Source organism: Lycium barbarum, chromosome 4 (assembly GCF_019175385.1).
Source record: "Lycium barbarum isolate Lr01 chromosome 4, ASM1917538v2, whole genome shotgun sequence".
In the NCBI taxonomy this organism is placed as follows: Eukaryota; Viridiplantae; Streptophyta; class Magnoliopsida; order Solanales; family Solanaceae; genus Lycium; species Lycium barbarum.
This window is the reverse complement of record NC_083340.1, coordinates 84423598-84495686: the sequence shown is the minus strand read 5'-3', so window position 1 is coordinate 84495686 and position 72089 is coordinate 84423598. Positions and strand designations below refer to the sequence as shown.

General features: G+C 37.9%; 1 protein-coding gene and 1 long non-coding RNA gene across 4 annotated transcripts; both read right to left on the bottom strand.

The window, feature by feature from the left end:
• Positions 1–31639: 31639 nt before the first annotated feature.
• LOC132638461 (uncharacterized) lies at positions 31640–34351 on the bottom strand. Its single transcript, XM_060355327.1, has 2 exons — positions 32471–34351; positions 31640–32331 (listed from the first exon to the last, which is right to left on the bottom strand). The coding sequence occupies exon 2, from the start codon at positions 32319–32321 to the stop codon at positions 31662–31664; it is 660 nt and encodes a 219-aa protein (XP_060211310.1). The 5' UTR covers positions 32322–32331; positions 32471–34351; the 3' UTR covers positions 31640–31661.
• Positions 34352–35919: 1568 nt separating this feature from the next.
• LOC132636119 (uncharacterized) lies at positions 35920–61707 on the bottom strand. 3 transcript variants are annotated; one of them, XR_009581026.1, is made up of 3 exons: positions 54391–61707; positions 53992–54041; positions 35920–36267 (listed from the first exon to the last, which is right to left on the bottom strand). It is a non-coding gene; the product is annotated as an uncharacterized LOC132636119 (long non-coding RNA). The 3 variants fall into 3 exon arrangements; XR_009581027.1 differs by lacking the exon at positions 35920–36267 and adding an exon at positions 37968–38364; XR_009581025.1 differs by lacking the exon at positions 35920–36267 and adding an exon at positions 52915–53380.
• Between the last annotated feature and the right edge of the window lie 10382 nt (positions 61708–72089).

Genomic DNA, 72089 nt, shown 5'->3' with positions numbered 1-72089 from the left:
TGGGAGTTTTGACCTCAAAGTTAAATTTTTAATATTTTGACCCCAAGCTTTATTTTTTACACATTACCTTCAAGTTTTGTTTCCCTTCCCCCTACGCCTCCTGCCTCCACCCCCCTCCCTGCCCTAGCCCCTAGCCCCTTCCCTGCCCCTCAGCCCCTCACCCCCCGTGCCCTTGCCGCCCACCTCCCATAAAAAAAATGTTTTTTTTAAAAGAAATTTGAAGAGTTTTTTTTGTACCACCCCCCACCCTCCCAAAAAAAATTAATTTTATTTTAAAAAAGTTTTGAAAAGTTTTTGTTTTTGATTTTTTGCACCACCCCCACCCCATCAGGTCCTCCCCCCGCCCTTGCCCCCACCACCACCACCAAACCCCATCAAACAAATGTTTTTTTAAAAAAAAAAAATGAAAAGATTTTTTTAAAAGTTTTTGCACCCCCCGCCACCCCCACCCTCCCCAAAAAAATTAATTTTATTTAAAAAAAAAATTGAAAAGTTTTTGTTTTTAATTTTTTGCACCACCCCCAACCCATCAACAACCCCCCCTCCCCCCGCGCAAAAAAAAATCTTAAAAAGATTTTTTTTTTCTTTGGTTTCTTACTCCACCCACCTACCCCAAAAAAATAATTTTATTTTAAAAAAAAGTTTTTATTTTTTGTTTTTTGCACCACCCACCCCCCAAAAAAAAATCTTGAAAAGAAGTTTTGAATTAGAGAGAGAGATACCTCCTCCATATGTTGATCCTAGCAAACGTGAAAGAAGGCGGACAAAGAGGAGGCGTGGAATCGGGGAATCATTGCGAATGAGGAAAAACAAATGCTCCTTATACAAAACAGCTGGCACAAAAAATATGTCCAAGCCAAAATGCTCCATAGTTGTTAATTGCACTGTATTGTAATAATTTTTATTTTTAGGAACTTTATGACATTTTAATGTCTTTCTTTTGTAGAATGATAATTTATGTTCTTGGTGTTTGTGAACTTGGTTTATATGATATGTTGATCGTGTTCAAATCACAAATGTCTATATTCTTGTTAATAAATTGCTGAACAATTTCCAACAAGTAATGAATCTGTTGCAACAGCTCTGTAACTTGTTGGGTTTTATCCAACAAGTAACAAGACTTGTTGCACCAACTAGTATCTTGTTGGGTTTTATCCAACTGCTAAAAGATTTCCAACAAGTAAGCAATTTGTTGCAACAGTTGACAGGCCTTGTTGCAGCAACTAAGTTACATGTTGGGGTTTTTCCAACAAGTGGAGTGACTTGTTGCAGAAACTGGGTAACTTGTTGTGTTTATCCAACAAAAGTAAGGACTTGTTCAACAACTATGTCACTTGCTGCAACATATACTACAGTTATTGCAATAGATACTACACTTTTTGCAACAGATATTACAGTTGTTGTAACAGATACTACTTGGTTCACCCATATTTAGTGATCAACAAAGGGAATCAATGATATTTAGTGATAAATAAAGGAAATCCACGATATGTAGTGATCAATATACAATACTTAATCAATTTGATAGTATTTAGAGTCACGAAAGATGATCTACTAAGTCAGTATGCACTAAATCCAATGATCATTAGGGTGAATTGATGTGAACTACTTGATTTACCTATATTTAGTGATGAACAAATGAAATCAACGATATTTAGTGATCAATGTGAAATACTTAATCAATTTGATGGTATTTTGAGTCAGGAAAGATGACCTACTAAGTCAGTATGCACTGTGAACTACTTGATTCACCCATATTTAGTGATAAACAAAGGAAATCAACGATATTTAGTGATCAATATATAATACTTTATCAATTTGATGTACTTTGAGTCAGGAAAAATGATCTACTAAGTCAGTATGCACTAAATCGAGTGATCATTAGAGTGAATTGATGTGAACTACTTGATTCACCCATATTTAGTGGTAAACAAAGGAAATCAACGATATTTAGTGATCAATGCATAATACTTAATCAATTTGATGTATTTTGAGTGAGGAAAGATGATTTACTAAGTCAGTATGCACTAAATCGAGTGATCATTAGAGTGAATTGATGTGAACTACTTGACTCACCCACATTTAGTGATAAACAAAGGAAATCAACAATATTTAGTGATCAATGTATAATACTTAATCAATTTGATGTACTTTGAGTCAGGAAAGATGATCTACTAAGTCAGTATGCACTAAATCGAGTGATCATTAGAGTGAATTGATGTGAACTACTTGACTCACCCACATTTAGTGATAAACAAAGGAAATCAACAATATTTAGTGATCAATGTATAATACTTAATCAATTTGATGTACTATGAGTCAGGAAAGATGATTTACTAAGTCAGTATGCACTAAATCGAGTGATCATTAGAGTGAATTGATGCGAACTACTTGATTCACCCATATTTAGTGTTAAACAAAGGAAATAAATGGTATTTAGTGATATATATATATATATATATATCTACTAACATCCTTAATGGATTAGACAATAATTTCATGGATTAGATGGGCAATTCTAAGTGTATTCTTCCTAAATCGAGTGATCATTAGAGTGATTTGATGTGAAGTACTTAATTCAACCATATTTAGTGATAAAAAAAATGAATTCAATGTTATTCAGTATAAACAAAGGAGTTCAATGTGATCAATATCGTGAATATGTTGCAACAATTGAGGAGTCGTTGCAACATATGAGATACTCTGCTGCAACATATGAGTAAGTTGTTGCAACATATGAGATACCTGCTGCAACATATGAGTAAGTTGTTGCAATACGTCAAACAAGGTGATTAATATGTTGCAACAACTACGCAACTTGCTTAAACATCTGATCCATCTATTGAAACAGATTAGTAACTTGTTGCAACTTCTTCAACAAATGTATGATCTGTTGCAACAATTAACTCATCTGTTGTGACATATTTTTTTTAGTTTTTGCAATAATTTAAGCAATTGTTTGATTTTTTCCAACAAGGTGAGTAATTTGTGGCAATAACTAAGCACCTTGTTTAAAAAGATTAGAAACTTGTTGAAACAGATTAGTAACTTGTTGAAACAAATTAGTAACTTGTTGCAACTTCTTCAACAACTGTATGCATCTGTTGCAACAAATAGTAACCAAAATAAATAAGTTCATAAACAGAATTTGTTCAACAGCCACCTTGGCTCCAAATACCACAACTAATCAAAATAAATATGTTCATAAACATCATTCACAAATAACATAAAGGACAAAAAAAAAAAAACAGAAATTGTTAAACAACCACCTTGACTCCAAATACCACAACTTAAGTAATAATTTGTTCAGTAACTGCCTTCTGGGGTGTATCAGATTTCCTTGATCTACTCCATCTCCTTCATTTCCATCATTAGTTTCTTCATCTTCTAGTTCTTCTTCACGTTCTTCATTTGTATCTACTGCTTCTTGGCTCTGTTCTTTATCTCTTTCTGAGGATTGATTGTCAGTTTGGCTATCAATTTGACTATATCTTTCATCAACATTTGCTGATTCATAAATAGATTGTCTACTTGTTGCAACAAGTGTAGAACTTGTTGCACTACACTTGTTGCAACAACTACAAATCTGTTGGATATCTTCTACAAACAGAACCAAATAACTGAAGCTATGTCCAACAGATTTGTGGTTGTTGCAACAAGCTCTACACTTGTTGTAACAAGTAGACAATCTATTGCAACAACTACAAATCTGTAGGATATCTTCTACAAACATAACCAATAACTGAAGTTATGTCCAACAGATTTGTAGTTGTTGCAATAAATTGTCTACTTGTTAAAAAAAGTGTAGAGTTTGTTGCAATCACTACAAATCTGTTGGATATCTTTTACAAACAGTAGCAAATAACTGAAGTTATGTCCAACAGATTAGTGAGTCGTTGCAACAGATTGTCTACTTGTTGCAAAAAGTGTAGAACTTGTTGCAATAACTACAAATCTATTGGTTATCTTCTACAAACAGAACCAGATAAATACCAAGACAAGAACAAAAAAACTATCTATTAGATATATTTTCCTAAATCCTGAACCATACCAGGACAACAACAGAAAAACCATCTATTTCACTACAAACACACAACAACAACAACAACAACCTGAATTTTATCCAAACTTTTCCTAAACCCCAAAAAAAATAATCAAAACTTCCTTTCAAGATTTCTTTTTGGAGTGGGTGTGGGGTGCCAAAAATAAAAACTTTTCAAAACTTTTTTTCAAAAACAATATTTTTTGGGGTGGGTGGGGGAAGTAAGAAACCAAAAAAAAAATAAAAAAAATTCAAAACTTCTTTTCAAGACAATTCATTTTTTTGGGTGGGTGTGTGTGGGGGGGGGGGGGAGGGGGGGTGGTGGTGGTGCAAACAAACAAAAATAAAAACTTTGCAAAACTTCTTTTTTAATTTTTTTTTGGAAGGGTGGTGGGTGCAAAAAAACAAAAAGAAAAACTTTTCTAAACTTTTTTTTTTGGGGGGGGGGGAGGGGGTGAGAGGTGGGGGCAGTTAAAAAAAATTATTTGGGGGGGGGGGGGGGGGAGGAGTGGGAGAAGGAGGGGAGTGGCTGGTGAAAAAGCAAATAAAAATTATCAAAACTTTAAAAAAAAAATTGGGAGGGAGGGGTGGGGTGTGGGGAGGAGGGAGGGGTGGGAGGAGGAGAAGGTGAAAAAGAAAATAAAAGAAATAAAAACTTTTTTTTTTAAAAAAAAAGTTTTGGGGGGTGGGGGAGGAGGGGGGGAGGCTGGTGAAAAAGCAAATAAAAATTATCAAAACTTTAAAAAAAAAATTGGGAGGGAGGGGTGGGGTGTGGGGAGGAGGGAGGGGTGGGAGGAGGAGAAGGTGGGCTGGTGGGTTTTTTGGGATTAAGTTGGAGTCTTTTTGTATTTTGTAAAAGATTAAGAAGTTTTAAAAATTATAATTCAGTCCCATTTTAAGTTAATCACATATTTAAGATACGTTTGACCTTGGCTGGTCAAACTTGTCACCATTTCTAATTAGTGAACTTGGAAGTCACCTTTAGTTTATTTTTTCAAGTCACTAGGAAAAATAAACTAAAGGTGACAAATAAGTTCACTAATGGGACTGAGTTATAAAATGGTGACAAATAAGTTCAAACTTGTCTTAAAAATGTGATTGAGTTAAAATGGGACTGAATTATAATTTTTAAAACTTATTAATCTTTTACGAAATACACAAAAGGCCACACACATTATACAAAATCTTCCAACCCACCCCCACGACCCCAACTTCATTATTTCAAAAAAAAAAAGTTCCTCAGGCGGCAAAGGAAACTGGTGATCACCCCCACCATCGCCACTGCCTTCATCTCGTTTTTCCTCTTCAAAATCAAGCAATTTGTTCTTCCTCGTCACTGGTGCTGCTCGTTTCTCTCTCTCTCTCCATTGCTGTTGCTTTTCTATTCATTCTCAGGTAAAGTTTTCCTTTCACTTGGTTCAAAAGTTAGGGTTTTGAAATTAAAATTTGAAAATGATGATTTTGGTTAGAGAAGATGAAAAAGAACATGGGTTTGTCTTGAATGTTGTTTGTTTTGTTGTAGTTTGGGGTATTTGTTGCACTTGTTGGAGTTTGTGAGTTTGTAAATAGTGGTTGTAGTTGTGAAATTATGGCTTTTGGTGCTGTTTTTGTTCTTGTTCTCCTTAGTGTTTCGAAAAAAGGCTTGCAATTTTGTTGATGTTTTCCACCAACTGAGGTTACCTGTTGCAGCAAATTCAGCACTTGTTGACAGTTGCAAACCTGCTGAGGTTGCATGGTTAAAAAACCCATATTTGGTGTATTTTGTTTAAGTTGTGAGTGAGATTTGTGATGGTTGTGTGTTTGTAGTGAAATATAGATGTTTTGTAGTTAAAATTAGATGTTTTTGCTGTTGTTGTTGCTGTCATGGTATAGGAAAAGTTTTGATTTATCTAACAGTTGTTGGATAAAATCAAAACAATTGTTGAGGTTTTTGCAGCAACTGAAGCAGTTGTTGCAGCATATTAACAAGCTATCGTAAAAAATCAAAACAGTTGCTACTATTTTTTTATTTCCAACAGCTTAAGAATCTGCTGCAATAAGTAATAAGTTGTTACAACAACTTCATATTTTGTTGCAACAGATTCTTAATCCGTTGCCAACAACTGATTACTTGTTGCAACATATTCCTTTTCCCTTTTAAATTTAAATGTTGCACTAATCAATTAAAACTATTTTTTTTATCTCATGTGTGTTGATCAAATGGCTCCAGTTAAAAGAAAAGGAGAGAAACCAATTGAGGGAGAAAGTAAAAGAGCCAAGGTGTAAGCACTATTAGATGAACTTGTGAGTGCTATTTGTCAATCAACAAATCTAGAGGAAAGAGTTAGTGAAACTGGGGCTTCAGAAAGAGAGGAAACCCACGAAATCTCTCAAGTAGAAGTTTCTGTTGGGCATAAAGAAGAAAGAGATAAAAATGAACAAAGTGAAGAACAACAAGAAGATAAAGAAGATGAAGGAGATGATGAAGTAGACAAAGATGAAGAAACTGAAAAAGATAATGAAAAATCTGCTGAAGGTGATATGATCCTAAATGGCACAAATGACTCAACTACTCAAACTTCTCCAAGGATTTGTGTTGGAAGCGGAATCATAGAGGATGAAGCTTTGGGAGCATTTAAATGGAGTCACTGGAGGGCCTTCAAGCTATGTGAGATAGCATGGGAGAAGAATTCAAGAGCCCAAGGCCCAAGGCTTGCCTCTTAAAGTGGCTACAATTACAAGCTTGGGTGATTCAAGGCCGGAAGATAGCTATTTGCGCAAAGGGATATTTGTGCAAGTGGCTACTTTGCGCAAAGAGGGTTATGATTGAAAGAAGTCCATGCATGCAAGGTTGATTAGAGGGACATCTATGCAAGGAGGGGCGTGTTTGGCCATTGAAAGCCAATTCCTGAATTGAAGACTACACTAAAAAGACTAACCAACAAGGCCCTTACTTCATTAAGGGTAGCATTGTAATTGCCTATTAGTCTTCTTTACTTAGCTTGTATATATAACTTTTCTTTCATTTCATTACGAAGACTTTGATGATGAATATTTGAGAGATACTCATATTTTGAGTGATAGATTGTTAGGTAGATTGTAGGGCTATTTTAGTCAATATGATGGTGGAATCTATTGTTGGTTTGTGAACCTTTTATGTCCATTGATATTCATGAAGAGATGTCATTTGTGGATTCAAATTGAATATCTTTCCTTGAGTGTCAAATAGTAGTGGTTCTTTTAGGATCGGATTCAATTGGAACGACCTAAGTTTAATACATTTAGGTTTGTCCATAAATTCGCCCTAATTGGGTCTTACTTTTATCCTCTATTCCTCATCCCCTTTTCTTCGTATCTTTAAATTTCGCGTTTTGGATTGAATTGGTTCTTCCCCCATTCAATTCGTATCATTTGGTATCAAAGCATAGGCTAAGAGATTATTCCTACAATTTCTAATCCTAGGCTCAAAATCTGAAAATTCAAAAAAAAAATTATATATTTCGAAAATTCCAAAAAAATTCGAAAATTGGTTTTATGTTGTTTGTTAGTTGGATTTGATGTTGAATCTGTGTTTGTTGCCATTTATAATATCTAAATCCGAAGTTTGAAGTGGTTTGGTGAAGTTTGGAGTAGTTCACCATTGTTGAACTTGAAGATTTTTGAAGAACAATTGGGGTTTAATTGATTCGAACAATATGTGTTTGTTGGTGTGGAAAACACTTGGAAATGAAATTTGAAGAGATTTGAAAAGGGTTTGTGATTTTCACCATTGAAGGACCTTCAAAAGCTTGAAATTCAAAAAGTGGATTTATTGATTAAGGGTTCGATTGGTGAAATTAACTACTGGGCTTTGTTCTCCTAATCACTACGAGCTTAGATCTACAATTTGGAGGAAAAACGAGTTGATTTGGAGTTGAATTGCAAATTGGGTGTTCTTCATGTTCTTCATCATCTTCAAACCTTCAACGTGAAGAAGAAGACCCAAAAGGTACTTTGATCCAAAAGTTGTCAACCAAAGTTTTGAAAAAGTGTTTGTGGGGCCCAAGTAAGTATCCAAAAAAAAAATCAGAAATGCTAAGTCCTATTTTCTGATTTTTGCAAAAAAAAAAAAAAAAAAAAAAAACGTGCCACGTCAGCAGTACTCAGACTAGATTCAGACTGTTCACTTCGCTTTTGGTCTGCGATGCGGAAGGAAAGCACAACTCTAAAAAAAAAATTGAAATTTTTTCTGAGTCTTCAACCTGGTTTGTTTCTTTCCTAACTTCTTTTCTTTGATTCTTACAACTATTTAACAACTAGTAATCGATCTTATTAGTTGCTAACTAGTTCTTGCATCCAAATTCATTTCGTGCCAATTCTTTCAAGCTTTTCTCGTTTTAATATCGTTGAATCTTCTTGGTTCAAGTCCTTTTGCTTTATCGAGTCGTCCGTCTTTCGATTAACAAGAATCTATTCCTCCACAAAGATTAGCAATTTTGTGAATTGATTTGGATTGAAATGGTTCTTGACCAACCTTGGAAGAAGCTTTAGGTTGAGAGGTAAGCTTGAGTGCAAATACGAGTGACGTGAGGAACTTTTGCTACTAATCTTGTTTGCTCGTTTTGTAGGTACACGAAGAGGAGACATAAGGAGAAGGAGACATAAGGATATCATCCATAGCTTCTGAGTCTTGTGGAGATGATTTTGAAGGTTATGCCTCTAGTAATGGAGGGTATGATTATGAGGGTGACAGAGGCTATGAGGGAGTTGACGAGAGGTATGACCATGATGGTGGGCATCACTATTCTTAAAATGAATATGACGGCGATGGTGCTCATAGACTGAATGAAAAATATGGTCGATATGATCATAACCCATATGAAGGTGAAGAATACTACTCCGAGGGCAATTGTGAGGCAAGACCTCATGAGGTTTATGACGAAAAAGGAGTAGATGAGTATGAAGAAGAGTCCTATGGTGGATACGAACATGAAAAGTCTCATCCTACACACCATGGATATGGGGTTAAATTAAGGTATGCTCCTTCCTCACACTTTCGATATGAAACACTTGGTGGGAACTTGCAAGAATGGGAAAAATGTGGTGATGATGAGCCTAGTGGCTATGCACTTCATAGTGAGTATGCTTGTGAAGATAATGGGATTGCATATAATTCTTATGAGGGGTCTTCTAATAGATATTCACGTGCATCGCCTTGTAATACTTCCTATTCCAAGAAAATGGTATAAGTGTGTGGATTAGTCCGAGTAGGAGTAGTCCGAGGAGGAGAAGAGATTATACATTTCCAAATCCAAGAAACACAATGAACTATGATTCTTATCCTAATCCGGAGGTGCCGTGTTCTCAATATGGTTATGGTGTGGAGGGTAGGAGGAGAGAAGTGTTAACGGGAGGTGACCAACTTGTTGATTATGAATGTTCTTCTGGCGACTACTCAAGTTAGGCATCTTATCCTAGTCCAAAGGTTTTAACAACTAATCAAGGAAGTCGGATTCAAGAGATAGGAGATATGCCATCCATAGCAAGTTCATTGGCTATGATCATGAATCAAATATCGGGCTGGACATCAAAGTTGGATGGTATAGATGAAGGGATGGAACGCATACACAAGGTGCAACGAATGAAGATGCAGAAGTCTAAGCCTTGTGAAGCGAAAGAGAGGAGTGAAGCGGAGGGTTCCCTTAACCCTTCCAAAGATGTACTTGACACTTGCTCTAACTCCCATGAAATGGAGAGAGAAAAGATTGAGAGGAGTAAGAGAGTGGAAAGTGACAACTCTAGAGTGGAAAAAAGAGAGGTTGTGAGGAGTGATGTGAGGGAGTTATCACAACCCCATTCTAACCCTTGTAATTTTTCTTTCTTCTCTAGTTGTTTGAAAATGGTGCATGTATTCTTGGAAGCAAACTGAATATTGAGCCTCAGACTTTGAAAGTTCAAGAGGTCAACGAGAGCTAAGGAGCAAATAGGCTCCCAAGTTGAGAACCACGGTAAAGAAGATACTTTATGTGCACTTCAAGGTAAAATAGCTAATATTGACACTCCAATTCTTGTGACTGAGCATGTTGACTTGAGTGTGAGTGATAGCTTAGCCTTATGTGAGCTTAATGAATCTTTATCATGTGTTGAGCTTAGATCGTCATTGATGGTTGACAACGTAGTTGATATGGGTGATCCAACACTAGTTGATCCTATTGATGACCATCTTGATTCTTCTTGTGAGATCAATTTATGTCCACCTAGTGTTGACCCTTATGATTTTCATGTTAATATATTGTCATGTGATATTATAGGACACCCACTAGTTGATCCTAGCGATGACCGAATTGATTCTTCTAGCAAGATCGATTTGCGTCCAACTAGTGTGGTTACTTATGTTGATCAATTTGTTTGCTATGAAAATCCACTATTTGAGGAACCTTGTGATGTGCTTAATGATCCTCAATTTAGTGATGATGTTGATATAATTGATCATGTACCTAGTCGTGTGCATGAAAGTGTTGTGGGAAGTAACTTTTGTCTTTATGAGAGTGGAATTGCATGTTTTGACTCTTCGTTGTTCATAGATTATTCTCTCTTAAAAGATAATGTCCTATTCGATGACAACATGACTGGTGAGTATGCCATGCATAGTGGATTGTATTGCAACGTTGAGCATGTAGCCACCTTTGGAGGCTATAATGTATTTAGTAACCCACTATGGGATGATGATGGGCTTGGTCTTGATGACAAGCATGGGGTGGTTGAAGCTCTTGAAACCATCCCCGATGACGAAAAGTTCTTCTTGAGGGTTTGTGACCCACTTGATGGGCCAATGTCGAATTCTGAAAAGGCTTCCGAAATTGATGAGTGCTCTTTAAGGAAAGGTAGAAATTTGAAAGGAAAAGAGCGCACTTCTTGGAAGGACTATGCTAGATCTTCTAACCTAAGGGGTGAGGAGATGCTACTCTTATCTTGGCATAGGTTGAATGAGCATAATGGTAAAACTCTCTCTCTCTTGATGAACTTGATTATTTGACTAACTTGCTGATGAAGTTTTGTCAAAAGAGGAGTCTTGGAGATGAAGACCATTTGAAGGGACCTTATTGGACTACACTTGGGTATGAAGTCACAACTTGTACTTCCTTCAAAGACGGTATGTATTCTTGGCTCATGCTTATTCTTGGGCTTTCTAAAGCCATGAAGGTAATTTCTTGGTGTGTTGAGTATAGTAGTAACACTTCTTTCCATTCATGTGATCATTTGCTAGTGTTATTACTTGATTTCATGTTGGGCTTGCATGGGGAATATGGGCAAATTAGTGTGGGTGATACCTTTGTATTTGAACCCGATGATGACTTAGGAGTGATTCCTTACTTTAGGTGGGCTAGTGTGATGATTGGACCCTTGACTTGGGTTGGGCTTATTGGTGATATTACACTTAGTCATGAGGGATTTCACTTGTTTCTTGACTTAAAGAGAGATGTATGCTTCTTAATTGCTAGGACCAATGTAGACTTGCATGTTGGGATTTCTATTTGCATTGGGTTCTTTGATTTACCCTTTTGTCAAAATGACTTGAATAGCCAAGTGTGTTTGGCATTATTTGGATACATGTTCTTTCTAGATCCATTTGATGCTTGGTTATTTCATAAAAGTGAGCCATTTAGTATGTTGGTTGCATGCTTTGCTTACTTTAGGTATTATCATTGGCCTTATGATGACTACCTTGCTTGTTTTATGAAAGGGTTTGTACTAATTCTCTTCCATATTTTGTAAGGTACGGATTCGAGGATGAATCCTTTTGAAGAAGGGGAGGATGATATGATCCTAAATGGCACAAATGACTCAACTACTCAAACTTCTCCAAGGATTTGTGTTGGAAGCGGAATCATGGAGGATGAAGCTTTAAGAGCATTTAAATGGAGCCATTGGAGGGCCTTCAAGCTATAGGAGATAGCATGGAAGAAGAAGTCAAGATCCTAAGGCCTAAGGCTTGCCTCTTAAAGTGGCTACAATTACAAGCTTGGGTGATTCAACGCCGGAAGATGGCTATTTGCGCAAAGGGCTATTTGTGCAAGTGGCTACTTTGCGCAAGGAGAGTTATGATTGCAAGAAGGCCATGCATGCAAGGTTGATTAGAGGGCCATATATGCAAGGAGGGGCGTGTTTAGCGATTGAAGGACAATTCTTGAATAGAAAACTACACTAAGAAGACTAGCCAAACAAGGCCCTTGCTTCATTAAGGGTAGCATTGTAATTGCCTATTAGTCTTCTTTACTTAGGTTGTATATATAGCTTGTCTTTCATTTCATTACGAAGATTTTGATGATGAATATTTGAGAGATACTCATAATTTGAGTGATAGATTGTTAGGTAGATTCTAGGGCTATTTTAGTCAATATGATGGTGGAATCCATTGTTGGTTTGGCAACCTCTTATGTCCATTGATATTCATGAAGAGATTGCCATTTGTGGATTCAAATTAAATCTCTTGCCTTGAGTGTAATAGTAGTGGTTCTTTTAGGATCGGATTCAATTGGAAGGGCCTAAGTTTAATATACTTAGGTTTGTCCATAAATTCGCCCTAATTGGGTCTTACTTTTATCCTCTATTCCTCATCCCCTTTTCTTCGTGTCTTTAAATTCCGCGTTTTGAATTGAATTGGTTCTTCCTCAATTCGAGTAGTATCAGAAGGAGATGAAGAAAATTATGAAGGAGATGACGAACAAGGGGATGAAGGGGATGAAGAAGGTGAAGAAACTGATAAGCGTAATGAAGAAGAAGAAGAAGAAGAAGAAGAAGAAGAAGAAGAAGAAGAATCTACAGATCACATGTCGACGACCTTGGCTGAGTTAAGAAAAAAAAAAGGAAACATAATGTGGTTGCCAATATTCTTGAGTCTTCTAGTATTGCCACAGATCCCAATAGGCCTTCCATTGACGAGGTCGTCAAGAGTTTCAGCATTGAAAAGTACGGCGTGAGGATTGCGCTGAATGGAAATAATGATTTGTCCGGTGATATTGTTGTCAAATCAAGCATGGGTAAGGGCTTTGACAAATTTAGGGGCATTCTTCGGCAGCAGGGGTTGGAGAATTTCTTTAGGGCTAGCTGTTTTTTGGGCTTTATTTAGATTTGCCTTAAAAAACCGGTGCGTAGTTTCATATGACAATGGTGTCTTAGCTTTTGAAGCGTAGGATTATTTGTGATAGAAAGGATGAGGTTTGGATTAATTACTGTGGCATGCCGGTTTGCTTTGGCATGAAGGAGTATGCCATAGTTACCGGATTGAGATGTCATCCTTGTGAGCCTCTTTCTACTGTTGTATCAACCAAGCCAGCCCGGACTCCCGAGGCAGCCAAGAAAGCAAAGGGTTCCAAAGCTAAGAATGATGTCTCTTTGGTAGACTTAGTGGGAAAGAGCTACATTCAGAAGAAATTGTTAGAAGATTTGGAGTCCAAAACTTTCTCGAAAAAGCACAAGGAGGCACTGTGCTTAGTTTGGTTTGTGTACAGTGTTCTTTGGGCAAGAGACATAAACAACAACATACCTCTTGGATTGATTAAACTTGCTGAGGACTATGATGCCTTCAACAACTATTCCTGGGGTCTTCAAAGCTTTAGGTTGACTGTCGAATATTTGTTGAAGGAATTGAAGCCAACGTGGAAGACACTCAACTTATATGACTTCCCTTGGGCTTTCATGGTAAACTTTCTTCAATGTTTTATCTTTTTTTTTTGTTGTATTTCAATCACTATTTTGATTTTTGACGGCATCTTTTTTTCCAGGCTTGTGCATTTGAAGTCATTCCTCACCTCAAGCATCAAGTCAAGAAATACTCCGAAGAAGTTACCTTTCCAAGAATTCTTAAATGGCTGTCTGCTAGGAACAACACAAAATTGAGTGTTGACCTTTTTAACCCCCCTAAGGATGTTATAAGCATTAGAACACATTTATATAAAATAAACTTAACTTCTATAAGCCTAAATAATTTACAACTTTTCTGTACAGTTTGTTTGATTTTTAATAAATTGCCACTATTTTGGTGGTTTTCTTTAAAATAATAATAATAATAATAATAATAATAATAATAATAATAATAATAATAATAATAATAATTAACAGATAACTAGTTGTTGCAACAGCTTTTGTAGTCTGCTGCAACAAAACATGCATCTGTTGCAACAAGTTACCCAACAGATGAATCTGTTATAACATGCAAATAGTTTTTTACAACAGATGAGTAACCTGCTGCAATAAGTTACCCATCTGTTGGAAAATGTCCAACAGATGAGAAACCTGCTGCAACAAGTTACCAATCTGTTGGACAATGTCCAACAAGTACCACAGCTGTTGCAACAGATCACTTTATTTGCTAATCTGATAACTTCTGAATCTGTTACAGTAAATTTTTACAACAAGTACAATAATCTGTTGCAACAAGTTATTAATCTGTTGGACAATGTCCAACAGATGAGTAACTGTTATATCCCGTATATTATACATTCGGATATTCAAGGTGGTCGTGGTAGGTTAAGGGCAACGCTATGTTCCAAAATTATTTTAATATACAAGTTGTTTATTAATATGGAAATATTGAGAAAGGTTAAGGGTAAAGAGGAAAATTCACAAAATGGCTCATGGTAATATTGTGGAAGGCTAGGGGCAAAATGAGAATTTCACAAGAAGTCTTGAAAATTCTTGAAGAAGCCATGTTGGCCGTGTGGAATATAAGTATATGTCCACATTTTTATTTAATAAGGCTAATTATAAATATATATATATATATATATATATATATATATATATATATATATATATATGGACCAAGCTTGTTATATAAGCCAAGTGGTCATATTTGCTATTTTAAGAAAGTTCAAGAAAAATGGAGAAGGGGACATGTGTCCACCTTGTATTGGTAGAAGCTATATATATATATATATATACATATAATTGATGACAAAATAAGGGGCAACTCATCATTTTAATTCTAGAATCTTGGAGAGAAAAAAAGAAAAGAAGAAGGAGAAAGGAAATATAGTAGGTTCGGCCATGGCTCAAAAAATTGAGGCCATGGAAATTGATCAAGAAAAAATTATTTCTTCTAGCTTTCCTACTAATTTGAAGGTCCTCTTTAACATGAGAAAATTGTTGAAGCAAGAAAATCATTCATTCTTGCAAGTTCATGACCCTAGCCAAGTAAGAAGACAAGTGGAAAAAGGTATGTATTCAATCTTCTTTTCATATGTTATGGATGCTTTGTATATGTTGTAGAGTGAGGAATGAATGAAATTCATGAAATATGTAAGTATAGGGGTGTGGCCGAATGGAGGTGGTGGTGTGGAAGTGATGAATTAATTTTATTTAGTAGTTTGATTGTTGTGTTGTGGATTCCATGATGTAAAATGAAGGTTTGGTGGCTTGAAATGAATTTGAAATTGTTTGTGCATTATTGAAGAAGTTAGTGTGACATTAGTGTGGTTTCTTATATTTGTAAGAATAAATTCGTTAATGTATGGGTTGTTGATATAATTCATGAACTTGGAGGTGAGACATTTGTTTGGAAGATTGTAAGTTGGGTTGTGGTGATTGAATTTGAAAGAAGGAAATAGGTTGTTATTGTTCTTGTTGAATTTGGAAGGTGTCGGGTGAAGTAGTATGTTGATTGAGTCGTTTTGAATGTTATGTGAATTGAATTGAATATAAATGAAATGTCGTTGAATTGTATGACAAAGGTTGTTAATGTTAGAATGCGTCTTGAATTGATTGTTGAAGTTGTTGGCACGATTGTTGGTATTGTTGTTGATAGTTTGGCCGAGTTAAATTCTCGGATTGTTGATTGATGATTTGGGCCGAGTTAGATTCTCGGGGATGGTATATTTACAGGGGAGATGCTGCCGAAATTTCGGCAGATCATAAGTGAATTTATTTGAAGGATTAAGACAAGTATATGATGATGAATCTAATGATTATGTAAATCTCCTTGAATGTAGACTAACGAGCTTGGACGAATAAGCGTAGCTAATAGGACGTGGAACAGGTATGTAAGGCTTACCCTTTCTTTCTTTTGGCATGTCCTAGAGCTCAGTAAGGTATGACATGACACACACCTTGGGGTAACTCTACTCTTTGATTCCGAGCTTGGTTATGATGCTTATTCTCTTTTGTCATGAGTATGTTTCATATGGTTGAGGCTATTGTATGATTAATAAATGAATAAGCTACTTCACATGGTTTTGATATGTATCCATGATTCCGAAGCTCCGTTTGATATGTTTCCGAGTTTGTCTATGATTCTTATTCACTTTTGATATGAGTACGCTCGATATAGTTGAGCTTATTATATGATTGAATAACGAGATGAGCATAAAGAATTCTGTTTCTAAATGAGTTCTGTAAGTTTTAATGTCCCTAACTTTCGTAAAAGATCTTGGATTTGCTTCGAAACGTTCGTAAAAGTTTTGTGGTAAAAATGTCCGTAACTTTCCCATACTAAACCGGATTGACTTGAAACGTGTTTATGATCCTTCAAATGTCGGTAAGAGTACGTCTCTATCGAGTCTTGATTTATGTGCATATGGTTTCGCACTACTCTGTTCGTGCAAGTCTCAGTATGTCCTTCACTGCGTCCCAGACCAGGGTATGTTCTCGTGCGTACTTCTCTGTATTGTTCACCGCGTCCCTCTCACTTGCGGGCCGGGGCATGTTATATATGATATGATGACGGGGTGGTGGCCAGGATGGCATATGATGACTTTATTCACCGCGTCCCGCAAAAGTGGGTCGGGGCACGTTACATGCATATATGATACATGATAATGACATACATGATTCCATTCACCGCGTCCCTCAAGGGAGGGCTGGGGCACGTTATACGCAAATATGATACATGGTAATGACATACATGATTCCATTCACCGCGTCCCTCAAGGGTGGGCCGGGGCACGTTATACGCAAATATGATACATGATAATGACATACATGATTTCATTCACCGCGTCCCTCAATAGAGGGTCGGGGCACGTTATATGCATATATGATATATGGTGAGACATGCATGAATTTACTCACCGCGTCCCTCACTAGCGGGCCGGGGCACGTTATATGATATATGATATACGATGATGGTATACATGATTTTCATTTATGATTTATGATGACATACATGATTTTCATTTGAAAAGGCAAGTGCTTTGATGTTTTAAAAGTTCATACTTGATTCTGGTAAATCCTTCTTTCAGCTATGATTCTCTGTTACTATAATTATTACCTTACATGCTCAGTACATTTTCCGTACTGACCCCCTTTCTTCGGGGGCTACGTTTCATGCCGCGCAGGTACACCCAGATGAGTTGAAGCTATTATAGAAGATGTTCCAGCGGAGATGGCAAGCTCCATTTGCTCCTGGAGCGTTGCCAGGTCAGAGTATTAAGCTATGATGTTTTGTTCGAAATTAGAGACTTTGCAGACAGAGTCGTGGGTATAGAATGTCAGTGTTGTAAGCGGTTCCATCAGCCGATGTGTCATTCTGTATTATGTGATAAATTCCATATATTTACAAATTTTGTTTGATTTGATAAACAAGGAAAAAGAAAATTTCTGAAAGCCTTACTATGTATTTCATGTTTATTTGATTTAAAGGTCCAAAGAGGTTATGTGTGTATTAAGAGTCAGAGGGTTCGCTCGGCTCTAAGTAAGGGTCGGGTGCCCATCACACCCTAGCGAGATTAGGGTGTGACAGTAACCTGCTGCGACAAGTTACCATCTGTTGGAAATTGTCCAACAGATGTGTAACCTGTTGCAACAACCTGATAACTTGTTTTAAATAGTTTTTCTTTTTCATGATTTAGCACCATTTTGATATATCTACTTTCTTGTTGTAGGTTGTGAACCCATGGCTTGTCCCGACAATAAGAGAGATGAAGATGCCATGCCTTGTCACCTTTGTGCCCATAGAATTTATGCCTGACAGATTGATTGATGGGTTCAAAGGGGAATTGGCTGGAGTGACAGCCATCACTAGGGTTGATGATGTTGTTGCTGGTGGTGATGTTGTTGTTGATGCTGGTGGTGATGTTGTTGTTGAGGCTGGTGGTGATGTCGTTGTTGATGTTGTTTGTGGTGTTAATGCTGTTGGTGGTGAAGATGTCCCAGCAAGTATTGCTGGGAAAAATTAAGAAATGATGATGTTGATATTGGTGGATTTACTCCATTTGCTGGATTTAGTGTTGTTGGAGGATTTGGTGGTACTTTTAGTGGTGGTGGATTGAGTGGTAGAAGATTTGCTGATGTTGGTGCCGGTACCTCTAAGGTGCCTTCATGTGCTTGTGAATGCACCACTTGCAAGGAGAATATGGATAATTTTGTTAGAAAGGTTGAGGAGTTGGTGCATGCCCAAGAAGCCACACACACTTCTATCCAGAAGTTGATAACCAAGAGGGGTATCAATCCATCAAAGAACCTTTCCTCACCCTATACTCTTGTTCATGTTCGGAGGAGGGGCAAAGCAATTGCCAAGGTACTTGCATTAGTTAGATCAAGGAAACCTGTTGCTACTCCCAGTAAGTCAATTGAGACTCCTCTTTGATGTTGGGCCAAAAGTGCTAAAGAAGGTGGACATTTTCAAGCCTGTACATGCCCAAAGAAAGAAAAAGGTTGAGACTGTGCTCAAAGCCAAAAACAGTGGGAAAACCATGTACTCAATGCATGAATTTGGAGGCCCAGACTTCAAGGCTTTGACAAGCATGGATATTTGGTGGGAGCACTGGGTAAGTTTCAACACTTGTATATATCTATCTAATTCAGTATGGTGTTGCAACATGTCCTTTGTTTTGTTGAATCTATTGCTGCAAGTTAACTAGCTGTTGTAACATGTCCTTTATTTTGTTGAATCTGTTACAGCAAGTTAACTAGCTGTTGCAACAAGTTGATAATCTATTACAACAAGTTACTTATTTTTTACAACAAGTAACTAATTGTTTTACTACATTTACTTTAGTATGTAGATGAACTCCTACTTCTAATGCGTATGAGGCAAATCAATTTCCCTGAGTACTATGATTCCACTGACATAATCCGGACCTCAAATTTTACAATAACATTTTCAAGAGGTACACCGATTTGACAAATGAGAGTACAGTTCTGAATGCGTGCCTTTGGAGGTTAGACTTGCTGAATTCAAGTGGGATGATGAAGTGGTCGATTATTGTAGGGGTATTAGAGCCTACCCGGGTGGCTACTCGCGGGTTGGTGCAAAGACGGTTTTAACAGTGATGAATATTGATGTCACATATTTTGTCACTCTCTGTTACACCTCGAAAAATTTTCCGTTGATGCACAGTGAATAGACTAACGAAGAGCACGAAGTATACGGTAATTCAATAAGTAAGGAATGACATTTGATGACCCTAATTAAGATTTCAAAGACATTCAAGGCAAGAGAAGAATGTTTACCAAGAGAAGGCAAGTCATACGATAGGTATCGAAAAGGAATTACGAGTAACAAGTTAACAATGACTTAATGATGTTTTGGAGAAGAGTTATAACGTCCCTTAGATTTTTAATGAGGTGATAAACAAGTGTTAAGAAGGTTCCATAAGGATTGGAGATCAAACGTGTCGACGAGAATGAGTTCGGAAGAACTGGGCATTATACGACCCAACATACTGGCTGTATAAATTATACTGGCCGTATGTTTGGCCGTATAATTAGCCCAGATGGCCAGCCTCACTGGACCAAATCTACGGCCAGACATATGGTCAGTGAAATTTATACGGACCGTATGTTGGTCAGTAGAAAATGGTTGAGACAGATTTGAGTATTATTAATAAGGGGTCCAAGTTATTTCATTTCATTTCCCCTTCACACCCTTTCTCTCTAGAACTTTCTAGACCATTTCTCTACACTTCTCCTACAAGAATTCAAGGGATATTAGTGATCAACTTCATCAAACCAAGAGAATCAAGTGTAAGAAACCTATTAAAGTTCATCCAAGACAAGGAATCCAAGTGAAGGTGAAACTAGGGTTTTGCTCAAGTGAAGTTTTTCCACCCAAGGTTAATTCCTACACCATCTAAGGTAAGTTTTATGGTATTTCCATTTTGTTTAAGGTATTGAGAAGTTGAAACACTTGGATTGTAGAAGAATATAGAAAATGGGTCATGAATGTGGGAATAGTGTCATTTTGAGTAATAGCTTGGATTGAGTCATGATTCTTGATATTTTGTGATTATGGTTATGTTATAAATGATGTAAAGAACATGGGGTAACATTGTATATTAATGAATGTAATCGTGTGTCATGGCCATGGATATGGATGATTGGAAGTGAATTGAGAAGTAAGGATAATGTAGGTGAATAAAGACTATTGTTATGATGTTGTGAATGTTATTATTGATGTTTGGGAGTTGATATATGATATGGAGGAAGTCGTATAAATAAAGGATATGTTGTCCAATTTTCTCTAGCTTTAGTCATGTATGCTGAGCTATCGATTTTCTAATGATAGTATAACTCTAATGAAGGTAGAAACGCAAGCATTGAACGAGAATGTGCAAGTGATAGAATAGTTGAACGGAAAGGTATGTAAGGCTAACCCTTCTTTAATAAGGCATGGTTCCTTGGACAAATACCTATTCTTCTATAAGCCTACAATGTTCTCCAAATGATTCTATCTTTAAAAGCTACTAAGCTCATGATTCTCGATATGTTACGATTGTACTAAATTCCTCATATGATGAGTAATCCTCTAGGGATAGCTGTAATGAATGACGATAGTAATGATGCTTATGAGCTTTTATGTATATGTGTCTATGTATGGCTATTATGAAACCCTGAGATTATATGACCGAGTAGAATATTTATTTATATATATATATATATATATATATTGCGCGCGCACCACTGCAGATGGGTACGGATAACCCTGAGCCTTGGTAGGGCCAGATATGTATACTCACCGAGCCTTGCCATGGCCGGGTATGTGAAACACCGAACCTTCATGGTCGGGTATGCTATGTACATGATATGGATATGTATACGATATGAATATGAATATAAATACGAATATGATATGAATACGAAATGTAAATGAGTACGAAAACGGATACGGATGTATGTACACAATCACGCATTAGAAATGGAAAGTCCCTATGAAAAGCAAGTAAGTGTTTATGACGACGATACTACTACCTCCCATCCTATGCTATTTCTTATGTTGTCTATTATTCTTTCATAATGATGTTGATCATGCTTTACATTCTTCGTACTGACGTCCTTTCGTTTGTGGACACTGCATCATGCCCGCAGGTGGCCAGGGAGACAGGCTTGATCCATAGCTTTATTATTCAGGGACTACATAGCGGAGCTATATTTCATTCGGAGCTACAACTTTTGGTATTTATTCTCTTGTGTACATATTTATGGGCCAGGCGGGGTCCTGTCCCACCTATAAGATATGACATATTCTCCTTAGAGGCTCGTAGACATGTGTATATGGTTAGATGTATTTGGCCTTGTCGGCCTATATTTTGGATATCATTTTGTTAGGCTCGTTGGCTTGTGTACATTGTTGTGGGCATAGTTGTTGATGATGATATAAATGTATTGTAGCGCAATGTAAATAGTATGAATGAGGAATAAAAGTATGATTTAGCTATGTGGCTTACCTAGATGTAAATGTGAAAGTTTGATAAGAAGCGCCCGGGTGGGTTAGCATTGGGCGCCCGTCGCGGCCCTCCGGTTGGGTCGTGACAAAAGTGGTATCAGAGCAGTTCTGTCCTAGGGTGTGTCTACGAGCCGTGTCCAGTAGAGTCTTGGTTATGGGTGTGTTGACATAAGAACTTCTTTAGATCGTGCGATAGAGCTATGACATAAGAACTTCTTTTTCCTTAACCGTGTGTTATGTATTTCAGAGATGCCTGTAAAGATAAAGGCTACAGCAGCCCAAAAGGGCAAGATAGTGGCAGAAAAGCGGACTGAAAGAGCACCACCAACGGTTGTAGAGGAAAGTGAGTCCCAGAATGCGGCTAAATCTCAGTCCTCCCATTCAGTGTCTATCTCTGAGGAGCGTGAGGGAGCCTCAGCCCCAGCTCCAGCACCTCCGGCTCTTCCACCGGATGCTTCAGGCCAAGATGTGAAAGAGGCCATTCATTTGCTTACTCAATTGGTTGCTGCCCAGACCCAGCCGCAGGGTACAGGGCAAGGTGATAGGGCTGTTAGTGCAAGGGCCCGTGATTTTATTAGCTTGAACCCTCCAAAATTCTTTGGATCAAAGCCGGAAGAGGACCCTCAGAATTTTATTGATGGAATGTCGAGGACACTTCGGTTGATACATGCTTCGGACACCGAATCGGTGGAGTTAGCATCTTATAGATTGAGGGATGTTGCGGTTCATTGGTACACGGTTTGGATGGCTTCACGGGGATCCAATGCGCCTCCCCCGGTATGGCAAGAATTTGTAAATGCTTTCCTCCGACATTATTTGCCTCCAGAGGTTCGGCGATCTAGAGCAGATAAGTTCTTGAATTTGAGGCAAGGAAGCATGAGTGCTTTAGAGTATAGTCTCCGCTTCAATTCTTTGGATAGGTATGCTTCGGCCATGGTGGCGGATATGGGTGACCGAGTGCACCGATTTGTGAAAGGCCTAGGGCCACATTTGATGGATAGGTGCTTGATTGCGTCCCTTCAGGACAACATGGATATTTCACGCATTCAGGTCCATGCTCAAAATTTAGAAGAAATCCTACAACAACAAAGAAGTGAGCGTGAGCATGATGGAGGGCATAACAAGAGGGCTAGATCTTCGAGTCCGATGAGTGAGTTTAGAGGCGAGCACAGACAACAATTTTTTAGACATTCCGTCCATTCTATAACTAGTGCGCCTCCACGGTTTTCAGGCCAGAGATTTGATAGATCTACCCATTCCGGGCCGAGTCAGAGTTTCTCCGGTTCTCAGTTCAGGGGTGATTCGGGTCAGGTGAGACCACCCGTGCCACGATGTTCCCAGTGTGGGAAGTTACATTGGGGTCAGTGCCGATTGGGTTCGGAGGTTTTCTATTCATGTGGTCGGCTAGGCCATATTATGCACGATTGCCCCTCAGTTGGTGGTAGAGGTAGGACTCAGCCTTCAGGGTCGGTAGTCGGATCTTCATCATCTATACGCCCTATGGGGCCAGGTTCACATGTGCCAGTCGGCCATGGTAGAGGCAAAGGGAGAGTCCCCAGTTCTAGCGGTCCTCAGCACCGTATTTATGCTTTGGCTGGACGCCAAGATCTTGAGTCTTCTCCTGATGTTGTCACAGGTATACTATCGGTATTTTCTTATGATGTATATGCTTTGATAGATCCGGGCTCCACATTTTCATATGTTACTCCATATATTGCGGGTCGGTTTAGAGTCAAACCGGAGTCGATCAAACCTTTTGAGATGTCTACACCCGTTGGTGAATCGATAATGGCCAGCCGAGTGTATAGAAATTGTGTAGTTGTGATTTGTGACCGTCATACTATTGTTGACTTACATGAGTTAAGATTGGTGGATTGTGATGTTATTATGGGCATGGATTGGTTGGCTTCTTGCTATGCCAATGTTGATTGTAGAATGAAAATGGTTCGTTTCCAATTTCTGGTAGAACCAGTTTTAGAATGGAAAGGGAATACTTCGTCACCAAAGATAGGTTTATTTCCTATCTAAAGGCAAGGAAGATGGTCACAAAAGGTTGCATTTATCATCTAGTTCGGGTTCAAGATGTAGAAGCTGAACCGCCGACTCTTCAGTCAGTTCCCGTAGTGAATGCGTTTTGGGATGTAATCCCGGAAGAGCTTCCAGGCCTTCCTCCGGAAAGAGAGATTGATTTTGCTATTGATGTGTTGCCAGACGCCAAGCCTATATCTATTCCACCTTATAGAATGGCTCCCGCAGAGTTGAAAGAATTGAAGGAGCAATTGAAAGACTTGCTTGAGAAAGGCTTTATTAGGCCTAGTTCATCCCCGTGGGGAGCACCCGTATTGTTTTTTCGAAAGAAAGACGGCTCACTGCGAATGTGCATTGACTATTAGCAACTGAATAAGGTGACGATTAAGAATAAATATCCCCTTCCGAGGATTGATGAATTATTTGACCAATTACAAAGCGCCAAATGGTTTTCGAAGATAGATTTGAGATTCGGGTATCATCAAGTGAGAGTTAGGGAAAAACATATCCCTAAGACAGCCTTCAGAACAAGGTATGGCCATTTTGAGTTCCGGGTGATGTCCTTTGGACTAACTAATGCACCGGCAGTGTTTATGGATTTGATGAACGATGTGTTCAGGCCCTTCTTAGATTTATTTGTGATTGTATTCATCGATGATATCTTGGTGTACTCTAGATCCGAGGCAAAGCATGCGGATCATTTGCGTACTGTCCTTAGAGTTCTTCAAACTCGAGAGTTGTTTGCAAAATTTTCTAAGTGTGAGTTTTGGTTGAACTCAGTGACATTTCTGGGGCACATTGTTTCAGTCGATGGTATTCGGGTAGATAGCCAAAAGATTGAGGCCGTGAAGACTTGGCCAAGGCCCACAACTCTTACGGAGGTTCGTAGTTTCGTGGGCTTGGCAGGTTATTACAGGAGATTTGTAGAAGGTTTTTCTTCTATTTCTGCATCACTCACAAAGCTGACCCAGAAATCAGCAAAGTTTCAATAGACAGATGCTTGTGAACGTAGTTTCCAAGAGCTAAAAGATAGATTAACTTCTGCCCCAGTCCTGACACTTCCAGAGGGATTGGAAGGTTATGTTGTTTATTGCGATGCTTTAGGCATTGGGCTAGGCTGTGTGTTGATGCAATATGGTAAGGTGATTGCGTATGCTTCAAGGCAATTATGAAAACATGAGAAAATTATCAAACCCATGACCTTGAATTGGCTGCAGTGATTCATGCATTAAAGATGTGGAGACATTGCTTGTATGATGTTCATGTGGATATTTACACAGATCATAAGCTCCTTCAATATATCTTCAAGAAAAAAGAGTTGAATTTGCGGCAACGACGATGGTTGGAATTGCTAAAAGATTACGATGTTGATATCCTATATCACCCCGGAAAGGCAAATGTTGTGGCTAATGCTCTTTGCCGTAGATCCATGGGAAGTTTGTGTGATGTACGACTAGAGAAAAGGGAAATGGCTCATGATCTCCAACAGTTAGCTAGCCTAGGAGTTCGAGTAGTGGACTCAGGTAGCAGGGGAACTACCATTCAGAATTTAGCAGTCTCGTCACTAGTAGTGGAGGTGAAAGAGCGACAATACGAAGATCCCATGCTAATGCATTACAGAGATACACCCCCTCAGAAGGAGAAGTCATCATTTAAGATTGCAGGAGATGGAGTTCTCCGATGCCGAGGCAGATTATGTGTTCCTGATGTGGCAGGGTTACGCCACCAAATATTGAGGGAAGCCCATTGCTCCTGCTATTCTGTCCACCCCGGAGCAACGAAAATGTATCGTGATCTTTAATCTATATATTGGTGGAATGGGATGAAGAAAGATATAGTGGAATTCGTAGCTCAATGTCCCAACTGTCAACAAGTGAAAATCGAGCACCAAAAGTCGGACGGATTGTTGCAAGCTATAGAAATTCCAACTTGGAAGTGGGAAGTAATTAACATGGACTTCATTACAGGCTTGCCCCGTTTTCGACGTAAGTATGACTCTATATGGGTGATTGTGGATAGACTCACGAAGTCAGCTCATTTCTTACCAGTCAGAACTACATATGTGGCAGAAGATTATGCAAAGCTTTATGTTAAAGAGATAGTGCGACTTTACGGTGTTCCAGTATCTATTATCTCTGATAGAGGAACTCAGTTTACAGCTAATTTTCGAAAGTCCTTCCAAGAGGGTTTGGGGACTCATGTGAGCCTTAGCACGACATTTCATCCACAGACTGATGGACAAGCTGAACGTACCATTCAGACTCTTGAGGAAATGTTAGGGGCATGTATGTTGGATTTCGGAGGAAATTTGGATGATCACTTACCACTTATTGAGTTTTCTTATAACAATAGTTATCATTCTAGCATCCAAATGGCACCGTATGAGGCTTTATATAGGCGAAAGTGTAGATCCCCAATTGGGTGGCTTGAAGCAGGGAGACTAAATTGATAGGGCTAGACTTGGTCCAGCAAGCCGTAGAAAAAGTTAAGCTCATACAAGGTCGACTATTAGCAGCCCAGAGTCGTCAAAAGTCCTACGCGGATAATCGTCGAAGGGACTTAGAGTTCCAAGTTAAAGATTGGGTATTCTTAAAGGTGTCGCCGATGAAGGGCGTTATGATATTTGGCAAAAAGGGGAAGTTAAGTCCTCGATACATTGGACCTTATGAGATTGTGCGCAAGGTAGGCAAAGTGGCTTACGAATTAGATCTACCTCCTGATTTGGAGTCAGTTCACCCAGTTTTTCATGTCTCGATGCTTCGTAAATGTGTTGGAGATCCTACTAGGATCGTGCCAGTAAATGATGTTCAAGTGACAGAAGACTTGACTTATGAAGAGGTACCTATTTCCATATTAGATAGGCAAGTACGGAGGCTTCGAAACCAAGAAGTGGCCTCAGTTAAGGTTTTATGGAGAAACAATAACCGAGAAGAGATGACATGGGAAGCGGAAGAAATTATGAAATCCAAGTACCCGCACTTATTTCAGCCCCCGGAAGAGATCCAAGATGAGACGTCAAGATCATAAGGTATGTATGTTTTCCCTTTTATGCATTTGGGTCGTGTGTGGCCAAACTCTATTGCTATTATGTTGTGGCCCTGTGAGGCATTTTTATTATGGGTTGTTTGACAAGATGGTAGTGCCATATTATAGGGGAAACTTTGGAATTTTTTTTATAGAATCCCCGAGGACTTAACATTCGAGGACGAATGTTCTTAAGGGGGGAGGAATGTTACACCTCGGAAAATTTTCCGTTGATGCACAGTGAATAGACTAACGAAGAGCACGAAGTATATGGTAATTCAATAAGTAAGGAATGACATTTGATGACCCTAATTAAGATTTCAAAGACATTCGAGGTAAGAGAAGAAGGTTTGCCAAGAGAAAGCAAGGCATACGATAGGTATCGAAAAGGAATTACGAGTAACAAGTTAACGATGACTTAATGATGTTTTAAAGAAGAGTTATAACCTCCCTTAGATTGTTAATGAGGTGATAAACAAGTGTTAAGAAAATTCCATAAGGATTGGAGATTAAACGAGTCGACAAGAATGAGTTCGGAAGAACTGGGCATTATACGGCCCAACATACTGGCCGTATAAATTATACTAGCTGTATGTTTGGCTGTATAATCTGCCCAGATGGCCAGCCTCACTGGACAAAATCTACGGCCAGACATACGGTCAGTGAAATTTATACGGATCGTATGTTGGTCCGTAGAAAATGGTCGAGACAGATTTGAGTATTATTAATAAGGGGTCCAAGTTATTTCATTTCATTTCCCCTTCACACCCCTTCTCTCCAGAACTCTCTAGAACATTTCTCTACACTTCTCCCACAAGAATTCAAGGGATATTAGTGATCAACTTCATCAAACCAAGAGAATCAAGTGTAAGAAACCCATTAAAGTTTATCCAAGACAAGGAATCCAAGTGAAGGTGAAACTAAGGTTTTACTCAAGTGAAGTGTTTCCACCCAAGGTTCATTCCTACACCATCTAAGGTAAGTTTTATGGTATTTCCTTGTTTTTTAAGGTATTGAGAAGTTGAAACACTTGGATTGTAGAAGAATATAGAAAATGGGTCATGAATGTAGGAATAGTGTCATTTTAAGTAATAGCTTGGATTGAGTCATGATTCTTGATATGTTGTGATTATGGTTATGTTATAAATGATGTAAAGAACATGGGGTAAACATTGTATATGAATGAATGTAATCGTGTGCCATGGCCATGGATATGGATGATCAGAAGTGAATTGAGAAGTAAGGATAATGTAGGTGAATAAAGACTATTGTTATGATGTTGTGAATGTTATTATTGATGTTTGGGAGTTGATATATGATATGGAGGAAGTCGTATAAATAAAGGAGATGCTGTCCAATTTTCTCTAGCTTTAGTCATGTATGCTAAGTTATCGATTTTCTAATGATAGTATAACTCTAATGAAGGTAGAAACGCAAGCATTGAAGGAGAACGTGCAAGTGATAGAATAGTTGAACGGAAAGGTATGTAAGGCTAACCCTTCTTTCATAAGGCATGGTTCCTTGGCCAAATACCTATTCTTCTATGAGCCTACGATGTCCTCCAAATGATTCTATCTTTAAAAGCTACTAAGCTCATGATTCTCGATATGTTACGATTGTACTAAATTCCTCATATGATGAGTAATCCTCTAGGGATAGCTGTAATGAATGACGATAGTAATGATGCTAAAGATGCTTATGAGATTTTATGTATATGTATCTATGTATGGCTATTATGAAACCCCGAGATTATATGACCGGGTAGAATATATATATATATATATATATATATATATATATATATATATTGCGCGCGCACCACTGCAGATGGGTACGGATAACCCTGAGCCTTGGTAGGGCCAGGTATGTATACTCACCGAGCCTTGCCATGACCGGGTATGTGAAACACCGAACCTTAATGTTCGGGTATGATATGTACATGATATGGATATGTATACGATATGAATATGAATATAAATACGAATATGCTATGAATACGAAAATGGATACGAAATGTAAATGAGTACGAAAACGGATACGGATGTATGTACACAATCACGCATTAGAAATGGAAAGTCCCTATGAAAAGCAAGTAAGTGTTTATGACGATGATACTACTATCTCCCATCCTATGCTATTTCTTATGTTGTCTATTATGCTTTCATAATGATGTTGATCATGCTTTACATTCTTTGTACTGACGTCCTTTTGTTTGTCGACGCTGCATCATGCCCGCAGGTGGCCAGGGAGACAGGCTTGATCCATAGCTTTATTACTCAGGGACTACATAGCGGAGCTCCATTTCATTCGGAGCTACAGCTTTTGGTATTTATTCTCTTGTGTACACATTTATGGGCAAGGCGGGGTCCTGTCCCTCCTATATGATATGACATGCTCTCCTTAGAGGCTCGTAGACATGTGTATATGGTTAGATGTATTTTGCCTTGTCGGCCTATATTTTTTATATCATTTTGTTAGCCTCGTCGGCTTGTGTACATTGTTGTGGGCATAGTTGTTTATGATGATATAAATGTATTGTTGACCAATGGAAATAGTATGAATGAGGAATAAAAGTATGATGTAGCTATGTGGCTCACCTAGATGTAAATGTGAAAGTATGATAAGAGGTGTCGGGGTGGGTTAGCAATGGGCGCCCGTTGCGGCCCTCCGGTTCGGTCGTGACACTCTCGAGTTGAAGATTGAAGAGGGAGTGGTAAATGTTTATGACTGCAACGTTCCTGTCTACCCAGATGATGCTTTCTTTTGTTTCAAGCATCCTATATTGGAATTATAGCCCAAGTTACTGAAACAGAGTGGCATGTTCGCACACTTGCCTGCAAAGTTACTCAATAAACTATGGGAATTCAATAGGAGCAAGAATCTCCCCCGCAATGTCACTGGTAGTGGTTCGTGGTCACTTGCTTTTATGGAGCTTTGCTTACCGGCACAACTGTGACAAAACCCGAAAGTCTAATCAGCGACAACTCTGTGGGGAGGATGCAATGAAGATGGGCCTTAGGTGTGATTGAAAGGTGTTGGAGCCCTAAGATGGGATGATAAACAATTTATTAAAGTTGTGTTTTTTGGAGCCCAAATATAGCCTGTTGAACAATAGTATATATTATGTGTTTTTTTGATGACATTATGTAATTTAAGTATATATTAGGTGTTCAATACCTTTCTAAGCCATTTTGTTAAGTATACATTAGGTGTTCAGTATTTAAGTTATGTTCAGTACATTATGTTCAGTAGTTTCAAACAAGTCACAAAATCTAACAGTTGTTGAAGAAGTTGCAACAAGTTTATAATCTGTTGCAGCAGCTGCGTTAGTTTTTTCAATAGATGGGTTAGTTGTTATGATAAATCTAACAGCTATTGAAGAAGATGCAACAAGTTGATAATCTGTTGCAACAGATGCGTCAGTTGTTGCAATAAATCTAACAACTGTTGAAGAAGTTGCAACAAGTTGATAATCTGTTGCAACAGATGGGTCAGTTGTTGCAACAAATCTAGCAGCTATTAAAAAAGTTGCAACAAGTTTATTATCTGTTGCAACAAGTTTATAATCTGTTGCAACAGATAGGTCAGTTGTTGCAACATGTGGATAATCTATTGCAACAAGTGGCTTATCTGTTGCAACAGATGGCTCATGTTTAAACAAGTTACTTAGTTGATCATATGTCTGACTCAGAATACCATCAAATTGGTTAGGTACATATACCTAACAATAAATAGCATTGGTTTCCTTTGTTTAGATCTAAATATGGGTGAGTCAAGTAGTTCTCATCAAATTACTCTAACGATCGCTCGATTCGGGAAGAATTCACTTAGTTGATCATATGTCATGACTCAAAATACCATCAAATTGGTTAGGTACATATACTGGACAATAAATATCATTGGTTTCCTTTGTTTAGATCTAAATATGGGTGAATCAGGTAGTTCTCATCAAATTACTCCAACGATTGTTCGATTTGGGAAGAATACACTTAGTTGATCATATGTCCTGACTCAGACTACCATCAAATTGGTTAGGTACATATACTGAACAATAATTATCATTGGTTTCCTTTGTTTATCAATAAATATGGGTGAATCTAGTAGTTCTCATTAAATTACTCCAACGATTGCTCGATTTGGGAAGAATACACTTAGTTGATCATATGTCCTGACTCAGAATACCATCTAATTGGTTAGGTACATATACTGAACAATAAATATCATTGGTTTTCTTTGTTTATCAATAAATATAGGTGAATCCAGTAGTTCTCATCAAATTACTTCAACGATCGCTTGATTTGGAAAGAATACACTTAGAATTACCCATCTAATCAATGAAATTACAGTCTAATCCATTAAGGATGTTAGTGGATAAATATATTGATTACTAAATATCATTGAATCCCTTTGTTTAACACTAAATATTATTGATTCCCTTTTTGAGCACTAAATATATGTGACTCATATCATAGCTGTTGCAGCAATTGCATAATCTGTTGCAGCAGGCAACATAGTTGTTGAACAAGTCATATCACTTGTTGGATAAAACACAACAAGTTAAGGAGTTTCTGCAACAACTAATTCTATTTGTTGTAAAAACTCAAAACACCAAATAACTTGCTGTAACAAGTCATGTCACTTATTGGAAAACCAAGTTAAGTAACTTAGTTACTGCAACAAGTCCGGTTACTGGTTGGGAAAATCTTAACAAGTTACAAAGCTGTTGCAACAGAATTATTACTTGGTGGAGACTGTTCAAAAATTGCAAAACCACAGAACATACATCGGTGATTTGAGCAAGATCACCATATCATATAAACCAAGTTCACTAACACAAACAACATAATTTTCCATTATAAGGAAGAACAACATAAAAATGTCATAAAATCCAATTTCACAAACACCAACAATAGTAATTATTATTACAAGACATTGCAAGATTAACAACTATGGACCAATTCCATTTGGGCATATAGTTTTTTTATGGCCATCTGTTTTGCATATGGAGCATTTGTTTTTCCTCGTTGCTAATGATTCCCTGATTCCACGCCTTCTCTTTGTCCGTCTTCTTCCCGGTTTGCTCGGATCAACATATGGAGGAGGTATTTCTCTCTCTAAAATCTCCCTAGGAACTTCCCAACATTCTTCAGAAGGAACGGGATTCATTTCCTCACAGTATACAATTATGTAATTCTCCACCCTATAATATGCAGGTGAGTAGTCATAAATCCGCCTTCCAAAGTCTTCACAATATTGGACTCGAAGTGCTGCCATAGCATGTGGACAAGGTAGTTTGTCTAGGTCAAAAACTCTACAAGTACAAGATCTTCTTTGCAAATCGACTGTTGCAATCGAACCGTGACCGATGACACTGAACTTATAGTTGGCAATTTGATGGGCCAATAACTTATTCCCCAAGTTGACAAATTTTGATACTTTTTTTTCCATTGAGGGAACAAAGATGGTTGGTGAGTCAATGAACTCCATACGCCTCTCATGAAATTTCTCAGCAAACCTCCTGTTTATGGAATCTAATAGAGCAGTAATGGGAAATTCTCTTTCAATATTGAACATTGAGTTCACCATCTCTGCAGCGTTTGTCATCATAAAATTATACCTGAGAAAACAAACATATTAGTGTTGGAATAGGTGGCTCAGCTGTTGGAAAATCACAATAAGTACAATATCTGTTGTAACAAGTAACCTATTAGTTGCAGCAGATGTGTTACTTGTTGGAAACAGAAATGTGCAAATACCTATTTTCGGGGCAGAATGCCCTGCTCCATCTATGGGATCCAGCATGTTCAAGATGTTTGGCGGCCCCAGGAACTACACAATATTGAACATTGAGTTCACCAACTCAGTAGTGTTTATCATCATAAAATTATACCTGAGAAAACAAACATATTAGTGTTGGAACAGGTGGCTCAGCTGTTGGAAAATCACAACAAGTATAATATCTGTTGCAACAAGTAACCTATTAGTTACAGCAGATGTGTTACTTGTTGGAAACAGAAATGTGCAAATACCTATTTCCGTGGCAGAATGCCCTACTCCATCTATGGAATCCAGCATGTTCAAGATGTTCGGCTGCCCTAGGAACTAAATCTCTAATTTGATTGAAATGGACATTGAAGACATCAATATTGTATGCTTTTGCTGCTTTATACAATTGAGATACGACCGCCCCACTGTGAAAGGTGGTTATCAGATTTTCCCTAAGGTGCCTCATGCAAAAACCATAATGACATGTAGGGAAGACAATTGAAACTGCCTTTTTGATACTTAGATGTCTATAAAAAATTATGCACAACTCAGGGGTATCCTCTATATAGCTTCTCATTTGTTCAAACAAATATTTGTACAAATAATCACACTCCTTGTCCATTACACAAAATACCACCGAAAAAATATGATTCTCCGCGTCTTGTGCGACTGCTGACAACAACACTCCTTCATATTTTCTCCTCAAGAATGTGCCATCGACAGCTATGACTTTTTTCATTTGCGCAAAACCAAGCATCAGAGCCTAATAGGCTACAAAAAAGTACTTGAACTTCTAACTTTCATCAACCTTCAATGCCATTTTACTTCCTGGATTTGCAGAACGAAGCATATAACGGTACGCATTAAGCACCGCATGCCCGTGATCATGTGTCCCCCTTGTCAAAGCCTTTGCAATCTCCATGCCCTTCCAGACCTTCCAATAAGTTACCTTACAACCCAATTCTGTACGGATTGATTGACTCATATCTTTTGTTGATGGGCCTTTATCGTAAGGAAACCTATCTTTGAAGTATTCACCAATGACTTTCGCTGTAGCATGTGGATTATGACTCGTAATGTGCTCAGAACCACATGTGTGATGCTTTATGTAGGTTCTGATAAAAAATCTATCAGAACTTAAAAGCTTCACAGCCCTCAGCCACCACTTGCACTCCGGACGTACACATCTGAAGCAATAAACAGAACGCGAATTAATCACCTTCTTGATTTTAAAATCTTTCTTCAAGCAAGCAAGTTTCAACGAAGTTGATAGTTCTTCCTTGTTCTTGAATGACATTCCTTTATAAAAAAAACTGTTTCATTATCTTGAACTTGGCTAGACTGTGTTGATTGTGTAGTGCCCACTGTATTGCTCGCAACTTCGGGTATAGGAATCTGGTCAGCCCTACTTCCATTATCTAGTATATCCACATCTACCCCCATCCAATTGATTATTTAACACATCTTGTTGGTCTTGAGATAAATTTTGGTTCTCTACCGGGCATCCAACAACATATACCCTTAACATGGGCCTAGCTACATTGTTCAAATAAGCACGCAAACGAACCTGATCAGTTATCTTAAATAGCAAGACCCTCTGATTTTCAAAAGATCTGTGCATGTAAGTGTTGGCAAGATTTTCCAGTTCCGCAATAGGTGATGATTAGGTTCACAAAATCATCAAACACAACATCTCTTTGGACAATCATCGCTATCGTCTCTAACATGTCACCACCCTTCTATCGCCAAATATATCGATTGTTTTTCTCGATCCATTCACCATGGCAATCAACCCCTATTGTTATTGAGTCCCCCATTAGTGGTGTTCGAGGTGCCTGAAGATATTTTGTTTAACAAAAAATTGGTCATGAGAGTACATACCAAACTCTAACAAAATGAAACATCTGCAGTAGTTGTTCCAACAGATTATTGACTTGTTGGAACAAGTGGACTACTTGTTGCAACAAGTAATCCACTTGCTGCAACAAGTCACTAATCTATTGGAGTCAGCTTCAGTTTTTGGGGTACTGTTTCAGACTGTTGAAGATGTCCAACAGATTAGTGAGTTGTTGCAATATGTGCATTACCTATTGCAACAAGTAGTCCACTTGTTCCAACAAATCTATAGTCTATTAGAAGCAGCTTCAGTTTTTTGGGTTTTGTTTCAAGTTGTTGAAGGTGTTCAACAGATTAGTGAGTTGTTGCAACAGGTGTATTACCAGTTGCAACAAGTATTACACCTAATAATTTGTTGGAAGCAGCTTCGATTTTTTGGGTTCTGTTTCAGACTGTTGAAGATTTGCAACAGATTAGTGAGTTGTTGCAACAGGTGTATTACTTGTTGCAACAAGTGTTCCACTTGTTGTAGCAAGTCAATAATCTGTTGGAAGCAGCTTCAGTTTTTTGGGTTCTGTTTGAGACAAAAACCGAAGCTGACTTCAATAGATCATTGAGTTGTTGCAACAAGTGGAATACTTGTTGTAACAACTCACTCAGTTGTTGCAGGTTATTTGTACAACAACGTATTTAGCAATGGTTGCAACAATTACAACAACCACATTATCTGTTGCAATAACTATAACAGCTACTGTAAGTTGTTAGAAAATCAGTAGATTTATACCCAGATGAAAAATTAAAATAAAACAACATTGTTTTACTTACCAAATGAGCGGAAAACACTTATGAAGTAATTCCAAGTGCTACATGAACAAAATCCAGTCAAAAAATTACAAAATCGGGTGGTCTCATTTTTTTCTTTCTTGAGCAACAATGGCTGACGACGAAGAAGAAGAAAGCAGACAATGGAATGAGAGGAAAACACTTATGAAGTAATTCCCAGTGCTACCTACAAGAATGAAATCCAGTAAAAAAATTAGAAAATCGGGTGGTCTTGTTTTTTCTTTTTCTTGAGCAACAATGGTGGACGAAGAAAAAAACGAAGAAAGCAAAACAGTGGACGACAAAGAAGAAGAAGAAGAAGAAGAAACCAGCAGAATAAGAAGAAGCAAGAAGAAGAAGCAAGAAGAAGAAGAAGAAGAAGAAGAAGAAGAAGAAGAAAAGAAGCAAAAAGAAGAGGCAAAAATGGTGAAAATGGTGCAAGCAAAAAGAAAATTTGGCGCGTTTTTTTTGTCAATTTGGGTATTGTAGGGTTTATATGGGTTGGGTCAAAGTGTTAAAAATAGAACTTGGGGGCAAAGTGTAAAAAACAAAGCTTGGGGTCAAAGTGTTAAAAATGTAACTTTGGGGCAAGTCAAAACTCCCTAATCACTAATCCAAAGTTTATCACCCCTACTCAATAAAAAACTAGAGTTACCCCAACTCAATTTTGATACTTTTTTGTCACCCTTAGTTAAATGGCCCAAGTCACTAGTAGTCAAAATAATGTAGTGTATTTGCTCGAAAATTATTTTTTAAATTATAATTACCTAGTTATTGGATACAAATTTCTCCCACTTAAATTTCCATTTTCGTTTTTAACAATCAAAGATAATGTTATATTAAGTTAACAGTCAAAATATTATTTCAGACATGTGTCACGTAGGACACATTAATTTTCCACATACCAGCCAACATATTACAGTTTTTTTCATCCAGAACTTTTAGCTACTATAGTACTAGATTTATCATATGCTAGGAGCTGGAAGACATAATTAGGGGGGTTAATCAAACGTTACATTCTTAATAGTGGACTTCTTGGGAGCTTCCTTAGCTAACTTGCGAGCCACCTTATTTCCTTGTCTGAAATTATATTGCATCAGCAAATTTCTGCCTTGAAGCATTATCCGATCTGCAAGAGAGTATGGTAAGAATCATGTCCATGATATATTGCTTTAATCACATCAGTACAGTCTGTTTCTATTTCTAGTGGAAATAGTTGTCTATCCAAGGCTGTTTATAGTCCTTCGTGGAGTGCTTAGAGTTTTGCGTGAAGTTGGGAGTTAGCATGAGTCGTAACTTAGAAGTCTGCTATCCAATCACCTGTATAATCCCGAAATACTCCCCCTATTCCTCTTGTTTGAGAGGTAGGGACGAATGCACCATCCATGTTCAACTTATACCAGTGTTGAGGAGGTTTATGCCACTTGATAGTGATGGATGTTTTTGGGGTTGTTGGGAGTTTCATTCTTGGATAAAAGATTATATTTTCGGTTAAACTATTTGAGAAATTTTTGGATCAGCAGAACTTGTTTTACTGTTCATCCAAGCCATCAATTAAGGATTCTAAAAAACTATTACTAGATAACTTGTGTGAAGAAGAAACAAAGAAACCTTAAAATAATCTTTTTGTTATAAAATATGAGCAATATAGAACAAGAAATATAAATAAGACATGTAGAGAGGGGAGATATTTTTTCTTATTTCAAGTGTGTTTTACATAATGTGAGAACGATTCTATTTATAGGATGTTATGATTATCTTATGAGTTACAAAGACTAAGACCTCATTTGTTTTGCGCTAAGATTAAGATATCTGAATTTGAATGTACATCTGAATGATTCAGATGTTGTCTTTTGATCTGAACATTAAATGATAAACACTGTTTGTTTTTCAACATCTAAATGTGCATAATGTATTTATTTAAACATAATAAATATATAATCCAAATAAAAAGGTAACTAACTATTAGAATATAAATATATATCTAACTGATGAACAAAAGTATTATTTGATAAGAAATGAAATATCTATTTTTGCTAATGATGGTGGAGATACTATATCGTGGTGGTGATGGTTGTGATGGTGGAGGTGGTTGATAGAAGCGACGGTAGAGATGCTATGTAATGGGGGTTAGGAGGTGAGAGTGGTAGTGGTGGTGGGGGATTGTGTGGCTAGGTGTGGTTGTGAAGGCAGAGGTGGCTAGTGGTGGTGGGGTGAGGTTAGAGGGATGGAGTGTGGGAAAGTGGTGGGGTGGTGGTGGGAAATGAGCTCTAAGTACATGAAATAAATTGGTTCATAGAATGCGAGGGAAATTTGTTGCGGTTCACTTTTACACGGGGCATAAAAGCTACTTCATAACTTGGCTTTTATGTTGGATTTATAGAGTCACCACCAAACTAATTATGGGAAATTAGGAAACCATTTGGTTAAGGTTAATTTTTTGAAAACCTTTTGAGTACCAGAGTTCCGATAAAGGTTCTGGTGATTCCCCGAGGAAGGTGTTAGGCACCTCGAAAAGAATCCGCAAAATGTGGTTGACCTACAGCTTTTAAAATTATGGCTAAAGGTATATATTTGCTTAAAAATTTCTTTAAGGGATATGTATAAAGTAAAGAAAAGTTTAGTAGGAAACCTTTCCTTGTCAACTCATGACATGTTTTTGGACAGAGAGTTATAGAAATTCGTTTGATTTTTCTCAAGTAAGTTGGGTTCTGAACTTCATTCAAGAGAGGTATATAGTTCGTATCACTTTTGTCACACCCCAATCCTGATAGGGCATGATGGGCACCCGAACCTTACTTAGAGCCGAGCGAACCCGCTGGTTCTCGTTATACTCATAATCTCGCCGGACTCTTAAATCATGAAATGAAATGCATAATGAAAGCTTTTCAAAAACATTCTTTTCGTCTTTCTCAAATCAAGTAAAATCTATAATCATATGAAATCTATAAAGTAATGCATAATGATACATCGTCTTACATAGCCGCTTACAAGACTGAGATACTGTATACACGACTCTGTCTGCAAAAGTCTCTAACGTATGATATGATATCAAAACCTAAAACGGGACAGGGCCCCAACATACCCATAATGCATATGATTCAACTCATAAGGAAATACTCCGACGCGGCATCGCTCCGAACAGAATGGAGTTTACCAATCCAGCTGATATCCTGGGACATCCTATATTCAACCTCCTATAACTTTACTGCAAAGCAATATGGGGCTGTGTGGCATGAAACACAGCGCCCCCAGGCAAAGGGATGTCAGTACGAACAATGTACCGAGTATGTAAGGCAGCAGTAATCATAAAGAATGAGAAATAAGTCATAAACGAAAGTACGAGAAACAACCTGTAATATGAATAGACCCGAAGGCAGAGAATAGCAATGTAAGTAGCCCCGAAGGTAATGACTAGAAATGTAAATAGCCCAGAAGGTACGAATCATGCATGCTTTCATGTAAAACCATTTATCAATGCATAAGTATCCATAGGCCTTTATCGCCATCATATCTATATAACTTACCCAGCCCTAGTGGGACTCGGTGTGTATAACGTACCTGGCCCTAGTGGGACTCGGTGTGCAACGTACCCAACCTATATCAGGACTCGGTGTGAATAGCCAACTGAACAGTGATTACACATCTACGTGTCATACCCGGCCGACTATAGCGCGGCTCGGTGTCAGTAACTATATATATATATATATATATATATATATATATATATATGAATGCATATAAGACTCATAGAATCATTATGGAACCTTTTGAATAGATGTAAGGACATAAGGATTTCAAGTGTCGTTATCAAGCAGTAATGTTCAATAAGTAAAGTTGTCGGGAACATAGACATGAACAATATATAACAAGGTAGCATTTGGGGTCAAGTCATAATTCCCCTAATGTGTCTAAGAGTGGGAGCCACTTTTGGGGTTTATATGTTTGTCGTTCGTTCGTATTGTAAGGATCATGCCAAAAGAAGAAAAGGGAATAGCCTTAACATACCTTTGTCGCTTACGCGCTTAACTCAACCTATGCTTCCAACACTGGCTAATCTACAATCAAGGTAAGGGAAACCGTAAACATCTTGCAAAGAGTTCGTACAATACTTCTTTAGGTTCGCAACCAATTTTCATAAATTCAGGTAGCATTTCCCCTATAATTCTTACTCCAACCCAACTCCAAAACAGTCCACAACATACACAACATCCTCAACAACAACAACAACAACAACAACAACAACAACATATAACAATATAAACAAGTGGAAATCCTTCCAAAACGTCAATCAAAAACAGCCCTCAAGGCAGCCACATCAACAAACTAGTTTATGCCTTTCATATCATGTTTTTCTTCACTTTAAACTAAGGAATCCCTCCATAAAAAACTTAACTAACAAGAATAGGATGTAATACATACCTGTGCCGCTTAAGTTAATCTTCCAACGTACTTCTCCGACACTTAGCCAATCTTGATCCTTATTACAACACCTTCATAAATAGCTCTAGTGCTAGAGGGCATTTCAGCTTATCTTATCATCTTCAAGTCTCCACTTCATACTCTTTTTTACACTTTGAATAAGAATAAATGGAACAACACTGCCGGACACGTCCTGCTCTTCCATAATATTGTTGGAAATAATGTTTTTCTTTCTTCAAATGAACCCCAAAAACCAAAAACGTATGCTTGCTTTCTTCTCCAACGTGAAAAAGACTTGCTGGTCTATTTGCTTACTTAAACAAGGTGTAATATCTATTTTACAAATGAAAAACAAGGTGGCTGGACATATTTAATTCCTAATTGCTAAACATGAGACGCATAAGCTTCCTCCCCACGTTAGTCATCACTTGGATTTGTCTTTTAGTGATTGTACATATTGTGCACATAATTGATTATTTATCCCATAATTTGTTCTTATCCAAAGGGTACTAACAATAGCCACTTCTTCATGTATAAGCATATTCATATGCTGCACTTGTCCTAGGCTCCCACGTGTAAACATACTAATTGAAGTAATATTTCTCTGTTAATCCATTAACACCAAAATTACTTCTTTACCCTTCATCTATTTCCACCTTTAACCAAATACCCCCATAATTAATCTCTTGATCTCAACTCACTTAAATAATAATCATTTTCAACACATATATACTCATTATCATGATTATGTGATATAACACTTGTCCGTAGCATCTTTTGGCACACACAAGATATTATTTCCACTCACCGTCATTCCACTTTTGAGTCCTAAATAATTTCGGGACTTACACCTATAAGCTTGGGGGTAATCTCAGTTTCCCCTATTATGTCTTTAAACTTGAAGGATTTCTAACGCATGAAAACACGGGATGTAACATTCTTCCCCCCTTTAGAACATTCGTCCTCGAATGTTAAACTAGTCTTTTATATGTTACACCTCGGACATTTCGTGTTGTTGTGCGATGAATAGACTAACGCAAGCTTAAGGTGGACATGAAGCCCGTATAATCCCAAGGAGGGTATTTGGTGGTTTAAAGGTGTATACTACAAGGTTTTTGAAGTATTACGAATCGGATAAATTAAGTTCGTCGAAGGAAGTGAAGTATAAGTTGCGTTTGGGAAGGTTTATCAACTATCGAGTTGATAACTATTTAGTAATGTTTTGAGGAATAGCTATAGGTCTCCTTAGATGGTTAATGAAGTGTTATATAAGTGCCTAGAAGGTTCCACATTGATTAGAAGTCAAACGAATCGTCGAGAGAAGTTTTCGAAAAAATTGTGAGTTATACGACTCCGTATAACCATGACAGAGAAGGGTTTCCATGGTGGGATTATACATTCCATTTATACGGACCGTATAAGTTATACGGACCGTATAATGGTCCCTATGATCGGGTCGGGCTAGTTTTTAAAATTTTATATATGGACGACACTAGTTCATTTAATTCATTTCCAACATTTCCCCAAGTCTTAAAAGCCCTAGAACCCTCTCTCAAACTTATTCTCCACAAACCCAAGGGATATTAGAGATTAAATAGCAAGAATCAAAGGATCCAAGTATTGGAAGGCTCAATAGGGTTTGTAGAACTCAAGAGTTTCTTTGGTATTGAAGCTAGGGTTTTCATACAAGTTGGTAACTTGATACAAAGCTCATTTCTATGATATAAAAGGTTAGTTTCCATGACTATTTCATGTTTTTAAGAATGTTTGGTTGTTGGATAACTTGGATGAGGGAAGATAGTAGAAGAGGAAGTTCAAATGTAGAATTCATGATATTTTGAATAGTAACTTACCTTGGGTTATCATTGTTAGAATGTTAGGATTATAATCTCATTATGAAGGGTAATAACCATGACAAGAAAGTGTTGTGTACGATTGTGTAAGGGGTTGGTGTGAAGTTGTTGGTATAAGTTGAATGCGAGAATGAATTGTGAAACTTAATGAAATGTGACTACTTAGTTATGATATTGTGGATGTTATTATAGTTGTTTAGGAGTTGTTTTGCAATATGATAGAAGTCAGTAAAACAAGGGAAATGCTGCCCAATTTTCTCTAGCTCATGAATTATTCTAGTTTGGGCTTAAGAGTGTCTTTAAGACTTAACCTTAGTATGATCCTTTTTAATGTAGATCTTGTGAACGTGGAAGGAGAACTTTAAACGATTAAGGTGACGTTAAGGTATGCTAAGGCTATTCCTTCTTCTTTTGGCATGATCCTATTTATGAGCCAACAAGTGATCAAATGAGCTTCCATATTACTCTACTCTTAGAAGCATTAGGAGTATGTCAGTCTTTGATGCTTCTATACCCCGTATGATTGTTCCTTCTGTTCATGGGTCTTTAGATTTCTTATGTTGATGACGTTAGCTCAAAAGATGCTCATCAGAGATAGTACGACCATATGTCACTCCGAGAGTTTTATGTACTCAGTTCATACATACTTTGCATTCATATATTCATATGCATATTGACCCGTGACCAGAAGGTGTTATATACGCGTATATTATATGTACATGGGATATGGGAAAATGGATAGGCGTTATATACGCATTACCACCTGATTAGCTAGTGCACTATTATATGATATATGGATCGGGTCGTACGTTCCTCGGCATTATTATATGATATATGGATCGGGTCGTACGTTCCTCGGCACTATTATATGATATGGATCGGGTTGAACGTTCCTCTGCACTATGACCTATATTTATACACATGAGTATGATTATCATTGAGAGTATGCAGATTATGCGCCCACAGAGGCACGGTCAGTTATACAGATACTTATTCATACAAATCTATACAGATAGCTAGTTTAGCTTTGAGTTTCAGATTCCGTTCATGATTCTCCTGTTTATACTTATGTTGCCCTTATGCCTTACATACTCAGTGCATTATCCGTACTGACTCCCCTATTGCTCGGGGGGAGGGGGGGCTACGTTCATGCCCGCAGGTTCAGGTAGACAGACAGGTGGTCCAGCTCGGTAGGCCCTTCACTCAGCAGTAGTTGGTGCGCTCCATTTGATCCGGAGTTGCAGTCTATTTTGGTATGCCATTCTTTTGGATATGTATATGCACTTAGGTATGACGAGGCCCTGTCCTGTCCTTTCTACAGTTTTCTATTCCACTAGAGGTCTGTAGACAGATGTATGTGTATGTCAGATGATGTAGCCTTGCCAGCTTCTATTCTTTTGTGTACAATATATGTGGCGGCCTAGTCGGCTTGCACTGTTCCTTTAGGTTATATGTGTGTAAATGTACAGAGTTCATTATGTCATCCTTTTCATGAGATCAGTCTAAGTCAATTATGGGCCCTTGATATTCAGTATAGTTCAGATATGAGTACAGGGGTGTTTGGTCTCTAGAGGTCAGACACTCGCGTCATGACTCATCGGGTCGGGTCGTGACAGTATAAGTATACTGGTTATGGTGATCTTATGACGAATCAATTACTCTTCTATCATGTTGTGCCTCTCCTTGCTTAACTTAATACCATTCTCCACCTGACATCAGTTATTATTGAATTTCCAAAGAAAGTGGTTATGATTTAGCTACCTCCGTAATTGACTGCAACTTACTATATCCATCCACGTTTGAAGCTTGGGTCGAGATTTTCTTGTATTGGAGTCATCTTTCCAGTGATACTATAGAATAGGAGTTGTCTTTCCCTTGGGTAGGTTTACCATCACATATTGGTTCCTCTTGTTCTCTCTTCTAATTCTTATAGGTCTACTTCCACTCTTTATTTAGGTCGCATGATCCGCAGCGTACCTCCTTCTTGGAGTCATCATTTTAATCCTCTGACATGCACTATCTATAACATTCCCTTTGAATAGTTGAAAACGAGTTTCATTCTTAGTAATGACTCTCGGTTGCAATACTCCCTTGGTTCCTCAAGAATATCCTTTCAAGAGACATAAGTGAGTCACTCTCCTGATATGATCCTCCTTGATACTCGGACTCGTCGATCCTCTTTCTTGCTCAATAATGGTATTAAGTCTCACATGGTTTGCAAATCTCTCCCACTTCCTTTCTTCCATATGACCATGATAATGGTATTTATTCACATCTATAGAGTCTAGATAAATTCAATCTGAGATGTCCTGTCGTAGGTGTCTTTCGTCGACTCATTAAAGGTTTTATAATTTTCAAGAATTTCATAATTCTCTGGTAAACTGCTGGAAATTCGCTATAACCACAATGATGCAAAAATGAAAGTTTCAAGGCGTAATATTCTTCTGGTAAAACCCCCCTTTATTCGATGATCCTATCGAATTCGTACGTAATCTAACACACCCCAAGGCTATTGTAGGAAACATATAACATATACTTATATCATATTCAAATTAATTGCCCTATTTGTCCTTAATGATAATTCCAACTCAACATTTCGACTCAATTTACCATATATTTTCCCCCAACTGACCCGGAGTATCACAAAAACACTATTCTTGCCTACCTCTTACTCCTCTTTTTAAGTACCCAAATGGTTTCATTCTTGACATGTAAATACTTGCAGGTTACATAACCGTTCTTGTGTGATTCGTGTATGAACATCTAATCTTATACGTAAACTTCCCTTCATTTGGTTCGTTCTATTTTACATATCTCATACATACCAAAACTCTTTTGTCTATCTGTTGTAACTTATCTCGTCATACTCTTTTCTTTCCTTTATTTGTCCCTTGATTATCACATCTTATATTCTACTATAGAAAACGTTATGTCCCTTTTTATTTGTCATTATAAATGGCAATATGATTAACCAACGACTCTACTGTCAATTCCTCTGCCTCTATTCCAGTATAGCAGCGCTATCCTTTACAATATTCCTTGAGTTATTTGCTCTCAATGTCATGTTGTTCAAGGTCTTCACAAGTGATTTTCAGTACAGTCTCAGATACCCGCTCGATCCTTGTCTATTTGTTTACTAGCTATTAGACTCATTTCTGCATAACTCTTATTTTTTTTCTTTAGAGTCTATATTTGTCACATCTTAGGATTCATCGTTTCAATATCGACACCTGTATTTTCCTTACTCGCTTCCCCCCTTTAAGGGTCTTATTTATACCATTCTCAAATCCGTTACCCCACTTCCAATCTTGAATTCATGTGTCCTTTTCCTCAATTCCCTTATTATACTGCATCATATTCATGCCATTTCCCATAATTTATAGCTACAGTAATTCATGTGTGAAGTCTTAACATACTCATCTTGCAGTTATGTGATCAAGTAATACAACCTACATAGCAATCTAAACAAGGATGTATTTTACTTAGCTCAACCGTTAGTTATGAGTCAATGTCTACATCCGCTCCAATTAACAACTTCTTAGTATGTCTAGCTATCCGTACCATCCATGTAATGTCGCTTATCCCATTCTTCGATACTCAGAGTTCACTTATAGCGTCATCTTTCCCTTTTCTTCCCATCTCAAGTTATTCCTCTCTTTCCCGTAATCGACTTATAGTAACCGTAAATGCATTTTCCCTTAAACCCGCCATCTTTGTTTTCAAGGATCTAAGTCTCATGCTCAACTAATACCCCTTATGCCTCATACTCTTTTACTCTTGTGTTGCACTCAACATTGATTTCAAAACCAATCATAATCATATCGTATTTGTCGTTGATGATAGCCTTGCTTTATCGCTTTATCGTCGTACGGTAAACTCATAACTCATGACCACATTTTTTCCAACTTATTCCTTTATATACTTTACTCGTTCTGTCTTGGTCTAGAATATTCGTAGGAGATGCATCTTCCTTTTCTCATAATACGACTACTTCTTAAGCGCGCGTACTTCGCATATTTCCTTTTCTTTCTATACCCTTACTTATTCCTTTACATTCTTTCCTCCCCACTTTATCTTATGACCTCTCGTTTTATAATCAATCATTTATTCCTCGCACAAGGAACCCTATTCTTAACTCAGTACCGCTTTGTCCTTTAGAATATATTACTTCTATACAATCCATTCTTCACTTCCAAAACATATTTTGTTCATTCTGATCCTCCCCTCTCATCCTTATTATGCTGATCCTTTTCCTAAAAATCATTCTATTTCATTATTCATCTTTCCGTAGTCTTGGTCTTTTACCTCCAGCCAAAGATATCACTCGTGATCTCGATTATATAAATCACAAACTGTTACTACTTTGCCATATCACTTTTCTCTGATTTCTTTTCCAAGTTGACTTCCTTTTTCCTTTTGCTTGCTATCATTTCTGTCATTGCGAAACCTCTATGCTGGACTTTCCCCTAACAAGGTCTTATAAGCTTTCGTATCTACTGCCCCATGGCTCGCTTATTAGTTTCACACTTGCATTCACTCTTTATTCATATAGAACATGTCATATCTTTAGTCGTTTCCTCGCTATAATTTACTTACTTTGTATTACAGTTCTTGCTACGTTCGCATTATATCCTGATCATAATCAACTCTATAGAGTGCCACTTCTTGATCTCATTCGCAAGCCTGCTTATAAAATAGAATAAACCTTATGAAGTAAGCATACTTAACCTGTTACTCTTTCTGATTAGCCCTATTACACTTACCACATAAGTTGTCTTACTAATGTATTCGCATTCGTTATAACCCTTCGTATTTCGTACCCCTGTCTCAGTCATGTTGTTACTTTATTTTGCTAATAGACTTGTCGTATTTTACTTGTGCTTATCCATCCAATCAATACTTCAGTATCACACTCTATTGGAGTTACTCTTTCTCTTCTATGTCATGCTTTAGTACTACCAGTCTCCCTAATTTACTCTAGTATTTCTCTTTACCATATCAGTATCGATCTTATAATTACCGTTACCATCAATTCAACAATATTTAACTCATTTCTTGTAGTTGTCAACGATACTCCTAACTTAATCCCGTCTTGCCATTAGTTTTTACACAACATCTTTTCCCGTTAGGACATTACAAGCCTATATCTTATCTCCTTTAAATTCTAGGAAAATTTCGGCAGAGTTTCCTCTATATTTCTTACTATCCAAAACCTGCACGCAACAAATACCAACAATGCCTCACAGGGCTAATATATATATACGACATATCTCAGCCACACAGGGCTCCCAATTTTAAGTGGAAGTATAAAGATGTCGAAACTTACCTCATATATCACACCTCGAGATGTACCTGATCCTTTAGCGATCTACCCTGTTATACCTTTCTATTTATTTTCCCTTTCATTCTTCAGCTTTATATTTCAATCATACCTCAATATTCTTACCTTACCCGATATACATCTTTCATACCGTTGCTTATCTTTGTACTGATTCATTCAATTTGTTTAGTTCACAAACTTATAACTGAACTTGTCATCAAGATATACATTTAATAAATTCCTCTGTTGTACTTACACTAACTTACCTCTATGACAACCAATCCGTTATCATATAAATACATATTCTGATAACGTAGCCTCAACGAAGTGACTTACTGTTACACCTTGAAAAAACTTCATGTCGTTGCACAGTGAATAGACTAACATAGGGTAAGAAGTATACGATGTTTCTATAAGTAAGAAGCGGCATACAATGGTTCTAATTGAGATTTCAAAGACGTTTGAGGCAAGGGAAGAAAGTTCGTCAAGAGAGGCGAGATATACGTTGTGTTTCGGAAGGGATTTGTAAAGTACCGAGTTAATGTTGACTTAATGATGTCTTAAAGAAGATTTATAACGCCCCTTAGATTGTTGATGAAGTGTTAAACAAGTGTTAAGAAGGTTCCATAAGGATTGAAGGCAAAATGAGTCGACGAGGACAAGCTTCGGAAAACTGTGGATTGTACGGTTCATTATACGAACCGTATAAAATATACGGCCCGTATATATAACCGTATAACCTGCCCAGAATTGGGGTCTCCACTGGAATGAATGTACGGTCACACATACGACCCATATAAATTATACGGACCGTATATGTGTCTGTATAACTCGGTTAGGGACATATTTTTAAGTTTTATAAAAGAGGACCCCAAGTTCATATTTCATTTCTCATTTTCTCTTCACACCTCAAGAAACCTCTAGAACTCTCTCCACACTTCATCTACAAGAATCCAAGAGAAATTAAGGGTCAACTTCATCAAACCAAGGAAATCAAGTGTAAGAAGCTCACTAGGGTTCATACAAGATAAGATATCTCTTTGGATTGAAGCTAGGGTTTTTCTCAAATGAAGTATTTTCATCCAAAGGCCATTCTCATACTATCAAGGTAAGTTTTATGATTTACCATGTTATTTAGACTATTGAGGGGTTGAAAGACTTGGATTATGAAAGGAGGTAGAAGATGGGTTACAAATATGAGAATAGTGGCATTTGTGAGTAATAGATTAATATGAATCATGATTCTTGGTGTGTTGTGATTATAATTATGTAATAAATGATATTAAGAACATGGGAGAAACATTATATGAGGACGAATGTAATGTTGTATTATGACCATGGTTATTGATGCCCTTAAAATGGAAGTAGGAGAATTGAATAATGTATGGTTGATGAAGATTATTGAGTATGATATTATGAATATTGTTATTGACGTTTAGGAGTTGATATATGATATGGAGGAAGTTGTATAAACAAAGGAGATGTTGTCCAATTTTCTCTAGCTTTAGTTCAAGCATGCTTAAGTTGTCGATTATCTAACGTTAGTACGAACTCTTTTGAAGGTAGAAACGTGAATATTTGAGGGGAACGTTCAAGTGATAAAGTAGATAAACGAAAAGGTATGTAAGGCTAGTACTTTATTTCCTAAGGCATGATTCTTATGACATGATTTTCTTTATTCCACATGACCTTCTTACATTCTGGAAAATATGAGTCTATGTTCATAGAGGGCTTCACATGAGAAAAAGATAAGAGATGTGTTACGAGTACGATAATGATGATGATGAGTCTAAGTCGAAAGAATCTAAAGCCCATGTGTTATATCCCGCATTTCGTACATTCGGATAATTCAAGATAATTGTGAAAAATTAAGGGCAAGACTATTTTCCAAGATTATTTTGATATACAAGTTGTTTATTAGTATGAAAATATTGAGAAAGGCTAAGGAAAAAAAAAAGGGAAATTCATAAAGTGGTTCATGGTAATATTGTGGAAGGCTAGGGGGAAAATGGGAATTTCACAAAATATTCAAGAAGGTTCTTGAAGGGGCCATGTTGGCCGTGTGGCATATGTCCATATTTTTATTAAATGGGACTAATTATAAATATAGATGGACCAAAGCTTATATAACAAGACAAGTGGTCATCTTTATTTTATTTTAAGAAATTTCAAGAAAAAGGGAGAAGGGCCATGTGTCCACTTGATATTGGAAGGAACTATATATATATATATATATATATGAACAAGGGAGAAAAATCTAGACATTTTCATCTTTATTCATAACTTAGCAAAACTTGAAAAAAGAAGAGGGGGGTGTTCGGCCATGGCTGGCCGAACTTGAAGCCATGGAAAAGTGATCCAAAAAAATATTTTCTCCTAGTATTCCAAGCAATTGGAAGCCCCTTATTAACATGAACGAGTTGTTGGAGCAAGCAAAGTCTTTATTTGTGTAATTCATAAGCCCTAGCCGAGTGGAGAGATGTGTGGAAAAGGTATGTATTCAATCTTCTTTCACAGGTGTTAGAGATGATTTGTGAATGTTGTAGTATGTGGAAATGGATGAAATTCATGAAATATGTATGTATATGGTGTGGCCGAATGGAGGTGGTGATTGTGTAGAAATGATTAATTGATTTTATTTAGTATCTTGGTTGTTGTGTTGTGGATTCTATGATGTTAAATGAAGATTTAATGGTTTGAAATGAAGTTGTAATCGTTTGTGGATTATGGAAGAAGTTAATGTGATATTAGTATGGTCTCTTATATTATAAGAATAGAGTTGCTAATGTGTAGGTTGTAAATATAATTCATGAATTTGAAAGTGAGACATGTGTTTGGAAGATTGTAAGTTGGGTTGTTGTAATTGAATTTGAAAGAAGGAAATGTGTATCATTGTTCTTGTTGAATTCGGAAGGCTTCGGGTGAAGTAATATGTCGATTGGGTTGTTTGGAATATTATGTGAATTGTTTGAAGTATTCTTGAATTTTGCTTGTAAGGTCTTGGGCAAGTACTTGAATGTGAGATCATTGGTATTGGCTTGATTTCATGTGATTGAATTGAGTATAAATGGAATGCCGTCGGATTGTGTAGAAAGAATTGTTAATGTTAGAATGTATTTTGAAATAATTGTTGAAGTTGGAGATATGATTGTTGGTATTGTTGTTGATAATTTGGCCGAGTTGAATTCTCGGATTGTTGTTGATAAAATTGGCCGAGTTAGATTCTCGGGGATGGCGTATTTACAGAGGAAATGCTGCCGAAATTTCGGCAGATTATAAACGAATTCATTTGAAAGACTAAGACAAGTATATGTCGATGAGTCTAATGATTATGTCAATTCTCTTGAATGTAGACTAGCAAGTTTGGACGAATAAGCGTAGCTAATAGGACGTGGAGCAGGTATGTAAGGCTTACCCTTTCTTTCTTTTGGGCATGATCTTTGTGAAACCAACATGACAAAGTATATGTATGATTTCAAAGAAATTCCTATTCTTAGAGCCACTAGGATGGCTAATGTTCTTGATTTCCGAAGAACTATTTTGCTATGTCTTGATACAAGTGTGTGGTTCCAAAAGTTCTATGTTGATTTGATTCATAGCGATATTCGAAAGGTACTTGATATGATTATTGCTTTGATTTTCCAAAAATAGCTTCTGAAACGTTCATGGAAGGTTCTGTACTTCAAACGCTCGTAACTTTCTTATACTAAGTTGGATTGACCCGAAACTTGTTTCTGAGCCTTCAGGTGTCGGTAATACTTATCCATCGAGTCTTCCATAATATATTCGGAGGTTACCGACCTTACGTCCCTCCGGTAGAGGCATAACATTCTTTGAGCTCTCCTGCATGCTGCTTACATGATATATGTATATGATATATGTATACGCTACATAAACATGATATACGTATATGTATATGGGGTAAGGGGAAAGGTGAGGCGCTATAGACGCATTGCCACCTGATCAGTTGGTAACGGAGCCGGTGGTGGGGCAAACCCAGTGGTGGGGCAAACCTCAGCAAGAACGCTGAGTCCCAAAGGGGGGTGAGTGTAAGGCTTGCCTTAGGCGAATCCCACATTGGTTTAAGGCAAATCCCACATCGGTTCAGGCAAATCCCACATCAGTTAATATCGTCCCGGACGCGGGATATATGTGGCTAAATGGATCGGAGCCGACGCTTCGGCAATATGATATGTTCTATTTTCCATATATATGAAAAAGAAATGTTTTTCAAAGAAAGCTAAGCACGCATGGTACCCGCCTAAAAGGCACTCATATGTACAGGTTACTCTTTTACCCCATGATATGCTCTATATCTCAATTCTGTTATTATTCATAAATACATCTCTTACTATGTTACTATTACATACTCAGTACATTGCTCGTACTGACCCCCTTTCTTCGGGGCTGCGTTTCATGCCGCGCAGGTGCACCCAGATAAGTAGAAGCCATTATAGAAGATGTTCCAGCGAAGTTGGCAAGCTCCATTTGCCCCTGGAGAGTTGCCGGGTCAGAGTATTATGCTATGATGTCTTGGTTGAAGTTAGAGACTTTGCAGACAGAGTCGTGGGTGTAGGATGTCGGTTTTGTAGGCGGCTCCATCAGCCGATGTGTCATTCTGTGCTATGATATAAATTCCATATGATTATAGATTTTGTTTGACTTGAGAATGACGAAAGAAATTTGTCTGAAAGCTCCTGTTATGTATTTCATTCTATTTGAGTTAGAAGTCCAAGAGATTATGTATGTAATAAGAGTCAGCGGGTTCGCTCGGCTCTGAATTTGGAGTCGGGTGCCCATCACACCCTAGTAAGGTTAGGGTGTGACACCATGATATGAGATTTCTACAAAGCTAATGATCCTCATTATGATTCCCTGATGTTGTTCGTTGTGTTACGCTCACCTTATAATGCTAGTTTCTTCAAGGTGAGGCAGAATGCTTATGAATACTCCATAATGGAATCGGGGGTTCACGACCTTATGTTACCCCGATAGAGTATAGCTGTCTTTGAGTTCTTACGAATGCTCTATGATAAGTCTATGATGATGATATTGCACCGCGCCTATATGGCCGGGCAAACACCGCTAAGGCGGGCGGCATATACACCATGTCTAGAGAGCATGGGCAGACACCACTAGTGGGCGGCATGAGATGTTTACTCCGGACGCGAGAGGCCTAGACGCGGGATAATGATGATCACACCGTACCTATATGGTCGGGCAGCTTATGTATATATATGCATACATGATACGATGATGTTTAAGAAGTAAGTTAGCATGCATTATTCATTCTCAAATGACAGTCAGTGGCAGGTTGTTCCTCATTTGATGTCCCTTTATTTCATTGATATATTATCGTTGTTTATGCCTTACATACTCAGTACAATGTTCGTACTGACGTCCTTTCTTTTTGGATGCTGTGTTCATGCCCACATGTAGACAGGGAGGTGGCCCAGATTCATAGGAGCTGATCAGCATATTTTCAGGAGCACTCCATTATTCCGGAAGTGCTATTTTGATGCATTATTTTGTGTACATATTTAGGCACGACGAGGTCCTGTCCCGTCCTTATGTCTAGTACTCTAGTAGAGGCTCGTAGATACGTATGTGTGGGTAGTATGATCTCATGAATTCATCATTGTATATTTGTATATCATTTTTGTAGCCGTGAGGGCTTATGTATATCCATGTATTGCCTCAGAGTTATAAGTGTTTAGAATGAGTATGATGATTAGTGTAGTGAGCGGTGCTCGATAGTCAGCTCCGGGTACCCGTTATGGCCCCCAAGTCGGGTCGTGACACTTACCTCTGTAACTTTCAATATCATCACTCACTTTCTTCTGTTACTACCGATCTTCTCCTGAAATCAAAGGTTAGTATAAGGAATCTCATTTCCTATGGCTTGGCTTTATCGTACGATCTTAGATATAAAAGAAAAGTAACCATCCTAAATGCCTTGTAGCCTCCTGTTTATAAATGTGGTGCACAACATACCATAAACAGGACTCTACTAGACACGACTTTGCAGACAACCCCTAGGAAGAACTGCTCTAATACGACTTTGTCACACCCCAATCCTGATAGGGCATGATGGGCACCCGACCCTTACTTAGAGCCGAGCGAACCCGCTAGTTCTCGTTATACTCATAATCTCGCTCGACTCTTAAATCATGAAATGAAATACATAATGAAAGCTTTTCAAAAATATTCTTTTTGTCTTTCTCAAATCAAGTAAAATTTGTAAAGTAATGCATAATGATACATCGGCTTACATAGCCGCTTACAAGACTGAGATACTATATATACATGACTCTGTCTGCAAAAGTCTCTAATGTAAGATATGATATCAAAACCTAAATTGGGACAGGGCCCCAACATACCCATAATGCATGACTCAACTCACAAGGAAATACTCCGACGCGGCATCACTCCGAACAGAATGGAGTTTACCAATCCAGCTGATAGCCTGGGACATCCTATAGTGAAGCTCTTGTATAACTTTACTGCAAAGCAACATGTGGTTGTGTGGCATGAAACACAGCGCCCCCAGGCAAAGGGACGTCGGTACGAACAATGCACCGAGTATGTAAGGCAGCAGTAATCATAATGAATGAGATATAAGTCATAATGAAAGTACGAGAAACAACCTGTAATATGAATAGACCCGAAGGCAGAGAATAACAATGTAAGTAGCCCCGAAGGTAATGACTAGAAATGTAGATAGCCCTGAAAGCAAGAATCATGCATGATTTCATGTAAAACCATTTATCAATGCATAAGTATCCATAGGCCTTTATCGCCATCATATCTATATAACGTACCCGACCCTAGTGGGACTCGGTGTGTAACGTACCCAACCTATATCAGGACTCGGTGTGAATAGCCAACTGAACAGTGATTACACATCTACGTGTCATACCCGGCCGACTATAGCGCGGCTCGGTGTCAGTAACTATATATATATATATATATATATATATATGAATGCATATAAGACTCATAGAATCATTATGGAACCTTTTGAATAGATGTAAGGACATAAAGATTTCAAGTGTCATTATCAAGCAGTAATGTTCAATAAGTAAAGCTGTCGGGAACATAGATATGAACAATCTATAATAAGGTAGCATTTGGGGTCAAGTCATAATTTCCCTAATGTGTCTAAGAGTGGGAGCCACTTTTGGGGTTTATATGTTTGTCGTTCGTTCGTACTGTAAGGATTATGCCAAAAGAAGAAAAGGGAATAGCCTTAACATACCTTTGTCGCTTACGCGCTTAACTCAACCTATGCTTCCAACACTGGCCAATCTACAATCAAGGTAAGGGAAACCGTAAACATCTTGCAAAGAATTTGTACAATACTTCTTTAGGTTCATAACCAATTTTCATAAATTCGGGCAGCATTTCTCCTATAATTCTTACTCCAATCCAACTCCAAAACAGTCCACAACATACACAACATCCTCAACAACAACAATAACAACATATAACAATATAAACAAGTGGAAATCCTTCCAAAACGTCAATCAAAAACAACCCTCAAGGCAGCCACATCAACAAACTAGTTTATGCCTTTCATATCATGTTTTTCTTCACTTTAAACTAAGGAATCCCTCCATAAACAACTTAACTAACAAGAATAGGATGTAATACATACCTGTACCGCTTAAGTTAATCTTCCAACGTACTTCTCCGACACTTAGCCAATCTTGATCCTTATTACAACACCTTCATAAATGGCTCTAGTGCTAGAGGGCATTTCAGCTTATCTTATCATCTTCAAGTCTCCACTTCATACTCTTTTTTACACTTTGAATAAGAATAAATGGAACAACACTGCCGGACACGTCCTGCTCTTCCATAATATTGTTGGAAATGATGTTTTTCTTTCTTCAAATGAACCCCAAAGACCAAAAACGTATGCTTGCTTTCTTCTCCAACGTGAGAAAGATTTGCTGGTCTATTTGCTTACTTAAACAAGGTGTAATATCTATTTTACAAATGAAAATCAAGGTGGCTGGACATATTTAATTCCTAATTGCTAAACATGAGACGCATAAGCTTCCTCCCCACGTTAGTCATCACTTGGATTTGTCTTTTAGTGATTGTACATATTGTGCACATAATTGATTATTTATCCCATAATTGGTTCTTATCCAAAGGGTACTAATAATAGCCACTTCTTCATGTATAAGCATATTCATATGCTGCACTTGTCCTAGGCTCCCACGTGTAAACATACTAATTGAAGTAATATTTCTCTATTAATCCATTAACACCAAAATTACTTCTTTACCCTCCATCTATTTCGACCTTTAACCAAATACCCCCATAATTAATCTCTTGATCTCAACTCACTTAAATAATAATCATTTTCAACACACATATACTCATTATCATGATTATGTGATATAACACTTGTCCGTAGCATCTTTTGGCATACACAAGATATTATTTTCACTCACCGTCATTCCACTTTTGAGTCTTAACCTATAAGCTCGGGGGTAATCTCATTTTCCCCTATTATGTCTTTTAACTAGCACGCTTTCTAACACATGAAACACGGAATGTAACAACTTTTCTAGACCAAAACACACTAGAAGTGATTTTGAGTAGAGTTCTATTTCAATTTGGTCCAAAGTAGTATGAATTATTTAATTCTTGTGAATTGATTTCAAGAAAATGACTTGGCGTATTTTGTTTGTTTTTAAGAAGCCATAATTTAGTGAAAGTATTCATTTGTCTTAGCCCATTTCTTGTTGTTTCAAACAAATTTACGATTTTGTATGTCCAAAAAAACATAAACCTTTTTGTACTCATGCTTAGCAAAACATACTCTTATTTTGAAAGAAATTGCCTTTGGAAAGCTTTCAAATCATTTTGAGGAAAAATGTGCATTTGTTACGGATTCACTTTGAAGAGTAAACCGTATATATCTTCTTCTTTTTTCGTGTCAAAGTTAGGTTAGGTCTCATTTAAAAAAAGGTCTTCTACCATTTCTAACGATCTTAGCATCGTTTTGCCTAAAAATATTTCAACTAGATTCTAAAGGGGTTTCAATAGAATACAAATAGTTTTACATACAACATATATATATATATATATATATATATATATATATATATAACATGAAAGGGAAACGGACTAGTGGGTTTACTGAGCCCACCAGTTAAACTTGCACCATTTTCACCCATGGTTGGGCCTTCTTATGACGTGGCTGGTGCGATCTATTGGTGTGTTGGGTTTTTGGATCAACAGAGGCGGCGATATGCAGGTTTGGGCCCAATTGACCCCACGCGAGTTCATGTTAAAAGGGGAAAGGAAAAAGGCAATTAGAAGGCATCCATACTTAACTACATATTTAACAAGAAGATTTAACACATATCAATTTAATCACAACTGAAGCAAACTTCAAGATACCCTTAGATGGATCGAATATAGACCCATTTAACACATATCATAGCAGATTCAGACATATAAGACAGGAACAACATGGATCCAATATAGGCTCAATAACATTTAGATGAACAAAAATGGAGAAGAGACAGTCTAGTTAACAGTCCAGATATAGCAGCGCAATATGTGTTGATATGTAACGGGTATACACGATATATACCCTCTGTATCCTAAAGCATATTTGAGGTATATATCATTATATATTCTGGTAGTATACCACAGCATACCCACCCAAGAAAGAGAAGAATAAGAATTCGGACAAGTATATACATCAAGCACACATAGTCAGTCTCATATACTCCGAATATGCCATGATATACAATGAGTATACTTCTGTTATAGCATATGAATCATTCCCTTTATCAGACTAAACGGTCTAAAGAAGGCACCAATTACTTATTCTAGGCTTGAAACATACACAAAGCCAGTTAAGAACAAATATGCTTTCTCAACTATCGTCAAACTTGAAGAAGAAGCAACACAAGCTTTCAGACAATTAAATCATGTCCCAAGGTGAACTGTCTACACATTTGTTAAATTTTGAGATCACTTTTAAAGCTTAAACTTACGAGACATACTTAGAAATCCAGTAGGGAAATAGTATGCCTTATTATGACACTCAACACTGCCTCAAAAGAATATCTTAGCATACATACATGAGACACTTTCAGTAGATCATTTAGACACTTATAAAGCCACTATTTAGCCTCAAATTCATCATAAGGCTTGAGGCTTACATACCAAACAATGGAGGCCACATTTATTAGTTTAGATATGTCATTAGCAGACGAAACAACACAAAGAGGCCCTTAAGCCTTATGTCACAGTCAGGATAGATAGGGTTCAAATAACAGATCTTCAGTCTCATCTTAGTTTACTGCCTCCAACATCTATAAAGTGTCCCACAATCCTAAGTGATAGCAAAGAGGAACCCCAGCAGCAAGAACAAACCAAGATAAGACTGAGTAAGGATACTCAATAGTCCTTTCTTGGGCTCATGGCCCTAGGACATCACGCAGTGCTTACTTAATGAAGAGTGACACCTCCGTCAAAAAGACAAAAGCAAACAGACCATATTTCCTTCCTAATCTTTAAGTTCAAACATCCCCTTTTCATTTAGTTAGTCACTTAGGAATTCAGAAAGGTGGACAAACACGATGCAAGTTTGCACAATTGAAGGTACATTACTAGAATAAAGATGGTTCACAGATTCCTTTTTTGACTTGCAGTCTCATACACAACGTTGAACCCAAATATATGTAGAAGGGATAAGACATGGCAAGAGGAATTCCTAACCATATCATCTAAGATAATGACACAACAAATCCCAAGGGAGAAGGGGACAGGGAGGATCATGCTTGAAATAAAAACCCAATGCAGTTTCTTCAATATTTAGTTATACACATATCTTTTTACAATTTTTAAAATTCCTAGGTTTTAGGTCTTATGTTTCATTATCCTATAGCTAGATCAGGACAAATTTGCATTAGCTTTATAGTCCCATAGGTGGTGTAAAGACCACTTGCTTAGCTATACTAAGCACACATAAGAAGACAAACAAAACAAACACCTTTTCTCGGTCAAACAGTTCATGTTTAGCAAATTATGGATGAGAGGAAGTGATTATGGGATCATGCTTGTGGACATAAAGAGGATTCCAAAACTTGTCTTAGGTTTACACAGATCCACAACACTAAAACTTCAAGAATCACAACTATGGATGGATAGGTCAGCATTCATCAAGACTACATTTACACTCACTTATTCTCTTTTTAGACCAATTAGCTAATTTGATGAAGTTGAAACTCAAACATACACAAGTGAGTGTAGTGCAAAAAACGAAATTTCAAGGTCTGAAACAACCATAACTTAACATGGAGTTAGAGCACACTACACATGATCATATTGCAAGTCCAAGTCTTCATCCTAAACGAGAAACCATATTGTTACCCCCCTTTGTTCAATCAATAATCTTTTTAATTTAGTAGCTAGACTTCAATCATTTAACTAAAACCAAATTCACATTGGTTTAATAGGCTAAGAAAGATTCTATAAGGCATGATTAGCATTTCTACAGAACAAGTGTTGGCATAGACAACAGGTTATAGCACAAGGTTATTATTAATTCATCTCAATCACTAAGGTTTCATATTCAATACAAGTTATTAGCATCCCATATTGACTACACTAAGTGAAACACCCAACACTAAACTATTTGAAGGTCAAATCAAACAAAGGAACAATTGAATTAGTTAAGCCATCTGCAGTGTGTGAAACATGTCCTAAATAGGGGTTATCACCTGATCCAGTATTAAGCTAAACACGGCTCCACAAAGAACTTAACAAAAATCATGCTTAATCAGTTTTATTAAAAGCTAATCTTCCTTGAAGTTTATCAAACACAACTTTCTAACTATGTCCCATAAGTTAAACTAATCAGCACATGAAAGTTTTAAACAAACAGAGTACCAATCCAACATCATGACTTACAAAATCATGCTAAAATAATTTAAATAACTAAGTTGACCAGTATAGATTAAGCACACCATACCATAGTTCCTTAACTACGCCATTTAAGTTAAACTAATCAATATAGGGATGAGTTAATGTAACGACCCGTCCGGTCGTTATTTAATATTCCGCGAACCCGTGACCAATCTAGGTCTAGGGTCGTAAATACTAAGCTCTATGATGTGATTTAAGGGTTAAAAGTGGGAAAAATCAATTTCGAAAAGAATTAGAAATTGCGGGCTCGGGAAAAGAAGCGGACCGCTATAGCGGTCCACGCGGGGCAATGACGCGTTTTTGGTCACTTAGTGTATTTTTCTCTCCTTTTTCAATAGAAGAATCCCAAGCGCTGCTCCTAGGGTTCCATATGAACAAAAAGCCCTTGACACCAAGAAAAAGAAACCTTTCTAAATTTCGTTCCCATCATTCCCTACGAATATTACCGCTCATGAATTCGGATGAAGGCTAGGAAGATGAGAAATTCATGGAGATTCAATTAGCGGTTCGTCAACGAGGTAGGTTATGGTTTACTTGAGTTAGACTTTGATTAGCGAATCGTACATACCTTTAGAGTTGACGGGAGACTGCATGATTAGGTCTTCGGACATGGAGTTTGGATGGACATACTCGTTAATGTGACTAAAATATTGTGTAAATGATAGCTAGGGTAATAATGAGTTATTATTAATAGAAAGTGTTGTTATTACTGAGGGGTACTTCGTGTTTAATTTATGCACCCCTAGAAGTGGGTGATTTCCGTCTTTATACCCGATTTTCTTAAATATTGACATGGCTGTTTTCCTTGGAAACAAAAGATTTGTATTGAAAGAACTATATTGAGTTGGACTGGCACTACGACATCAAGGGCAGGATTTATGATTGGTTTGATATATATATTGCATCGTTGCATTGCATGGCTTTATGAGGAAATACATGTGGCAGGCAAGGCCGAGTGTGGGCATTGTGTTACCTGGTCTTGTGGCCGTTGAGTTGAATACGTGGATATATGTATGATATGTCTCGTGTCCGAGGTTTATTCCGGAGCAGAGGTTTGTGCTCGGGTCCGAGGAGTATTTCGGAACAAGTGGTACATGTACACCATGGGTCCCCTGCAGGTCATGACTACTGAGCAATGACATCAGATAGCATGTGTGTACAGTGTGTTTGGGCCCTTGCATCGCATTTTGCATTTCACTACATCTCATATTTCTATGATATACATAGGTGTACTACTATCGTTGATATTGCATATTCATCTTTATGTCCTCATTGAGAATCTGGGTAGAGAGAGGACTAATATAAGATAAGTATAGTAGCGGATTGTCAGATAGTGACCCATTTCCCTAGGTGCACATCGTGTTGTAGTAAGTAATTGGTGTAGGTGAACTTTACGAACATAAAAGGGTAGAAGCTAGAGTATACGATGAGCGTGGAGACAGGGGTGAATAGGTTGGATGGAAGGGAGGTAACGATTGTGAGTAAGTAGAATGCCCGTAATTCTTGGAAATAAAAGAAGTGAACAGCGAGAGTGGGAAGGCAAGTTATGAGAATGTAACAATCTTTATTTAGAATCTTGAGTTTCATTGACTTATCTGTTTATCTTATTGACTTTATATTGTGTTGCGTGAACTAATATTAGTTGACCTATGATGCTTACCAGTACGTGTGGTGTACTGATACTACTCTTGCTACGCCTTTTCTGGGTGTAGATGTGTTGCAGGTCTTACTTGAAGTTTCGCCGTGGGGATTTTCCTGACATTCTCCTACATCCTCGCTTATCTCACTCCCGGCGAAGGCTGTGTCATTTATTTTGTCTTCCTGTACTATAGGAGCTCTTGTACCTGTCTAGACTAGATCCCGGGAAATTTCCTTTCAGATTTATTGTGTTTTGAAACAGTTTGTACGAAGTTTTTACTTTAAGTCTGTAATTTTTAAAGATGGTTGTCGTAATAGTTTTAAATGTTGGGTTTATTGGTAAGGGTTCGCCTACTAGGTTAGTAATATGGTAGGTGCCCGCAAGACCCGTAGGTTGGGTCGTGACAGTTAACAAACAGGACACTAAACTAAACAACTACAACCACATAATCATGCTTAAGCCACTTAAATAACTAAGCAGATTACTAGGGCTTGTCACACCCAACCCTAGGCAAATAAACATTCTAACTACAAATTTAATTAATCAATACATGGTATACAAGATTAATCTAAGCAAGGATATAAACTAAATTCAATTACATAATTAAACTAATACACACGACACAGATAGGCACGCCAGCACACAAATAGAATATTAAAGCTGGGAAAGGATGAAGGATTACCTTTCTTAGGGGCAGCCTTGATCGAGAATGGAATTGGGAGGATCCTTGGACTTCTCCACAGTATCGAACACTCAGCCACACACAAAAGAGTAAAATTTTATACTAAAAATCTAACTTCAGTATGGTAACGGTTTCAGATCAAACTTCAATATGGTACAGATCAAACTTCAGCATGGTAAAGGTTTCAGCTATAGCTAAATCCCTAGTTAAATCGAAAAATTATGTATTTTTTGCCCCGAAAAGACTTGTTCAAATTGAAGGGTATGAGGTTGTTTATATAGAACCCCAAAACCTCAATTTTCTAGTTTGCAAACGATATGGGACTAAAGGTTTTTAGGGTTTCCTCTTGAGTCATTGTGATTCGCTGAAAACCAATAGAAAATCAAGAACAAACCGACAAAACCCATTAAGGTTTCGTCCTTGTTGAATTAGAAAAGCAAAAGAGAGAGGAAGAGGGCTTTTACCTTTCCTGGAGGTTCTACGGTGGAGAGAGAGCACAAGCATTTAATGATTTCCAAAAGTGACCATGCAGGGCCTCTGAAAAGCAAAAACGCGTGGACGATTGCCATTTTCGGCGTTGTTGACCAAGAGAGAGAAAGGGCAGCTAGGGTTTGTGAAACCATTTCAATGAAAAAGGCAAAGTTTAGGGTTTTGTTTGGTATTAAGCTGATGAAAGGGGAAATGAGACGGGCCTGGTCTAATTTCGTATTGGGCTCGACTGAATTAAAGGGATTTGGCTCAAATGGCTGCGAATTGCCCTTCTTTTCGGTGGTCTTTAAATTTTGCCCCTCATATTTAAAATCTTTAAAATTTGCCCTTCGGTTAAAACCCATGGGTTTCAAGTTCGAACCCCCACATAGTCAAAAATTTTAAAAAAAAATCGCAAGGTAGAGTTTAAATTTCGCTATGCCCCCACCGGCATACACTTATGAAGGAATTACCAAAGTTATGCCGGACCCGGCATACTTATGCCTTATGGGCAGACTTGGCATAAGTATACCGGGTCCGGCATAACTTTGGTAATTCCTTCACAAGTTTATGCCGGGCCCGGCATAAAAGTTTGTCCATTAATAGTATGCCCCCACCGGCATAAACTTGTGAAGGAATTACCAAAGTTATGCCGGACCCGGCATACTTATGTCAAGTCTGCCCATAAGGCATAAGTATGCCGGGTACGGCATAAATTTGGTAATTTCTTAACAAGATTATGCCGGGGCCGGCAAACACGCGACCCAAACCTTGCCTTGCAATTTTTTTTTTAATTTATGCTTGAGCGGGGGTTCGAACTCAGAACCTCATGATTTCTGCGCGAACGCTCAGAGTTGCAATGCGAAGGGCAAAAATTAAAGACCAGCAATATGAAGGGCATAATTTAAAGACCACAAATATGAGGGGGGAAATTTAAAGACCACCCCAAAAGAAGGGCAATCTGCGCAAAAAATGGGCTCAAATTACATCACAACATATAAAAGGAAAAATGGTTAATTTTTCCAATAGTGGCTATAATTTAAATCATTAATTGGCCCTGGATAATTTCAATTTTTATCAACTTTGATGCCAAATAAATAAAACATTTCAATTGTGGCCATAATTCGTGTAAAGGTTAATTTAAACATTTCAATCATAACCAAATTTGAAAGTCATTGAAATTAAGGCTAAATTGTTGTAAAACTTGAGATGTAATTGACTATCTATTTAATTAATTCAACTTCTTAATTTAACGGAGTAAAATATTTATCAATAAATCATGGTTTAGTTTAAATAATTGTTTTCATTGTTTTGAGTTTAAATAATTGTTTTCATTGTTTTGAGTTTAAATCTTGATAAATTTAATTTTAAATTATAAGAGATATAGAAAATATGCAAATGATATACAGTAACATACTTGAAGATATTTTGTCAAATGAAATAACAAAAATGTCACTGAAATAATTTTGTAAAATCATTTTGACCAGTAAAAGTGCATATTTCACTCAGTTTGTGATTCAAGAAGTCTGACTAATTAAATAAAATTACTAGAGGGAAAAAATTAGGTTTCAACAGCCACCCCTTCGTTGTTCAGGTATGGCGAAGCCGTCCCTGGGCAACAAATTTGACAAAACTGATTTTTGACCGACCAAGTCAAATTACTTCCGATTTAAGGCAAAAGAAATGCATACAAGTTTAAACATTATGGACGAACCCTGGTTTTTGGGGTTTCCAACATATCTTAGGCTTCATGAGAATTCAAGCCACTTATAGTTCGACTCAACTAGAAATCTAATGTGTGGCTTATAAATAATCCCTGAACCTTTTCAGTGACGAAACTGAGAGGTTCTGAAATGATCTGTTGGAATGTGACCGACCCTCTGGTATTGAGTCCACCAACATACCCTTGGTCTTGGAAATCAGGTCGCTTGTAGTTTGACTCAATTAGCTGAAAAGGTAATCCTTTATGCGATAATGCCTTGGTTTCGGGACCTTTGTCAGACAAAAACCTAAACGAAAAAAGAGGTTTGTATTGTCTAAATGAATGTGGTGCACTTCACACCTATGTGTGAGAGTGTACATGGATATAATTTTCGAAGATCATGAGTACTTCATTGTCCGGTTTTAGAAAACACCCCAGTGCGAACCCGACTGATTGCGGGTTTTTAAAAAGTGAATTTACTTCTTAAAAAGAAAAACACATTTGAAAATTTAAAAAATTGAGTGTGGCCTGAAGTGATCCTCAATTTTTGTCCAAACAACTTGACTCTCGTTGGCACCTTATCTCGACCAGCTACCTGAGAAAAGGTTTCACATATGCTCCGCATATACCTGGATCCAGTCTTGATCAACATGTTCACCTTCTTGCCAGCTTCAAAACCTATCTGCATCTGCTAGATAGAAATATGGTCGACCCTCTCGGTCAATGTTGTCGACCCTCTTATTTGGCTTCATTTCATGATCCCTCTCGGATGTTTGGCGTCTACCCCTGCATAGTTCGTTTGATTGTATATCCCTCTTAGCTTAAAGAACCGTTATGGATGACCCTCTTAGCATCGCTTGACTTGGATGACCCTCTTGGCATCACTTTGTATAGCCTTCTTACTGCTTGTTTGACTGTGAATCTCTCTGTATGCTCGACAACTGGATGCATGACCTTCTCGGCAATTTGTCTAAGAAGATGGCTCTCTCGGCGGTGTTCGTATGGATGGATGGACCTCTCGGCAGTGTTTGTATGGATGGATGGTCCTCTCGGCGGTGTTTGCTTGAATGGACGGATGACCCTCTAGGCAGTGTTTACTTGAATAGACAGATGGCTCTCTCGGCAGTGTTTATATGGCTGGATAGCCCTCTTGACATGTAAATATTTATGAATGATGGCCCTCTCGGCATGTAAATGTAAATGAATGTATGACCCTCTCGGAATGCAAATATAATGAATATATGGCCCACTCGGCAGTGTAAATGTAAATTAATGATGGCACTTTCGGCATGCAAATGTAAATGAATGTATGGCCCTCTTGGCATGCAAAATATAAATGAATGTACGAATGGCCCTCTCGGTATGCAAATGTAAATGAATGTATAACCTTCTCGGAAATGAAACTGTAAATGAATGATGGTCATCTCGGTATGCAAATGTAAATGAATGTATGGCCCTCTCAAAATGCAAAATGTAAATTATTATATGAATGTCCCTCTCGGCATGCAAATGTAAATGAACGTATGACCCTCTCAGCATGTAAATGAATGTATGACCCTCTCGATAATGCAAAATGAATGTATGAATGACCCTCTCGGTATAAAAATGAATGTAAGGCCCTCTCGAAACTGCAAAATAAATGAATCATAGTCCTCTCAGTAAAGTAAAATGAATGAATGATGGCCCTTCCGGCAATGCAAAATGAATGAGTGATTGCCCTCTTGGCAATGCAAATAATGAATGATCACATTGACAAATATGTGCTCTTTGGTCATGCAAATAAACAAATTGACAGGTAAGCCCTCTTGGACCATGCAATTACATAAATAAATATTTTGACAAGTGTGCCCTCTTAGGCTATGCAAGTACATAAATGAATTGACATATATGCCCTATTTGGCTATGCAAATAAATGAATGAATAGATGTTCCTTCTTGGGCCATGCAAATAAATAAATTGAACATTTTGACAAATACGCTCTCTTAGTCTATGCAAATAAATGGATCAACATATTGACAAATGCGCCCTCTTGGGCTACGCAAATAAATAAATTGACAGATATGCCTTCTTGGGTTATACAAATAAATGAATGAAATTTTTTCCCTCTTGGGCTATGCAAATAAATGAATTGACAGATATGACATCTTGGGCTATGTAAATAAATAAATACTTTGACAAATGTGCCCTCTTGGGCTACGCAACTGAATAAATTATTTTAACGAACCTGGACCTCTTGGGCGTTGTATTCTTACCTGTCCTTCGACACCTTACGCACTCATGGGTTAGAAAAATAAGTTGCCAATCATTATAGCGATGTTGGGGAATCTGTTCTTCGATACTGTAAACGAACGGGTTAGAGAAATAGGTCGTCAGTCTCCTAACGGTGCTGGGAAACTTGTATCCATAAAAAGTGTGAGTTTAAATGAGGTCGATTCGTGCCGTAGATCTTCGTCATGTTGTCTCTTTGTTTGGCTGGATGTGGCATCTGTTTAGTCTTGTTCAGGCCACAGTAGCATGAAAGATGAATTTGAAAAATATTATTTGTAAATAAGAATAGTGTTTTTGAAATTTTCTTACTATTATTGTCATGACATGCGCATCTCAATCCTTGCCATTATTCGCAGCGCTCCTCAGCGGAGTCTTTAATGCGCTATGGCTTTGTTACAGTGGAATTTTTGAGATCCTCTAAAAAACTCTGCCCTAGTTGGGATTGTGTTGGCGAACTTCTTGTGCCCAAATCTGATGAAGCAATTTTTGAGACTCTGTCAATATTATTCCTTAGTTGAGCTATATTGGCGAACTCTCGTGCCGAATCTCGTGAAGGAGTTTTTGAGATCCTCTAAAAATTCTGCCCCAATTAAAGGTTTTATTGGCAAACTCCTATATTGAATCTGTTGAAGGAATTTTTAGGATCCTCTACAAAATTCTGCTCCAGTAGAAGATGTATCGGAAAACTCTCGTGCGCAATTTCTTGAAGAAATTTTTGAGACCTCTCAAAAATTCGGCCCTAGTTGAAGATGTATCAACGAACTCTCATGTCGAGTCTTGTGATAGAATTTTGAGTTCCTCTAAAAAATGCTTCCCCAGTTGAAGATGTATTGGCGAACTCTCATGCTGAATCTTGTGAAGGAAGCTTTGAGATCATCTAAAAAATTCTGCTCCTCTGGTTTCCTAAGGGTTTGTTGGTTTTTTATTGGTATGACCGAGCTCATGGAGTGCCTATATATCCCCTAATGACAGGAATCATGTCTAACGTAGTTCAGATATAGGGGGAGTGGTGGTTTTTCTAATAATGTGACCGAGTCATATATGCACTGCCTACATATCCTGCCTCAGAAAATCAGGTCATCGCGTAGTTCATATTACAAGGAATAGCATTTGGATTTTCTATTAAAAAAAAAAAAAAAAAAAACTCGATATGAATTTTTCTATGTATCTCTGTCATAAGAGATAGGTCAAGTGTAGTGCTTACAAACAAATAATGTGATTACAACTGAAGGATGCATCTCCTATGCATATTATCTCTTGACTGCGTCTGAGTTGATTGCTTTGGGCCATTCTTGGTCGTCCATCTCGCTTGAATTAGTGCTTCTGCTGAGAGCACCTTGCAAACGATGTAGGGACCTTGCCAGTTTGGTGCGAAGTTTCCTTTGTACTTCTCTTGATCTGGGAATACGGGTTTGAGTACCAATTACCCCATCTGGAAGAGTCGGGCTCTAACTCACTCTTTGAATGCAGAGATCATTCTTTGTTGGTACAATTGGCCGTGGCCTATAGGAATCATCCATTTCTAGTCGATCAAGGCCGACTGCTATATCTGTTTCGAACCCATTCCACTATCTAACTCTTCTTACTAGATGATTCTGAGAGAAGGTATTTCCACTTGGCTGCTATAACTGCTTCGGTGCCATAGACCAACACGTATGGGGTTGCTGCTGTCGAAGTTTGGATTGTCGTTCGGTACCTATAAAGGCATATGGAAAATTCTCGTGCCAACTCTTGTAATTATCTATCATTTTTTTCAGTATCCTCCTGATGTCTTCGTTGGCTGCTTCAACGTCTCTGTTCATCTGTGGTCGGTAGGCAGTGGAATCTGGGTGACTGATCCAGAATTGCTCGTAAATTTGTTTCATCAGGTGGCTGTTCAGATTGGCCCTATTATCTGTTGTGATGGACTCCGATATGCCGAATCGGTATATGATGTTGTTTCGTACAAAGTCAGCCACTACCTTCTTTGTCACCAATTTGTGGGACGTGGCTTCCACCAACTTAGTGAAGTAATCTATGGAGACCAAAATGAATCTATGTCTGTTGGATGCGGTCGGATCGATGGCCTCGATGACGTCCATGCCCCAAGCGTCAAATGGTCAAGGTGAGCTTATTGCGTTAAGCTCACTCGATGGAACTCAGATCAAATCTCTATGGATCTGGCATTGGGGACATTTTTGCATAGACCTATTATAGTCTATTTCCATTGTCATCCAGAAATAACCTTCGCATAGAATCTTCCTGGCCAGGATGAATCAATTCATGTCTAGTCTGCTTGTCCCGGCGTGTACCTCTTCTAATAACTTTGTAGCCTCTACAGCATCACGCACCTTGGTAACCCGAGATCTGGGGTTCTTCAAGTATTTATTTGTGCAGGAAGAACCTGTTGGCCATTCTACGGATTATTTTCTTCTGATTGCTTGTGACGTTCTCGGGATATTCTTCCGTCTCCAAATACAGCTTTATGTAGGCATACCATGGTTTGTCGTCCAGTTCTGCTTCCACATGAGAACAATAAACATGTTCTTCTTTCAGACTTATCTCGAGCGGATCAATATGGCTCTTTTTGTGATGCTGTATCATAGATGCTATAGTAGCCAGAGCATTGAAGAACTCATTATGTGCTCTCAGCATGTGCTTGAATTCGATCTTCTTGAATCTCTTGCATAATCTCTGTGTGAGGTTCACGTATGGCAGGATCGTGGCGTTCATTGTGGCCCATTCTCCTTGCACTTGATGAATTAGTAGATTTGAATCGCCTATCACCAACAATTCGTGTATGTTCAATTTAAGAGCCATTTAGAGGCCTAGGATGCAAGCCTCATACTCTTCCATGTTATTGGTGCATCGGAACTTGAGTTATGCAACTATCGAATAGTGTTGTCCTGACTCTGACAGCAACACTACTGCTATTCCTGAACCTTTGTAGTTTATTGCACAATCAAAGAACATTCTCCATCCTGGATAAGGCTCGGCCATGTCTCCGTCTACTGTCAATACCTCCTCGTCTGGAAAGTAGCTTTTGAGCAGTTCGTATTCCTTATTGACCAAATTTTCAGCAAGGTGATTGACTAATTGTTGGCCCTTAACGGATTTCTGAACCACATATATGATATCGAACTAACATAACATCATTTGGCACTTTGCCAATTTCTCTATAGGCATGGTTTGGCGAAAGATGTATTTCAATGGGTCCATCCTAGAGATGAGATGGGTGGTGTACAATGATAGATAATGCCTTAGCTTATGGGCCACCCATGTCAAAGCATAACATGTATTTTCCACCAAAGTTTATTGGGTTTCGCAGGCTGTAAATTTCTTGCTCAGATTGTAGATGGCCCGTTCTTTCTTTCCAGTCTAGCTGTGTTGGCCCAACACGTATCCAAAAGAGTTGTCTAATACCGAGAAGTAAAGCAATAACGAGCTTCCCGGTCTTGGGGAAACTAACATTGGTGGGTTGAAAATATACCTCTCTTGATGGTGGCAAATGCCTTCTGACTCTCTTTGGTCTATTCTTTTGGGGAATTTCTTAGTAATTAGAATATGGGTTCACAAATTACCGCCGACCGTGCTATGTGTCACGCACCAAATTTGGAGAGGCGCGGCTGGCACTCGGTGCCAGACTCGGCCTGAGCATACCACTTTGTAACTGTAACTTTTGAGGGGTAACCCTCAACTTAGGCCGATGAGGCCTACTTGCAAATAGATAATACCTAAGGCCGACAAGGCCGTATCCTGAATCATTTGAACATAACATGAATCTCGCCTATATAAAACTACGCAGGCCGACAAGGCCGCCATCAGCGCTACAAACAACACCACCAAAAAGAACATACACACTGGCTGGCAAGGTCGCTACACTGACATACATAATACACTGGATACGTCTACAAGCCTCTAATAGAGTTATAACTGTACTATGGCCAGGATAGGGCCTCGACCTACCCATCATCTGTATATACACAAAACACTACGCTGGGTAACTCTTAATGACATGGAGCTTACCACTCTAGTTGTTACTCGACAATCTACTAAGGAGGTCTCTCCAGCTATTTATCTGAACCTGCGGGCATGAACAGAGCATGCCCAGACAAAGGGACATCAGTGCGAATTAATGTACCGAGTATGTAAGGCTACTAAAACTACTACTGAAATGAAATATAAGATAACTGAACTTAAACTAAAGAGTCAATAAAGAATCCGACTGTGCTTACCTGTCTCTAACATCTAATAACTAACAAAATAACATCAAACTACTTAGTCTCATATAAGGCATCTAGACATGCATGATTAGCCCCGAAGCCACTCAATGTAGCCCCGAAGGCAGTCTATATGTATAATCGTAGACCCGAACCCAAGCGCGCGTCTGTATAAAGGAGAAGTGCTACAGTAGGGTCATGGTAACCCAAGTACAACTTCTACAAATAGCAAATCTTTGTGCGAATAGTCGAAGGTAGCTTGACAAGGGGGAAATCGTGCCAAAATGAGAAAAAGGAATAGCCTTTACATACCTGTGTCGAGTCGCCTAACAACACAATCCACGCAGCTCGTCTAGCGCCTAAACTTATAAGAATGTTAACACTCCCGTTATGCTAAGGAAACACTAGCATATCACGTATATCAAGCGATAAGCTCGTCCCACATTGAATCGGACAACATCTCCCCTATTTTTTCCCACTTTGCCCATGTTAAAACAATCAAAATAAAAACAACCACATCAAGTGTATCAATCTTAGCCATCAAACAACACTAAACAACCCATAATCTAACAACAACATCAAATACGATTTACAGTATAATTTTCGTACTTTCTCATTTAGTAACTTAGCTATGACCTAGATTGACTAAAATTCATCTAGAGGAGGAGATTTCTTACCTTGTCTGCCAAGAACTCCTCTTCTTCCACCTTATTTCACTTCGGAAAAATCTCCTATCCGCATAAAATAAGAAAAACGTTGTTGCTTGCCAAAAAAATATTCATGTTGCTGTTTCCAAAATAATTTGTTGCATACCTATAATTTTCCAAAAGAGGGGCTGCCACATAATTCCTCTTATGCTCGTGGAAATTAACTTGCTGCCCATTTCCTTTTGTTAAATTTCTGACATAAATGACACTTTCAAAAACCTATCTTACTAAATAACATGGGGTCCACCTATATAACTAAACCATTTCCCTAATAATTGCTTTCAACTAAAATGTGACACGATATGTAATATAATGGATAGTCATAACATGTTTTCCTCTATTTTGACACTTGGAAAGTTTTTGTACCACTTGTAACATACTCAATAATTCACTTGATATCTTTATTTCTACTACACTTAAATAATACCGTTTGTTTTTACATACTACATATACTCATTATCACGATCATGTGATATAGCACCAGTCCATAGGCTCTTTTGGCATATACAAAATATTGTTTCCAATCATCATCGTCACACTTTTAAGTCTTAAATTATTTTGGGACTCCATCCTTTTATACGCTGAGCTCTTTATTTGCATACTTGAATATAACCAACATTCTCTGGGGCTCAGGTATACTTACATACATCCAACGGCTTAAGCCATAGCTCGAAAGCTCGGGGTATTACATCGATGAAACTTATACTCTCCGATTTGCTTAACCTCTAACCTCCACGACATTTACTTATCACTTGTTAAACATAGCATAAATACTTATAACCTCAAAATAATCTTGTCCTTGAACTTATGTCGATTAACTTACAAAAAATCCAGTGTACAAAAGTATGAGATGTAACACTAAGAATCGGCCAATATAATTCGACTTGCCTAGAAAGCTCATGACCTCTTTCTTCATCTTCGGCGGGGGTAACTCTTGTATGGCCTTGATCCTTGAAGGTTTTTGTTTTATTCCTCTTCGGCCGACTATGAATCCAAGTGGTTTTCCAATAGGCACTCCAAGGCGCACTTGGCCAGATTTATTTTCAGATTGTGCCTCCGGAGTCTGTCGAAGAACTCTAGTAGATACATGAGGTGGTCAGAGCATTCTTTTGATTTGATGATAACGTCATCAACATAAACTTCGATCTCTTTGTGGATCATGTAATCGAAGTTGATGGTCATGGCTCTCATATAAATGGTGCCGGCGTTCTTGAGGCTAAATGGCATTACCCCGTAGTGACATACTCCCCAGGGTGTGATGAAAGATGTATTATCCGCATCTTCCTCACTTATTAAGATCTGATGATATCCTGCAAAACAATCTATAAACATTTGTAGCTCGTGATTTGCGCAATTGTCAATGAGCATGTGGATGTTCCGGAGCGAAAAGTTATCCGTAGGACTGGCTTTGCTAAGATCATAGTAATCCACGCATATTCTGGTCTTTCCATCCTTTTTTGGCATAGGCACGATGTTGGCTAACCATGTCGGGTACACAGTCACCTCCACCACTCCGGACTTGATCTACTTCTCGACTTCATCTTTGATTCTGATGCTTAAATCGGGCTTGATTAGCCTGGTTTTTTATTTCACTGGGGCGAATCATGGGTTGATGGAAGCCTGTGGGCTACGATGTCAGTGCTTAACCCAGGCATGTCAGCATAGGACCAGGTGAAAATGTCCACGTATTCTTTTAGCAAATTTATCAGCTTTTTTATTTCGAGGGGCCT

Excerpts from the sequence above, each read along its gene's own strand:
- LOC132638461 (XM_060355327.1), bottom strand. The coding sequence starts at position 32,321 with ATGATGACAAACGCTGCAGAGATGGTGAACTCAATGTTCAATATTGAA.